Below are 72,089 nucleotides of genomic sequence, written 5' to 3'. Positions count from 1 at the left end.
TGAAAGTATGAATTACCAAATCATTTAAATTTTAAATCAATGTAATACAATAAAAGAAAAATTAGAAAAATTACTTTTACTGTAAATTTTTGTGGAAAAAAATAAGAAATATGTAAAAAAAAACTAATAATAAAAAAAAAAACTTGCAAGATGCCTTACATATAATCTAATTTAAAATGATTGTGTTTCTTATATTGTGTTATCGTTTATGTAAATTAGGGTGTTTCATGTTACATTTAATTTTATTTAGGCTATGGCTAGGCTTATTTAAATTATTTAGTGTAGGTATAAGGTTATAAGTTAAGGTTATTAATGCACCTCTTGATGGAAATAAATGTTGTGATATTATTTCCATCAAGATCTTGTATTGATAATACAAAAGTCAAGCACTCTGGTAAGTCTACTCCATCACATCTCAAAGACTTTCAATGAATTTAAGGTCTGGACTCAGAGGTGCTAATTCATGTGTGAAACTTATTCTTTATAATTATAATTTTGAATTATTCTTTATTTATAATTATGCTCCTTCCCAACCATTCTTTTATAATTTGAGCCTGATGAATCTTGACATTGTCATCCTGCAATATGGCCATGATGTGTCTTCCTACATGGTTGTTTAAGAAATGAAAAGCTACACACTCCATCAACTAGGGTTAGAAGAACTGTTGCCAAACATATAACATGCTAGAAACATAATAATAACAGCAATAATGATCCAGTCATAGACTCTTAAGCATTTGCCTATTTAAATCCAAATAGAAATTTCTTTTTGGACGGGAAGTGTAGCCTATATTTTTTTAAATTGTAAATTTCTGGCAATTAGCTGCCACTTTTTTTAGCCATCCAATTAACTGAGTATTTTGTACAGTGCAGGTAGGCCTATTTTATTTTTAACTTTTAACTTTAGTAATCAGAAAAAGCAGACTGCTGCAGAAAATGCAAAATGCTTTTCTGTTGCTTCTCTCTGCAGTGTGAATTGATACTTTGGCCGACATTTACAACGACCTCCCGATGAGGAAAACCTGAGTTGAATGGCTTTTATTTTGTAGTCAAACAAAGCAAGCTATACACTGTCTGTTTGGGATTCAAAGTCCAGCTCATCCTCAAGCGTGTAGATTAGATAAAGGCGCATGTAGACAGGGATACCCGGCCTTCAGCTGTTTGCTTGGTCCCATTCCTAATACCATCTGATCCTGGTACAGATAACAAGGTGACTGCTTTTGTATTGAAAAAATCTGGACATTACCTGTACAATTGCTGAGGTTTGGGAAGCACATTGTCAGACAACAATAACATAGTAGTATATTGCTTTTTGACAGAATTTTAAATATAGATTACTTGTAAATCACCAGAGTGAAAATCCCGTTTTAATGTGTGACTGCACACGTGTTTAGAGCTCTCCAAATAGCTATTTGGACCGGAATTTCATGGGTCGAAGAAAAGTGTTGTATTTTTGTTTCATCGATCATAGCTCATTGATCCCTTCCACACCTTTCCGCAGTCCCTTTTCCCAGATCGCGGCATTGGTTACTGCTGCACAGGCTGTCAGTCAGCGCGCTCCAGGGCTCCTGTATCAGACTCCCTTGGGTGGAGGCTGGAAAAAAGTTCCCTGCAGTCAGGCCAACAAATTAGATCCCAATCAGTTTGGAAACTCCAAACGCTGCTTCTAGCCAGACCCCCAAGCCTGCAAACACAAGCCACCTTGCAGCTCTGATTCCACCTAGAGCTGCACAAAGCAGAGACAGCTTTGGCCTTGTCCCTGACTAGACCCCTGAGCTCACCACCATTCCCTTCTCCTCTCCCCACACAGTCTTCCTGAGAGAAACCAGGTGCTACAGAGGCTGAAATAGTGTTGGCTGTTCTTCTCCTTTCACCCCTGGAACTGGTACGCCATTTCCCACTACTTGGATCATTTGCACTATCACCTTTCCACTTGCTTTTTCAATTTCTTGCTTTCCAGTTCAAGTCACATCAGAGACGTCAAAATTGCACCGTGCAAATTATAACGTAGAAAATGTCCAGCTCGGTTTATCGAATAGGCACATTTTTTACGACAACTCCAGGTTATGAGGACATGATGTTTTGTCTGTTGTGTAGCCAGCTTAAAAATGGCAAATGGATATGTTTTGCAACTACAAATCATACGCACAGTTAATACATTTTATATTTGTCCAAACTAGCTCTGAATTGTTTTCTGCTAACTTTGGGTTACCCCTAATAATTGAACATTTAAATGATGCAAACTTTATTCAGAACATAATGACTCTCCTACAACTGCATCTTTGTCACTTGAGTTGTTGTGTAAGTTATTTATGAACTGTATGTGGCCACACTGATTGTAACTAACAAACACTGTCACCATTAATCATTCTGACAGGTTTCACAGGCACATGCTGAACAATAAATACAGTGCAGTTAATTACAAATTTGGCAGTTAGTCGAACCAAAGATTTGCGTAACCACTAACCAGATTTTTTCAAACTCTATGCCATATTGTTAATTGATAACGTTTCAGTTAGAAAGGACAAATAGATCACCAGATGTGTGAGTTATCAAATGAAGAAGGTGAATTGTCTTGTATTCTGTCTACCTATAGGAATACGACGCCTATCACTGTATACATATATAAGCTCCTACAGTATTATCAGCAACTATCGCGTTTCTGAGGAGCCAATTACCCTCCTCCATCCCCAGCTCCTCCTCTCGTCCAGTCAGTATGACATTCTGATTCGCCTTGAATCAGAATAAATTCTCGAATTATGTTGTACTTTAAAATCTTGAATTAATGATATCTGCAATACATTCATGTTGGTTCTGTTCTGTTTACCTTAAGGGGAATTATTGCTGCTCTCCCTGCTCTTATCCATGCTAGGCTGGAGTTCTTGCCCAGAACAGAATCATACCGCCAATCCTAACTTTATGCAGTTGCCAATCGTATTTGACGATAGTGGTCCTGACAGAATTATAGTTGCATGACACAGGCCAAAAACTAGAGTCAGGTTCATGCTCATTACTATTCCTAATTGCCACTCCAAGATTATATTTGTAATTTGCTGGAATACAACAAAGTTTTTGACACATCCAACGCTTAAGTCTGCATGTCTTGCACAAGAAACCTTTTCATTTTCTTTTTACAATGTCTTACTTGTGTTACAGCGTGTACAATCTAAGCTATTATTCAGTGCCATCACTCATTTAGTTCATTTTATTAGATATATCATGCTGAACCGAAATCAAGCTTTTTGCATAACCATTAATGTACTTGCTGCTGGACCCCACCCTTCATCTGAGAGTCTTTATCCTCTAAATAGCTTGAAGGCTATTAAGTTAATTAATGGCACATGGAGAATGAGGATCACCCAGAATCTCAGTCTCATGCAGTTTGTATCCCATTGTCTTATTTCTTTGCTATTCCTCCTTTCCTCAGTTCTTTAGTGTCAGACCAGGCCAGTGCCCCAAAATACCTCTGTTCCCAAACCAGGCAGATCCAAATGGTCATGTATTACTCATTCAGAGATTCCATTCCTTTTAAATATGGCTCTGGCTCCTCCTTCCCTCTTCTTGCTGCTCAATCCTGCCAAAATCCTTTTCTTTAATGAACTGTTGGTATGCTGTCATTGTCCAAGAGCTGAGTGTTACCTAAAAAAAAGTGTTGGGAGTGAAAAGAACATGGGGACGAGCCAATACATATAGCAAGAGGGCACTGCTGGGAAAGAAGGTTATCTGACGTGCTCCTATGTGATGGAGTATCGGAGAGGAGGAAAGTGTCAAGAATGTGAAAGGCTGGGGGGGGTTCCTAACATCGAGGGGAGGGAGCTAAACTGATCTGGTTTGCACTCTGATGAATATATCTGTATGTGATTATTTTGACAGCAGTTATAAACCCATAAGGTCTGGCCCCAGTTCCTGCTCTTGTTGATTTAAACCACTGAGCCCCATAAATAATGGCTGATTAAGTGGCTGCGCCAGCTCTCTTAGCCCAATTTACCACTGCTTGGGTCTGAGGTCTATGGCCCTAAATGTGTTCTGCATTAGTATTACTGAAGAGGACTGAGAAAGCAAGGCGACTGGTCCCATGAGCCGGAGGAAGCCCTCAATAAAAGAGGATTTAATAGATTTAAACTTCTTTTGATAAGCATTTGAACAGACTTAAACTGTGCCTGGATTCAAAGGAAATGTGGCAGAGATATTATGTTGTGAGCAGTCGTAAATATGTCACTCTAAGTAAACACATTTATTGAAGTCTTTATAGATGCAAGTGCATGTACATTCACTGTAACTGCTCTGTTTATGTTAGTCATTTTTACACTGCATCAACAACGCAGATGCCATTAGTGACGTACAGTAGTAGCCATTTTTGTTGGAGGAAAATTTACGTCATAGTGATGCAAGATATGTCAGTACGATTTTTTTTATTATTATTTTTCAATGTATTGATTTTCACATTTAGGTTACCTTTGCCGTCACTTAAATTAATCTTTAAAAACACTATAATTGTTATGATTTTTCTTACTGCACAATATAATGTGGTGATGCCTAAAAACACTTCTAGAATTTAAGAGATGATTTTTAAAAGATTGATTTTAGGATAGGGATTTATTTTTAATTTATTTATACAAAATAGTATAGAATTTAATGATGTGCCGTTTAATGGTTATCTGCCATAACATAACAATGATATAAAAATTTTGACAGAATTTTAATATCATTGCATCCCTAATAGGTGACTTTGTATATTTCTTCAAGTTAGTATCTGTTTGTTATTTTTAACCAATAACAATCTAGGAGTTTGTAGTTTATTGGTTGCAGAAATATATTATAATAATAATAATAATATAAGAAAAGGAGCTCCTGACAACAAATTAAGTTTCTTTAAAGCAAGGCATAATAATGGTTGAAATATTAAGAGTCGTGAACTTAATCCATTCAATTTACATAATTTTTTTTATTCAACTCTAAATTCTTAGATTTACTCTAATTATTTTACAGCACAGCGTTTCAGTACTAGTTGGCCTCTGAAGTGTGAGAGCTCCCTCCAGCTGTCACTTATCCTGTTCAACAGTGCAACGATTTGGCAAGCAGTCTTTCTGACAAGGGAAGCAGGCGCAATGGTGGTAAGTGTGCTTTGAAATTTCATTTCCCCCTCTTTAGTGGGATAACATTTCACCACTTTAGATTAGCCACCCCAGGTCCCATCAACACATTTAAGAGGGCGACCTCCACCTTCCCCCTCCGCAGCGCACAGTGAGACGTCTGAGATGACGGCGCTGTGTTAACCTGGCCAAGGGCAGCATAGCAATAACAAACACAGGATCACAGAACCAGTGCGACCCCTGACCTCAGAGCCCTTGCCCAACACCACATAGATTATTATCAAACGGAACAACTTCAAAGACTCAAAAAAGGCAGGAGGAAAGTGATAGTCAAGTATTTTTATACATTGTTTAATTTTCATTACAATAAGCCTATAAAAAGCAGTTTTGAATTTAATTTTTTTATGAAATATAATTTTCTAAAAAAATAACTAAATGTTGATTTGATGCAAATTCAACCATCCTTTTAACTTTTAAAATTAAAATACCGTAAAAGACAAAGAAAAAATGTCTGTTAGGTTTGCAGCCAAATTCTGTAGCCGTTTTCTTCAAATCTGTGATACTTTGCATTAAAACATGTCTCTTGTGCATGCCACTGAGTCATAATTGTAAATGAACTGAAATGTAGACTACAAACATGTCACGGAGAAAGAGAAGGATCAAATTCTGTGGTACTGCTCTGAGCTGAGTCTGACAGGCTGCTCTAGTCCAGAGCTCTCAGACCTGATTGAGATTTTAATAAGTAAGAGTAATATGACCTGGCTCCAGTCCCCATTTCTCTCTCTCTCTCTCTCTCTCTCTCTCTTTGTATTTTCTCTGTCCTTTCACTCAGTGTTTTAGAGCATCAGAAACACGTAAATCTATTCCAGCTTTGGGAAACTTCACAGAGCCAAGGACGATTTAAAACTGAGAAGGTGGATCAGTAATGTGTAATACTACTCACTGCTTTAACCCTCCCTTCTTTAACAAACTCACCAGCTCATGCGACGTTCCCATCCGAACAGAAAATTCACCTCGTCTGAACGAGACCCCCTTTTGGGTTTACCCTTCATTTTATTGAAGTTCGTCAAGAGCAAACCTATGGCCATCATCAGCTACCGAAAGCAAACCGTAAATCAGACTGTTTGACAGACGACAAGCCAATCACAGACATTAGCTGGCAATGACTCGGTTCTTCATTGGTGAGTGGCAGTAAATGATTCACGCTAAGTGTCATAGTTCCACCCAGTCTCGAAACCAAACTTGTGCAGGCCGCTTGCTTTCATTGATTGACTAGGCCGTTCTTCTGCCAAACTGCTGTCAGTGAAGGCTGTGAGAGTCAGAAAAGCCAGATGGCCTGATGAAGAGTGCCCGGAGTCATCCGCATCCGCATTCTGGTGTAACAAGTGGTGAGTAAAATGGGTAAGACCTTTTTATTCGATACCCATCTGTCCAAATGTTTGGCTGAAGATTAAGTGTAAAGCCCAAATTTACAAGTGGGTTTTACTGATTGCTGCAGCAATGTATTGTCAGGGCTGTGTTTGAGATGTGTGACCGGGACTGTGTTTGTGGACCTCATTCTTAGGAATTTGTTTATTGTCCTGGTCACTAGCACTAGTGGACTTTGGTCCCTATTAAGTTAGTGACGACATAAATGGCATCAGCATCAGTAGCTGTAAACAACTCCCATCCGCCCTTTCCATCACCTGAGACAAACCTTTGATAAGAGCCAGTTCTCCTTGTGTTTGGTGCATCATGTGTCTGTGTAAATGTTGGTTCTTTGTCTAGACATCTAGTGGCTTGCCTGTTCTCGTGCTCCCTGTGGTTTTCCTAGAGATGCAGAGAAAACCTCCACTTGTCTTAAGACTCTAAGATTGAGTTGTTGGGGTTTAGAAAAATGCTGTCAGGGTGGGCCAGTGGATAGCTGAAACAAGATCCTTTCTAAGTTTTAAACTGCTGAGTACAGTGATTTTTAAAGAAATAGGCATAGGAGAAGAGTTGCTGTTCAATAATACTGTATTTTTACAATATTTATTTATACATAAACACACAAATATATCCCTAATTAAATAAAAAATATGCAATAGAAAATATTGTTGCATTAAGTTTGCAACATACATTGAAACATTTTGTCAGTAAATTTGCAAGTTCTAATGATCAGAATTGGTTTCTTAGTAAAATAATAATTTTGTGAATTATCTGATTGAAATTTAAGCTATTCAAATAAATTGCACATGGTTTTGACACTCATAAAATACATTAGTATTTCATTCAAAAGATACTACTTTTTAATATAAAAAAAAACTTTTATAATTTAAATACAAATACTCTAAAAAGCAACAATATTTAACCTACTTCATAAAGCATTTTTCCCCATTGTTGAAGATGGGTTGTTAGATCAGCAAAAGCACACCCACAGCCCTCGACATTTTAGCAGGTTCCCCTTGTCCAGTAACTGTGCTGTAATTTCTTACCTTCAGCACAGACTTGCGACGTCCTTTGACGAGGTTCCTTATCAGCTGAACTTGAATACATTCATTAGGAACAGCACTGCGCGAGTTATGGTGGGTCAAAAACTCATCTTGCCCAACAGACGTCCTGGTTTTCATGTCAAGTGGGCAGATCACATTCTTAAGGGCCCCTCCTCCGCTTTCAAACGCTGGATCAATTTCTTTTTACTCTGTTTATGTTATCATTTGTAAATCTTACCAGAGCTGGACCATGAGGCACAAGGGGGACTCATACACAGTCTAATGAAGTATTTACAGATCATTCCAACTGTCAAATACTTTTGCTCAATGACATAGTGCAGAGTGCTCACGCTTAACAGCTCGCGTTTGCTTTCCAAACCCCTGCATGAATGTCTCAGGTCAGGCGGGTTTCATTTCAGGTAAATAGGCTAATGCAAGGACCTGCAGAATCTGTAGTTTTTAGATTTAGTGAAGGGTGTTTTACGGGGTCTCATGCAGTGCGCATGTCTACTTCGGTCCGTGCGAAACGTTCTCGTAAATTTGTAAAACAAGCAGAACATATATTGTTTTTATATATATATATTTTTGGAGAACCATGTGTCCATTAAAAAATGAACAGGCCTATATTTTTCGGCACATGAATATCGATGGCAGTTATTTAGGTTAATTGTCATAGTTTTTTTTTTAGTTTTTTTTTTTTTTTATGGTTTTGTTTTTATGAATCTCTCCTGATACTTTCTTTCTCCAATTTTAATAATAGGCTAATAATAATAATAAATTATTATTATTATTATGTTTTCTTAAAATCTTGTTGTGGAAGATTTAGACATGAAGGTCTTAAGTGGAATTGAAACTATTGGGAAAATACAGGGGGAATCGTGACCTCTGAGTGGAAGCAATTAGTGTCCTGCCAATTAGAGTTTCGTTTACAAAACATGTGTTTAACATTTATTTTTGGTGTTGTTTTGTTTCTGCCTAATTATAATTGGCTAATGTTAGCTAATATGCATATAGCCTATAATTGTAGCAATATTAATAATATAACATGATACCATTCACAACCTTTATTTTCGTCCTATGTAACGAAAAAAAAAGGCATGGATTTAAGATAGGCTACTACAGCAAAAAGTATTTAATTTTCTAGTGACGACTTCCTTTGTATTTCATTGTTTTTATCTGCTGCGTAAAGGCACATAATTGTCGATATAAATCACACTTTTAAAATCATCTTAACTGTCGGACGTTTTACTTTAGAAGAACTAAAGTTTATCGTTACAGGAGCTGCCAGGTCTAAAAGTGCTGAACTAATGCCGAACATGGACATTTCTGAAATTAAGACTATTAAATAGACTATTATTGAATACAAAACAATTATGCGTTTAGCAAAACAGAGTATCAGAAATGTTAGTGCTCAGCTAGCTACATATTAATGAAAGGTCTTTAATGACAGTGTACAACTTGTGACTGCCATTATGCAACATGCAATGAAACAAACTGAGTTATAGCCTACCTTAATTCAGGCCTGTCACGTGGCATGCACATACTGCAGAATATTATTGTAACATCGAAAATTATTCTCATAGGCTAAATATGCATATTGGCTTTGCAATAATCAAAATACATCAATTTAATTTTAAGTGATTTTGACTGTTTTACCTAAAGCAAAGACCATTTACGTCATAAATGGTCTGAGACTAGTTCATTTACGTTATGCATACTTGTATTATGTAGCTATTATTATTAATATTAAGGAATAAATGTGGAATAACAACGGATTGAATTGTCTCCTTTAATGTAGTTAGAATGTTTACTGCAAACATAGGACTGATTTACAATTGATTTACATACAGTAGGCTATTAATATTTATCAAAGGTACGGTGTAGCGAAACGAATAGATTGAGCGTAATGATTTTACTAATTGTTTCTATATATTGACTCGTAGCAGGCTACTCGTTACGTTAGTAGCCTATATTGTCTTAAATGTTCTTGATAAAATTCTTTTACTAATCTAATTTCGGAAATTGTGTTTAGACATTCTGATAACAAAACTTGTGTTCTTTCTTCCACGGTTTGATCATAGTCACCTTTGAAATTTGAAGTGATTCACGTGAGTTTCAATTTACACGTAGGTTATCCGTTTGTGCATTTATTTAGTTACAGAATGAAAACAATATTAATTTATTCTTTGAATCGCCCACCACCTCCACTCCACCTCAGCCCCGTGTATAACCCTAAAATAATCACATACAATAAAACAAATATAATACAACTTCACTTACTTCTGGAATCACAGTAATTGGAGGTGTAGTTTTGATTCTGGCCACTAGACGATGCTATTTCCACATACTAGACCAGTCAGCCTATCAGTAATGACCTGAAGGCACCATATCCCCTTTTCAGCACACGTTACTCACTCAAGACGACGAACATGTGTGATTCAATATTATGGTGTTACCTTTTGTCAGGTAAAGTTAGTGTAAATTCCTAGTTACCTTCAAATTTGTATACATGGTGATTTGCGAAAACTGCTCCACTAGCCTACTTACAAAAAAATAATTGGCCAAGCTTCTTCCTTGAATTTAAATTAGGTTTCGCTCTGCATAAACTAATCATAAACCTTTGCATAATTATGCAACAAAGTAGTTAATTTATTAATTACATTTCTTTTGAAAATTTTGAAAATGTATTGTTCATTATTTGATCAATCCAATCATTTTTTTTAGACGTGCACTATGATTTACTTTGTCTCACAGCACCGCGCGCTCCAAACCTCCACGTAATTATTGTCATGTTTTACAGATTCATCGGGGAAATTACATCTTTTCTATTATTTACTTTCTCAACCTGAATTGTTTTCTGGTTTCGAAGTCTCGGGCATATATATATATATATATATATATATTTAATTGTTTCACGGTTTGAACTTTTCTGCTTGAATGTAGTTTTGACTCCAAGTAGTCAGCTAATTTTAGATCCCCAGTTACAAGAAATGGAAAAGGGAGAGCTCATGAGGACCGTAAGAAAGATGCTCAAAAAGGTTTACAAAACCAGAGCTCAATAATTTAAATGTGCTCGATACACCAAGCAATTGCGTGCAAGAAGTTCACATCAATTAGAGAAGCATTCTCTGCGACAAATATACCACATAGCCTAATGTTCATTCGCATTTGGTTAAAGTTCCATTTTCTTCAATATATGGGGAGCAGTGTCATAGCAATTTGTTACATTTTTTTTTTGTGAAATCCATACAAAATAAAATTAATAATCATATTTACAGAGTTTAATGAGCTTGTAAAATTAATTTGATATTTTATATTGATATAATACAATTAATACGTTTACAGAAAAGTTTATTAAATGACAAAAAAATCGTCCGTATAGTGACAGTTTTGTACAGTAGGCTACGCGTTCATAATATCTATCTATCTATCTATCTATCTATCTATCTATCTATCTATCTATCTATCTATCTATCTATCTATCTATCTATCTATCTATCATCTATCTATCTATCTATCTTTTTCATTCATTCAGTTAATGCTAGTTTGGCATATTTACTCATCTGTAAATCTGCTGTTGTGGCCCAGGCGATAAAATATTAATTTTCACAAGGAAGTCGTATTTATGGTATGCAGTTCAAATACAGCATTTAAATACAGACAGAAACTATATTCATCGAGAGAGAAGAGAGAGAGAGCGCGCTCTGTGATTTCAAGTTATAGACGTTTTTTTGTTTTTTTATTGAACATGCAAGATGAAAAATACAACGATCTAATAATTGTGGGTTAAAATACTAACCCAAATATTTAGATTATAATTTTGTTAATAATTTTGATTGGATCTTTGTTTGCTTCCATGAAAATTCCAAAGGCTTAAAAATGTGCCGTTTTTCATACAAAGCGAACAAGACATTGACATTGGCATTCACAGATATATAATAATAATAATAATTGGCTAATAATAACAGCCTATAGTATATATACAACAACAACAACAGTAATAATAATTTATGTTTTACTGCGGTTTTCTTTGTGTGTGTGTGTGTGTGTGTGTGTGTGTGTGTGTGTGTGTAATATAGACCTGTTATTTAACGAATTGTTTGTACACTCTAAAAATGTTTGGGTCGAATATGGACAAACCCAACGTTTGCGTTTAAAAAGATATTTACCAACGGTTGGGTTTGTCCATATTTGACCCAACCATGGGTTGAAATAACACAGCATTTTTTTGTTAGAGTGTATTCTTAGCCATAATGTTATAGTGGAGTTGTGAGAGTGAAAGAGCATGATGAAGCAAGCATAACTTTAGCTGATGGGAAACACATTCTTGTAGATGTTTTCATTTTGTTGGTGACCTTGTATGCCACAATACATCAAAATGGAAACACTTGCACTCACCTATTCAAGATTAGGGTACACCGGATGTAGGGTATTTCCTATTTAGTTTACGTAAATTTGCGTCAGGAACGTCAAATTCACATAGGAACACAGTTGAGAAGTGACATCCAGCTAATATTTTAAAGTGTTTTCTTTGGCTTCATTCTGATCTGCAGGTAACAGAATCAAGTTGTGTATTAACAAGTTCATTATCGATAGTATTATTTAGTCCTTATTATAACTCAATTCCAGTTTGCAATTTATCTGTCACGCAACGCTGCATCACCATCATCGTCGTGATCATTATCTTATATTATTATAGTGACGAATGAGGTTGGAGAATCAGCCAGCGTTCGCTCACACACCCCAGAGTGTCTCAAAGCAGCAGACCAGCCAGCTGCACGCCATTGCTAATGAGTTCCCATTAAACCACTCTGGAAAAAGGTAAGATACTTTTGTACAAGCATATGAATGATAGGCTACCTGTAAACCGGAATGTATGCATGCTTTTAAACCCTCACGTGATGCAGCTTATACAGAGTAGGCTATAGCTATCTGAGATAAAGACAGCCAAACTGAGGCCATATTGTAGAAATGAACAAACTGTTGTAAATGTTCTGTTTAGGAACAATATTGTCGAGTACTAAGTTTTCAGGTTGAACTTTGACAGCTTGTATGGTGATACTCTAAACCTCGAGCTACATGCTCTTTTTCCCCGTGTTCCTGCTCGTTCCTCTTGGACACTAGCGCTGCCAGTGCACATCATACACAGTCAAAATCTAGAAGGTCTCCAGCCTGTATAGTTTACAGCTTCTTGAGTTGGTGTCATTTGTGCTTTGATTTGTCATCTCTACCAACGCTATCTCACGAAATGACTCTGTCACTTTCAATGTGATAGCCCATGATAGAAAAAAAAAATTGAAGGTGATTCCGTTAAAACAACAACAACAACAGCAACTCCGCTATAGCCTAGACACAGAAACTGAATTAGCTGCATTTTAAGCAGTCGGTGTTCACGTGAAAGTGCCTCTTGAATCATTTCCAAACAAGATTTTTCCATTATCCGTTTTAATATTAAACCAATTAACCCACAAAACCTTCCATGTATTTTTTCCCTAAGAATGCACGATATTTTCTTCTGTATGTCGTTATCACTGTTTTACGTCGGTCGAGCAGATCAGTCGTCGTTTCTGTATCATTTCAGTCAGTTTAATAATAAGTGAACTGACACGACAGCGATGCTTTCAGATCGCGTAAAATCAAATACAATGAAAAGGGATGCCGGGTGCAATTGATCTCAAACAAGTTCTTGACAGAAATAAATTACTGAACTACAATTAAAGCTTCTAAACGAACGTTAACACAGGCAGTATAAATATTGTTCAAAACAAGTTCAACTATATATGTCGCTTTATTGATACCTTATACATAAAATGCATTAATTACTTAGCCTACCTTGTACAGCCCCGTCCCTCCCTCTCTCTCTCCCTCCCTCCCTGTCACACTTCCACGTTTGCTCTCCAGTCCTCCTCCCACTCCCACTCCTCTCTCGGCTCTCCGTCAGTCCGCGTGCCGCTCAAGGGAGAGATTGAAAGTGACACACTCACATTGTTGCTCTTGAGATTTTTACGCCGTTGTAATAGGTAATGTCCGTATCGCACAAAGCAGGTACTTGACGTCTGTTTTTGCTTTGTTTCTCTCTCTATGTGCATGCAGCAACGTAGCCGGACGTTTTCAGATTTTGATGCTCTCTTTGCGCCCGCTGCTGAGGTTTTCAGTTCTGCAACGGACACTCGTGACTCAAACTCGCGGTAAACAGTGAACAAGATTCCGCACTACAGGAGAGATTGTCGTCGGTCGCTTCTCGGAACTTCTCGGAATCTCTGTGCTGTGTTCAATCTCGTGCACTGTCCTCTCTCTCTCGCTCTATCTCTCTTTTCTCTCGCGCGCACTCTCTCTCTCTCTCTCTTCATGCTGTCTGTCTCCTGCTACCTGTACCCCTCAGCTCGGAGTCTCTCAGTTCCAGTGGCTCAGTCTCAGCGCACAGCGCACGGAGCCCAAGTGTCCAACACCGAACCCTGCCGTATTCAGCCCTCCGCGAGGCAGCGAGAAGCCCAGCCCTGGATTCAATACTTTTAATCAATGGACAGAGCCCTCTCAACGGCCAACCGAGGTACCGACACGCCATAAGCAGTAAGTGCAACAGAAAATAACTTTCGTCTTCTTTCATCCGATGCTTAGCGCATTCATGTAACTGCTACAGTAACAACGGGTTTATACCCTACTGCAACCAAGTAACATCTCGAATCTAAATATAACTATTCCAAATATAGACATAACATAAATATTGTGTTTGAATATGAAAGTGAATTATTTGAGGCCTTTATAAAGAAAATAAATACAGGCCCAAATAGCAGCTGAGAAGGCCTAGGATGTTTTATATATTCCTAATAACAGCCTACTTGTCATTAAGACACGTGCAACACCTTTGTCACGTTATTTTCTTTATTTAACAAGTAATTTGCTGAAAGTTATAGAACTTAGCTTAGATAGTGATTGACGTTGAAATAGTAAAATGCAGAATGCAATAGACGAGAGGGAGACTTTTGCCAATGAAACATTTACACTTTTGATATTCACCAAAATGTAATTTATTAAACAGCCTAATAATAATAATTTAAGATTTTTTTCCTGTAGCCTAAATTTTATAATAATAAAAAAAGTGATACACGAATTATGGCATCGTTCAGTAAAGTTTAAAACTCAATTGAAAAGTCAGGAATGTTTAGGACAAGAGGACCAAAGTCATGCACCCTGTGCACTGTCGTTTTCTTTAAAGAATATTGTATTCGGTTTAAGTTAAACCATTTATTTAATAAAGCAGATTGTCGATATTCTCTAATGAATTATTACGCTCTACGAGTGTGCCTTTGATAACAGAGTTTTAAGGCCTCGAGGTGGAGCTGGTTTAAAAATAATTGTAAGCTTTTTTATTATTTAAACATTTCAAAGGACTAGCGAAATAATGCATAATTATGAGACATACAGAAAGATTTTTAAGGGGAAATTCTGTTTTATTACAGCCCCAACACGATTATAGGCCTCAAGTCTAGCTTCACACGTGTTTGACGTTTTTTCTCTGGTCTCATCGCCCCCGTGTGTGTGTGTGTGTGTGTGTGATGGTGTTTGTGTGTGTGTGATGGTGTTTGTGTGTGTGCGTGTGTGTGTGTGTAGCCTATTTGGTAATGGACATTTTCAGACCTATTTTATGTGATATCCTAATTTTCCAAGAGAAGGAATCTGAGACTTGATATCGAAAATGTCATGCTTATATTATTTAGTAAAATTAATGAACAAGACCAAAACAAAATAAAAACAAAGCTATTAGTTATGTTCAGTGTGTCAAGTAAAATTTATCCCTTAGCGTTTATGATTTGTTTAACTGCAAACTTTCTTTCATTTAACAACATTAGCGTATTGTTCTATTGCTGTTTTTCCTGAAGGTTAGCAACTATGATAGCGTTCATTAAAGGTAACGAGACATTTCGCTGATGGTTCATGTTTTGGAGAACCTTTTGTGTTTTAGGTACCTCACGTTGTTAAACAACTGCTATTTAAGTTTTTATTTTTTTATGAGGAGAAAGAGCCGTTGTTAGGAGAACCTGAAGCAATAGAGAGAGCATATTATAGAATATTATTCAAAGATATTTGTAAGATAATTACACTTTTCTTTTTCGATAAATTTAAAATTGTTTTCAATCTGATTAAATTAAATTACATTTATTTGATTAAAATGTCCAGAACCAATCTAGAAACTCTAGAAAAACGGTCATTTAGGAGTACAATTTAACACATATACAGCACAGAATAAATCAAGACAACCATACAATATTTCTTTTATCACCTGATAGTTCCGAGATAGGCTATTTTAATCTGTCAGATCGATAATAATGTGACGAAATAAACCAAAAACCTGTCTACTCAATGTAGCTAAATTAGAGAACATCTCGAGTAAAAAATCTCGTCACTGCTTTTTTTAGCACAATGTTGTTGTTTTTTTAATGATACAAGTCTTTAATGTAATTTAGATATTTTTTTCCATACAGAGCTCGTGAATTTTTCTTTAACATTGGGCGATGTAAGTGAACCGAGCCGTCTTTGCTTGAAGAAAACATTTCAAAATTAAGTAATGAAATCTGTTGTCGAATACAATACACGTTACATGGAAATGGAACCACAGTTCACAGTTGTACTCTTATTAGACTCTGAACTATGAAGTAAATGGCTAAATCAAAAACAAAAACGCATGCCGAATGCACATGATTTGTTATTATGTTACATTCGATATTTTTTCCCCTGTCAGTTCAAACTCTGAGTTATGTATACATCACTTTAAAACTTTAGAGCAGTGTTTTGAAGAGTCACTCACAAAATCATGCCTGTGCAAGAGGGAGGTATATGGTTGCTATATAGCTGCCATCAGCGTTAGAGATCTTTCTGTTTCTTTTTAAAGTTACATTGATGTATCCATTTTTCATTTGGACAAACTTGGCCCCCATAGCCAGTGGAGACGTTTTCTTAACCAAGTCCAAAAGGCTGGAAAAAAAGTTAATTAGTCTCCGTAACAGAGAGGTCTATAGGTCTCAGTCATTTTACAATAGATGGAATCCGCTGAGGATCCTTTAATCTCGCGCTTTGGGGAGCCCATCAGAATGGATCAAATCCAACATTTATTCACGGCATGTTTTCTCCAGCTCCTACGACTTCAGGGAAAGTTTGGCGCCATAACCTTTTTAGCTTGTACTTACAATACCTGTTAATTCTTTTGTTTAACACATAAGACACCTGCCGCTGGATCATGTGTATGAAAGGAGAAGAGTTTTTTTAGTGCCTCGGAATGTCATAATAATAAACTTTTAAAAAAAATGGCACGCAGCGACCTACTGCGTATTTACAATATAGCATTACCTTATTGATTTTACGAAAGGTTACTTCATACTAGTATTTCATGCATTTTCAATAAAGCATTATCTAATATCTATGTAATATGCAAATTCATAAAACCATATTCTTCCGCTACAACATCTAGTCCCTGACAGTATAAACTGGCCTATTGGTGCTGCGCAGTGATATACAGATGTGCGTTAGACAGGTTAACAGGTGTTTTGTCATATCTGTTTTTATATTTTGTATTATAGCAGGACTGGAACACTGGCAGACCATCACGCAGGACCAGAACTATTACTTAATTAGTAGAATAGCTATTAATTCTTCTCAGCCAATAGCTCGGCAAGGCCTAACTTATTGCCATTTCATTCGCCTCTCCGCAACCACATGGCACTTTGACGACAATCGAATTTGGTCATTTTATTGTTGTTAACTTTATTATTATTTAAAATAAATAAATATATATATATTTTTTTTTCTAAATTAGGCAACATTTTTCTCAGAATAGATTTATTTTTGAAAGACAATTTTTGAATTGCCTATCAAGTCTTGGCTAAGACAATAGCCTAGCTATTATTTCGATCGTTGTTGCCCAAGGAATAGGCCTACAGTTCACGCAGTTCATTAAACACTATATGCGGGTAAGTTGTCACAATTGAAACTGCTATCAAGCGCCCTATTATCAGAATTATATATAGGCTATACTTTTTTTTTTCTGAAAAAAAATTAAACAGTAAAACAATAATACAAACACAAAACAATTAGCCTATTGAAACAGGAAAAGTGTCAAATGTACATTACGGGGGGAAAAAACATGACATTTTTAAAAAACATGACAACTTGAAATTTATTATAAATAGCCTTGTAAAACTTGAAAATTTTTAATCTGTCTTCGTTATGTTGACTCTTACTTGAACATGCAAGTAGGCCTATGGCATTATTGTGTTTATTAAAAACTTTTTGAAAGGACAGAATTCACAAAAAAATATTCCAATTTAGGAGGGTTCTGAAGTAGGGGTTTTGAAACCTTGCAAAACCACTTATAGAGAAATACATTTTTGACTCAAAACCTTACAGCTAGAAATAATCCTTGTAACAACTTACTGTGTAACAACTAGCCCCTATATATATGTTTATATATTATCAAACCATTTAACACTACACACCTAAACCTAGACCGCAGTCACCAACTCAATATGTGTGTGTTCATGTGTGTTTTATAGCCCTGCTCATTGTAGTCTACCATGTGCGATTTTTGTGAGTCAATGTGTGGTCCCTGGAAGTGTCAGAGCAGTGAGCCTGCTCTGTGGTTTGTGTGTGTTGAGTGTTTGTGTACACTTGTGTTTGTCTGCTTTTGTCTATGTGCGAGTCAGAGCAAGAGATTTAGGGAGAACATAATAAACTGCTGCTTACTCTTTTCTTAATCTTTTACTGTATAAGATGTTTATTAGCGAACTAAACGTGCTCCCCGGAAGGTCTGTCGCGCCCTCTCGTTGTATCTAAATCGACATATTTTCTGCACAAGTCCAGTTTATTTGCACACTCATCCACATTATGGCAGCTATATTTGTTTCTTTACTCTCACACTAATCAATTCATTATTATCTTATTAACACTTATTCCCTTCTATCTAACATGACATGGTCTTATTCCTGAATCAGATATGTATGTGTGTGTTTGTGTATATCCAAGGAAGTCCCAGTATCAAGCTTGTCTTACTATGTATGTTTCCAGTGTAATCATCTGTCTTGGTTACAGTTTGATCTGCCATCAAATTCATGGGTGATAAGCTGCTATCTATCTATTCTTCCCTTCCCAACGCACACACCTGTGAGACACCGAGGGGCCTTCAATACGAATCCCTCAACCATCTTCACCTGCTTTATCTGTACCCTGACTGAGCCGATACTTTAATAACCCTGCAATAAATGAGTATCACAGCCCTATTCCCTGGTAAATAAGGTTAACGCCTTAGCATGTCGTCAACACAGAGATACCACGATACCACCATGTTCTGTAACAACACACGGCTTTATCTCATTACTCATTTGCATGCGTGTCTCTATTAGTTGTTATTAACTGCTGTCGGGTAAAGGGCTTTTATTATTTTGAGTTGGAAAGCAGCAAGAAATTGGACACTCTTGTCAAACAACCTTTTTCATACTTAATTTGTGAAACTGCTTTTTTTTGTAATCTTGGTAGGCAGCATTTCTCTCTCTCTTTCTTTTCCCAAACATCTGCCTTTTTTCTCAGGATTTCTCGATATCACTCTTTCTCTTCTGTGTATACTGACTGACAGTGTGAGCTTAGTCAGATCAGTAGTGTGTCGTTTACTGCCCTCAGTTTCCTGCGTGTGGTACAACTGGCAGAGGCCACTCTTATTGCCAAAGAAAAAAGTGCAATGTGGAAGGCAGAGGAAGGTTAGCGAGGGAAAGAGCAGAAAATGTATATATCGAATGCTTAAGAGTCTCTGCAGTGTGGTCGTCGTAGTTTGGAAATTTGAGTCTCATGGGATCGGAGTTCTGTTCCACTCCCTTGTCTGGCTTCTCTCATCTACCCCTAAACATAACAGTCATTAGTTATGTTTGTAATGTGTGGCTGCAACCATTACAAATAAAAATGGAACCATGTATCTGGTTGTGAATACCTTACAACATTGATATGTAAGGTGCAGTTGTGCTGCATGTTGTGTGTCATTTGTCAGGGCTGGTTAGTATGTATGCTTTTTATTAGCACACAAAAACTGCATATTTGTAATACTATTTTAATACTATAACTTTTTTATTTTACAGGCTTCTTGCTATCAATCACCTTACTGTAAGCAATTTCTTAATGCTGAATCAAGATCTTGCTTTCATTTTTTTATCTTCATAAATTTTGTTGAATATTCCTGATACCTTGTACTGATTAGACATTTATTACTCTTTTTAACTGATGTCAACCAATCGGAAGGACAGCACTTAAGACCAATCACACTTTTATGATGACTGTAAACTAAAGGAATAGCCCTTCTAAAATGTAAAAAGTCATCATTTACTTACCTTGATGTTATTCCAAACCTATATGACTTTCTTTTGTGGGACAGAAAAAAGTATATTTTGGGGAGGGGGAAATTCGAAATATTTTCAATATCAGCATGTGGTGACCGAATTTAAATTCTTTGGGTGAATAATCACTTTAAGAACTTAAGAACATAATTTCTCTGAATATGAAACTTAAATTTAATTTATTAACAGCTCTCCAGTGTATGTTTTCTAATAGTTCATTTTAATTTAGACACAAACAACTAATTTATCTCTAGTCTGTTGATGAAATAAAGGAATACGCTCTCTGCTGATAAAGCATTGAAGAAGCCATTTCACAATTAGATCAGCAAAATCTGAATGAGATCTTTTAGTGCTGCATTATAGGGCTTTTATTATCTTAATCACACAATTTATTTCACCTTGCGTTTGAGTTAATGAATTCCAAAACTTTGAATCACAGTAGTTTTTTTGCAAAAGTATCCAAAATAGTATATTATAACTAGTGTGCCTCTTCAATAAGCTTGTATTGATCTGTCACAGCCGGTGTGTATTGACCAGAAGAAACTTTTACAGCACCATCTTTGCATAGCCATTGTCATCTTCGTACGTGATTGACGGCAGACACACTAGAGCTGGTTTTATCTACCCATCAAATATTTGGTGCTGGGGTGAAGGAGGATCAGAGAGATAGCGAGAGAGAGAGAGAGAGAGAGAGAGAGAGAGAGAGAGAGAGAGAGAGAGAGAGAGAGAGAGAGAGAGAGAGAGTGCGATTGGCATAGAGATGGGAGAAGAGATTCAGACAACCTCTTGATTGGGATCGGAAGACTCATTAAAATCAGACAGGTTTGAACCTGTGAAGCCCAGTGAGGGAAAGAACAAAGACAGCCCATCAGTGCCAGATGAACTAAGACCGATAAAAGACTTTGAGGGTTGATAATACAGAGCAGCTTGTAGGCAAACAGATGAAAAGCTCTCAGTCATTTAAGGCAGTGAACACATCAAGCACAATGGACATTGTGTCCGTTTGCGGTTTCATTCTTTAGATTTCTCGCTTGGTTCTGTGCAAGTTTCTGAAACATCTAGAGACACTTTGTGAAGAGATTTTATTTTACCCCTGGGACTGCAAGTCTAATGGGCAAGCCCACAGACGAGCTGTTAATTAAAAGCAGATCTGTTCGCCTCATGGAGTTGAAGTGGATCACAGTGATCTTACACAGCAGCGCGTTGTATCTGTTATACTTTAGGACCTTATCCTCTATTGTTATTGAGATGCAGCGCAGTTCAGATTTGCCATTTAAAAAAAACTTTGGCATGATGAGTACAACAGAAATGAGAGGTAATGGCTACATATGCACAGTCTGGGGGAATGTCAGTTTTAATTGGAAAGCTGTGTTTAATGGATGCTATTAATTTTGTATATAATATGCAAGTGTTTTCATAAGCATGCATGTCCATTGTTGTAGAGTATGTTCACACTTGAGCTTTATTAAACTGTCTCAAAGGCTCTGTAAATCTCTTTGTTGTGTGCGCGCGTAAGTGTGAAAGTACAGTGTGGACCATCAGTTCTTCCCTCAGCAGCACACGAACACATTTCTTTCCATTCAAATGCTTTTAAAGTGTTTTCCCCTCCCACCCGCTTATTAAACTGTAAAGAATTCAGACACTTGATTTCTGGACCAGAGTTAGGTTTCTAATCACGCAGAGGCTAATGTTTTTAATTTATTATTCATTTTGAAAATTTAGCTCCAGCTTGTAATTCTCATTGGACTTTTTTATGTTCCATAATTATGTTTTTCTCGTCAAGTCCAGAGAAGAGACTGATGTTTTCTGCATAACCACTGTGAGGAGAATAGCAGAGAAGGTGGACTGACTGACTATCTATCTATCTATCTATCTATCTATCTATCTATCTATCTATCTATCTATCTATCTATCTATCTATCTATCTATCGTCCCTCTGTATAAGTGATATGCAAATGAAAGCGCTCAAGTGGAGAGTACTGTATGTTTCTAGTCTTTAACTTTTGGCACGGACTCAGTACAGCCTGGCACTGACTCTGATGGGCATTACCAATATTAAAGCTTTGGCTGTAAAACAAAGACCTCTGGAAATTGTCCCCACGGAAATCCCTGGCTCAGACAAATGTGGACAGGCATCCACGTGCATTCAAAAATACTACGTTTGCGCACACACACACATACAGATATCATTTGAACATCTTAAAGTAACTTAATAATTCCTAAAAAGATTTTGAGCATCTTTGCTTTCATATAGTATATTTGTCTAGAGGTCTGACGTTTTGGCTCCACATATAAATACACACACACATCAGTTTACGTTCCCCGTAGACGCTGAAGCAGAACTAGACACTGGGTCTCAGCTTCTCTGCTTGCTGACAGTCTTGATAAGATGCCAGCGTCCTCTTAAACTATTCCCTGTATTTTGGGACACTGAGTTGGATGTCCTTGTGTTGTTGTCTGTTAGCAGCAGCTGTTTAGTTTGTGTGTAAAGGTTAGCAATGTGTGAGTTTTCTTGTTAAAATTTTTAAAGTAAAATGCTAATCGAATTTCAGTCATAATTTTTATGCAGTCCTTTAAGAATGAAATATTATCTTTAAGAACTTTGATAACTTGGTTTCAGAATCTCAATTTATTTATTTAGCAAGTTCTTATTTAATTCCTTTTAGGGTTGGACTCAATTAATGATTTATTTAATCAAAATAATGAATCATTATCATGGTCATGGTGAGGACCAAAACATTTTTTTGGGGGGGAATCCTAATTTCTTACAGTACATTTTATATTTACGTTTTACGATTTAGACAGCCCAGATTTGAGAGAATACACCCATTAATTTATTTTTTATATGTGATTTTTTATTTTACCACGAATTGGAAATAAAATACAGAACATACTGTAATTTATTATTATGTCGTTATATTAAAAAAAAAAAAATCTCTCCATCGCTTTGGTACATTTGGCATCATCCTTAAGATTTGCAAACCAGTTTAAGTGCATTTCTCAAACAATTCGTACAAACAGCACCACACAATGGATTATCTGCAAAAGCCTGTGACTTGCTCAAAATCCTTAGTTAATCTCTCAAAAGTACGTTTTTATGTCAATGAACATATCAGTGCCATTGGAATAAGTCCATGTGTCATTGTTCAAAATGCTTAGTCGTGTTGTCAATATAACAGTGTGTACTCTGTCAGTATTTTCAGATGTAAACTATGTCTACACAAGACTGCACTTTATCTGTATGGCATATATACATTTCAACAGCACAAATGTACACATTACTCTATGTGGGATATTGATTTGAATGTCCCAACATTCAAACATTTGAATGATTGAGGACACGGTTGTTCTCCCAACATTCAGCTGTTCCTTTCGACCCGCCTCAACCATTGTAAGGTCATGATTTGAGAACTTGGTCCAAAATAATGGTGCTTATTTAATCAGAAACATGTCTACAATCTTGGCCTCTTCTACCTCTTCCACTGTTTTGCCTCCATACCCTTCCACCACACATCCTTATTCCTCTTCTTCTTCCCGGCTGTTGACCCTGTTTGTTTTCTTGTAGTTCTTCCATTGTCAGAATTTGTAACACTTGTGTTGTGCTCTGTCTAAACGTGTATATGCTTGCCAAATGAAGCTTCATGAGATGCACCTCTGAGCTATTTTAGAGAACTAGTTGCTCATTGGTTGATCTAGCCCTTTACATTTCCCTTCATTTGTCAATTAAAAATTCACCTCCGCAGTTCATTACTTTAGGTCACAATTACAAAATAAAAGTCTAAGAAATGTAGTCTTAGTCTAGCCTTTGAAATGTATTTTGCATTTAATGACTTATGCAAGGAACTAATGCCTTGAGGGGTAAGACTTCAACAGGGAAACAGTAATAATATATTTTGATCAACATGACAAAAGCAATTGATAATGTAGGAAACAGCAGACAATTGTGCATAATCAATTACATGAATGAACCAAAGCATTTGCTATTTGTTCAAAAGAATGATGTGCACAAGATGATGTGGAGGTTAAACATGTAGTCATGAGAATTTCAGTTGTGATCTGAGAAATGTACCAAAGCAACTGTATTGTAGAAAAACTGTATTGTATCACCCATGCATTTACCCTTATGCTAACACCTACTCATTTTTGTTAGTGGATATACAATTTATGATGTTCAGAAAAAAGCATATGCACTGATACTGTTTTCATTAGGTCTCTCACTCTTTCCCTCTCTGTCTCAGGTCCTTATCCTCTGGCTGGTGTTCCCTCTGTAGTGTGGAGGGGGATGGAGCGTTGCGGAGGAGAGAGCCCTCGTTTGCGGGAGAGCCCCGAGCGACGTGGGAGCAGCAGTCCTGATATCGGTGGCCCCCCACCAAAGATGGGCCGTCTGGAACTCAATGGCAGTCCTACAGGTCACCGCAGTCGCCACAATGGGGCCTCACAGAGACCTCTCAGCGGTAAGACATTCACAACCTTTTCTATCCCTCCATTTCTGTTATATCATATTACCTTTTTTTAGTCTTTCCTCTTTAAATAGTAGTAAAGTGGAGAAAGAGAGAAAATAATGGTGAGAGAGTTGGGAACAGGACATGTTGCAGGCCAAATTCAAACCAGCATCACGCACACTTGCACCATGGCACAATGTGCTGCCCTGGAGCACAGATTCTAACCAACCACTACACCACTGCTTCAACAAATATATTTTTTTTATTAGTGATATAATTGGTATAGATTCTTTTTTAAAGTGAATAAACATCAAACAGCACATCTAGCTACACATTCAGCTTGGTTTTCAATTTTATCGGACATTATTAAAATAGCCGGCCATAGTGCACGATGCAGATCAATTTAATCCCATACACCACTGTAGTTCAGCTCACGGGAGTGTTGTGGCCTCTATAAGCTCAGTGAATTAAGTAGCACTATATAGTGCTGATTTATTCCCCATGGCCAGTTATTGATTGCAACAGTAGCGTGTGTATCAGAAAGGGGGTCATATTGATTACAGTGATCCTAACGAATTGCCACATATTTGGTCACAGCTGTGATTATTGAATGGCTTTAAATATGTTTTTACACACCGGTAGTTGACACATAACATGGACATGAACTGTTTTAATTCAGGTTTTCATCTAGATTTTCTCCAAAAATAAATGACAAGTCAGATATCGCTTTTTTTTTTTTTTTTTTTTTTTGATAGATTTATTTATTTGGACTTGCATTATCAAGCTTCATGATTATTGGAAAAAATTATCTAGGCCAAATTATTAACAGTTATCTCATTTGTTTCTACTTTTTTTTTCTCCTAAAATGCTCAAGGTCAATTAAATAGTCCTTTGGCCTGACAAATTAATTTAAATATATATAAAAATATATATACACTACCAATATATACTGTTGTGACTGCTTCATTATCATGTCCACAAACCCGCATACAGTTACACATGAAGGTAAAGTGGTTCTGACAATAAAGCTGTTACATATTGTCCTCTAAGGAAACATGCAGTCTGTGTCCAACAACACACAGCCACAACACAAGTGTTATATTCTATCATCACTCACACTTTGTAATCCCTGATGTTATGCATTGGGCCAAAATGTCATCAAGGTCAAGCTGTAATTCACCTTGACAGCGAGCAATGTGTGCAGCCAATCATAAAGCCACATATCAGATATTGATTAGATATTTCTCAGAGGCCAAGCAACACATACTGTGTGTTTGTTCACAACTGTGTGTATGTGTGAGTATCATTTGCTGTACACCTCTGAAGCAGATTTGATTTGACAAAATATCTCTGTCAACAGATTATTTTCTTAAGAATTTTTTGGAATAGGTGGAGGAGGAAAGTAGTGGGGCTCTCTCTTCCTGTGCCCTGGCAGATGGGCCGAATGGTTAGTTTTAATAAGAGGTTGTCTTGAAGCAGTCTTCTCCAAACCACAATGGAACAATAAAGAGTGGGCCACACACAAGTCAGACATGGAATCAAATCACTCAGACACATGCCTGGATTGCTAAAAATCCCTAATCTGTTATTTTTTTGTCTTGTTGTCCAGCTAAAGTATGTCAAACAAAGTTAATTTACTTGCATATTTGCACAAGACATTAAGTCTGTTTTTCAGAGAAAATATAAATCTTATGTTTTGCCTCTTCAGCAAATTATTGAAAAACAATTTGCCAATGGAATGAACTTAAAAACAAACTATAAAAATAAACTTAAAAATTATGTTAATTCAATGTATATTTTATGATGAGCATTATTATTATTATCTAATGCAATTTTGCTTTTATCTGGCTGATAAAAAATATAAAAATTGTATAGGCTGTTTATCTATTCTTTCAGGGAACCCAACAAAAATGCTGATTTAAAAATGTTCATTTCATTTGCAGAATGCTATATTTCAAAATATTTAATATTGTTACTTTAGTCAATGGCAGCGTCACATTTTTATATACAGTTTAAAGCAATTACGCAGTAATTATAGTAACAGTATAGTCCACAGATATGCTTATAAGTCTATAACTCTAACAAATGACATACTTTAACATTCCTACAGAAGTCGAAAAAATATGTTCTGGCATTAAAGCGCATTAAAACAGACAATTAAACACAGAGACTTACTCAGAGTGAGTGTTGCAGCACAATTAAACATATACCCACACATACATACCCACACATACCCACACCCACACAAGCATAAAAATGAGTCAGACACGGGCTTCGCACACATGCTGTTATCTTGTGATGAAACCGTACTCATACAGGGTATACAGGGATGAGCCCATGGGAGCTAGCAGAAAAGAGAGAGAGAGAGAGAGAGAGAGAGTGAGAGAGAGAGACTGCTGGGAGCTGCTGTGTGTTGACAGTTATATTTCCCTATTGGGGGAAATTCACTTACTTGAATTGGCACCGGCCCCTGGTCTGTAATTCACTCCACAAGAGCATTCTGAACTGGAAGCCAGGGTGATTAATGGAAAGGAAATAGAAATATAGGAATTGACTGATTAAACCAAGGGGCTCTGGGAGCCATGCGTAAATGTATATGTATTTGTATGGAAGTGTGTGTGTGTGTGTGTTTGTGTGTGTGTGTGTGTGTGTGTGTGTATAAATTAGGAGAGAGAGTTTAGTACTGCTCTGCTCTTATTAGTACAACTGGGATTTTGCCTAATGCTTTCAGCCTATAATTTCTGAGGGGTATTAATTAATAGTCTGAAGGCTTTTGAGCACTTCAGGGAAATTGAACAAACCAACGGAGATTGGTTAGGCCTAGATTAACCAAGTAACTTGGGTGGGATGTGTGTTTTTCAGGCATCATTAGGTACTGCGTACTATTTCTCAACAAGCCGTGAATGACTATGCATCCCGACATCCCATTAAAAGACGGGACTCTGTACCCACCAAATCACTTGCCAACATATTTTACAGGTTAATCATAAACGTTTTTTACTTAAATGTTAACAAAGTCAACACTACTAAAATAATGTGTTAAGTTACAGCGCAATGAGCCGTAACCTCGAACAAGGCAGAAACGTTTGCATATCCGTTGGAGGCTCATGCAACTAATTTTATTAAGTGACCCTGCCGTTAGCACGCAGTCCGTTGACTTGAGGAGATATCAGCTCAGCTGCCCTGACAAAGTGGAGGGAGGCATCATAAAAAATGATAGCTTTAATGGAGTATAATGTGGCTGGTTTGATGGTTGGTTTGATACACAATCTGGACGGTTTGTCCATATTGAGTATTTGCATGGGCCGGTGGACAACTGATTGACCCTGCCCACCTTATTCAAATGCAATGATGAACCTATTAATCATTAATGATTTCAAATGAAAAGACTTTTCTCGTGAACAGCACGTGGCAACTATTCAAAATTATGTTATATACACTTGATCGAGAAATAGAGCAGTGGATGGAATATATTTTTTTAAAAGTTTAATATTTAAATATTTAAAAACTGTTTTGCAGGTCTGATGATTCCAGTCTTCTGCGTGGTGGAGCAGATGGACGGAGGGATGATATCAGATGGAGAGAGCCGGGAGGAACATGCCGAGTTTGTGCTGGTCAGGAAGGACATCCTTTTCACTCAGCTTGTTGAGACTGCACTTCTCGCCCTTGGCTACTCCCATAGTTCTGCAGCCCAGGCACATGGTGAGTTCAAAAGTGCCCAGTTCAACACAGTTGATGAATTTACATCTACAATTTCATTTAAAAAAAAGAAGGAAAAAAACTTACAAGAACTTCTACTTTCATTTCCAGTGTGACAAACCAGAAGCATTATTTGATATTTTAACATTTTGTCTTGATTTACTATTTAATCTAGCTGCCAAAAGTTAAAAAGTACCTTGTAGTTTACAATGATTTAATTTAATTTAATCTGTATATAAAAAACAACTAAAAAAACTTTATTGCAGTTAATATATATATATAATTAATGCCATTTAAGTTTGTATTTTGGCTTTTATGGCTGTTTCTTAACAGACTTAAGTACACTTTTATAACAGTACACTTTGTTATCATTTCAAATGTAAAGTACTTAATTATAATTTTAACTGTTGCGTGTTATTTGAAAAGTAATATATTTTAAATGTTCTAAATTTCATTCAATAGAAATGACATTAAGGTATACTTTAGTTTACTATAAATGCTTGTCAGTACATTCGACAATTGAATTTGAATTTAATTAATTTAAACTATAACACATTTTCATTTAATTGCAATTATCATGCAGTTACGTGTCCGAAAGCATTACATTCAGTTTGCACTTAATTAGATACATTTAAATTATATTCTTTCAGTAATACGTGCACTTTTTAAAAGTATTCTAAAGTGTACATCTTTTTCATTCAGGAAGCACTTTACAATACGATTCATTCATCATCACTAGATAATGTATGAGATATGCATAACAAAAATATATCTTAATTATATATATAATATACAGTATATTTATATCTTAATTATTTGTTGTTAACTGGCATTCATTCATAATACATTAGAGTAACTCATGTTCTTTTATTCAAAATAAAATGATAATGTTATGTTTATTTAGAAATTGAAATGAACCTAGATTAGTAAATGCTGTAAAAAGTTTTTTTGATACCTAATGCAAATGAAACTTACAGAAAAATGATACCAAAATGCAAAATAATTATATTTATTTCTGACAACTAGATGCCTGAATTAAACATGCATTTTACCTGCATGTGTAATCATTCCTTAATACATACTCTTTCACATTCGATTTTAGGCAGTATACAGTATGGAACAGTATGCACTGCACAGTATGCAGGGAGTAAAACACTAGTATGCCATTACATTACAGTTCAGAGCTATTAGAGTGGCAAGTAGTGCTGGGAGGAGGTCTGGCTGTTGAGATGTTGACAGGAGAATATACTGTTTTGGGCTTATGTGTCTGAGAACAATGAGGAGGAAGGCCTTTTGCTCAACATAACTGAATAACAGACAGTCTGAAAATCTCATTAAACAAGAACAAAGGAAATGTAGAGGCAAAGAATGTGGTACTTTCACGTCACAAAAAGATGCGTGTGAACTGTATTTGTGTGTATGTGGTAACTTTGTGGGAATGCATGTTTGTGTCTGCTCGAGGTCTTTGTACTCGCATAGTGTTCATTTTCTGTGTGTGTTTGTGTGTGTATATGGAGAATGTTTATGAGTATGTGGGCCAAAGAAGCAATATAATGCTTTACTTTATTGTTGTGCACATGATTGTCATCTCCCAGAAGATTGAGAGTTTACTTGTATTCTGTGAAGTATGAAGAAAATTTAAAACAGTCATTACTTCATGTTGATCCATGGTAACAAAAGACATCATCACAATTTACTTCATAGGTTGAGCATTTGGCATTTATGTGAACTTATTTTTTTGGAGTCACAGTTCACGTTCTGTACGTCTGACTAGAAAGAAGTTTGATGTGTGATTTGATGGTGCTGCATTTTATTGAAAGGATTTTTAAAAGTTTTGTCAGAAAAGAGAGAGCGAAAATTGAAGGCCACGTTTCAACCTTTAATTAAATGATCGTTTAAGTCAGGCTGATGAAATGTCTGCTACGTTTTTGTAGTGATTGTAGTTTTTAAAATTAAATGCTGCGTGGTTGTGTTTGTGTGTGACTGCAGCTTGTTATTCAAAATAATGTTAAATAAGCATCCTTTCTCTTTTTGTGACAACTAAATTTAAACAGTAACGAAAACAGAAAGAAAGAAAAAACATTAGTCACTCGCGGGTCAACAGCGTGTCTTTAAATTCACTCAAAGCACTCCCTTTAGAGATTCCTTTGAAGAGCCAAAAACAGGATCAATATGTTACCCACACAGCGACTCCTAAAGCCATTTGTGTAACCTCCAAAAATACCGTAATGTGCTATAAAAATAAACAAGTATGCAAATTGATAGAAGCGGCATTATGATTGGAAAGGCAGAATAGTCCTGTCTGGCCCACACAATGGCGCCACATCTGTAAGGAAGTCCCAGACGCTCTGCTCCTCTGAACGCAGAAACACGAGAGGTCACCTCTGCACGGTCGCAAAACAATATCAAAAGGACACGGAGGAGGAGAGGACAGCAGTGGAAAACAAACAATTTAGACTCAATATAATCCACACACCCTCACAGTCATCAGTTCAGATGAGGCCAGATAAAAGAAAAGGTGAGGGATACGGCTAAAAGAGCGCTCGCTCGCGCACTAGCAAGATGCACTGACTTCAGTTTATTCCTAAAATGAGCAGAGAATGAGCGATAGAAGGAAAGAGGGAGAGCTCTCCTCTCAAATGAATACTTTTTGTTTTTAAAGCAAGCGTTTATGTTAAATGAATAATTTCTGGCTTAAATTATACATTTTTTCCTCTGCGGTTCACAACCAAAATTACACAGAGTCCCATCTATTTTCTCCCTGTTTGAATTGTGTCCTGCATAGCTCTCTCGTAGTGGTATATTTAAGCTCCTCTCCCAGCACCGCTGCCTTTCTTTAATTAGCCTGACCAGTAATTAACTGGGAGATATTGTTTATTTCAATTATAAGGGTCTGAGTACTTTTATAGAATTGTATGGACAGACCTGTACTTTAAGGCTTCAGACAATTAACAGTGGTGATGGATTACAGCACTAGCGCATTGTTGTGCTGCCACGTTTGACATGCAGCCACAACAGGTCGAACTGGGGCATTTTGATGAAAAAACGCTCTGTTGCCTGATAGAGGCCGAACCGTCACTTCTTTGAGTAATGATAATTAACTTATTCCGTCTTTTAATGTGGACATTTGCAGAAATGCTTTACTTATAGGGATAGGCCACCCAAAAATGAAGATGAAGTCATTTTGTTCGAAACCTGTATGCTTTTTTACCATGGAAAATTATGAAGAATATTTGGGTGATGATCTATCTCAGTCTTCAACGAATCCTTTGATTTACTTAGATTTATGACCAAAGTGAGTAAGCTTTCCATCTGCCATCTGACACACCTGGCAGCCAATCAGAAACAAGTCAGTTCCATCATTGTTGTTGCCAGGGCTCTTCACCTCTCTATCTCATTTTTGACAACCATGTCTTTCCCAGACAAACTTTCAAACCCTCATGTCCTTCCAAACCTGTATGCATTTTTCTTTCTTCTTTCAAACAACATTGGACCCCATTGACTTTCATTGTATGTACAAAAAGCACCAAGACATTTTTAAAAAATCTGATATCATAACAGATGTAAGATGCTTATATTATGATATTATAGTAAAACCAAAACCATAATACGTTCTGAAAGTATTTCTTAGGCCTGCCCGTTCCTGTTTTATTTTTTTCTGTGTATATTACTAATGATTGATAATGACACTATAGAGATGGTTTTCACGAGTGGGGCGTCCCTTCAATGGAGCCAAGTCATTCAGAGCAGCAAGCATTAGGAGTTCAGTGCATCTATCCAAACTAGCTCTGCCGAAAGAGTATGTGTGCTAGGGAACATTTTCAGACTGTGTGTGAGGTAGCGTTTGTGTGTGTGAGTGTGTATGGATGGATACACATAAGCTTTAGCCAAGCCACCAGCCAACCACATGAAAGCCCAGCACTGGGAGGAGGAATTTTAATGTGGCAATGGGAACAATGGTTTGTACTGGGGGAGGAAAATGACAAGGAACAGAGTCTTTCCAAGTTAAAAATGATTCATTAATGACATTACCACAGTCTCTGTATGATGCTAGCTCATACTGTAAATAGGCATACATTTTACCGCTTTTTATTGGAACAGGGCTCATTGCTTTTTTCAGATTGGTTGCAATGAGCTGTCTGTTCAACACTGAACATGTGAATGGGGTAAAGTCGCTGACGTTCGGGGCTTTTGAAGTGTTCGACAGCAATTGAAATGGATCACTTAAAGTACATTTAGAGCATAACTCAAAGAGATAGTTCACCCAAAAATGAAAATTAGCCTATGATTTACTCACCCTCAAGTCATCCTAGGTGTATATGACATTCTTCTTTCAGACGAATACAATTGGAGTTATATTAAAAAATGTCCTGGCTCTTCCAAGCTTTATAATGGCAGTGAATGGAGAAAAATATTAATATTTAACACGTTACAAAGTAAAATTTTAGCTTCCGGCCAAACGGCCATACGCAGTATACTTGCACCTAAAGAGCAACTTACGCAACTTGTGAAGTCATAAGTAGTGTAGCGCGTCATGACGTAGCGTAAATATCAGCAGTACGTCGCATTACTCGCATAAGTTGCGCTTGAGTCTAAGTGGAATCCGTATGTTCGTTTGGCCGGAAGCTAGTTATTTTACTTTATAAAGTTTAAAATATGTATATTTTTCTTACACAAACATATCGCTTTGCTTCAGAAGGCCTTTATTAACCCCCCGGATCACTTTTATGATGGATAGATGCACTTTTATGGACAGAAAAGGCTATTCACTGCCATTATAAAGCTTGGAAGAACCAGGACATTTTTTAATATAACTCCGATTGTATTCGTCTGAAAGAAGAATGTCATATACACCTAGGATGGCTGATTTAAATCTTTGGGTGAACTATGCCTTTAAAGTACATTTAGAGCATCTCAGTTGCTCTAAATGTCAGTCTTATTTGATGCTACTGCTCAAAGTTGGAATCAAAACGTCTGCGGTGGGCATTCATTCAGCATTGCACAATAAGACAAAACAGCAGCGTTCCTCAAAAATCATAGCAAAACCAGTAATATAAACACAGACTTGAAGAAGGAGGACAGATCTAAAGGTGGGCGGGGCACAATCACACAAATTGTCTTCATCTGTCTGACTTGCCTCTCTTCTTTAATTCACTGTCTGGGGAATACATCTCCACAAATACCTTTAGAACAAAGACAAGAAGATTGTGTCTCAGAGGATAGAAGTTCATTGCTGTTACAAGGGTCACCAGCAGGGACGGCCCCTCATGTTGTGGTTGTCTAGGGCCCAACATACTTGGAGGCGCACAAAATAATCTATAATTAACACATCCATTATAAATTCTGACATAAGAAAGCTTTGCCCCCAATCATAACTGGAAGCAATTGACAAAACTAGACCATTCCCTCTATAATCATTGAACTCTTCAAATAGCATTGAATGAAAGTAGAAAACAGTAACCAGTCAACAGTTTACAGTAACGTTAATTTACATGATTTATTCATGCCAAGCACTGCTCACCCATACGTCACAGTATTCACAGATTCCACACCTAAACATTTTCTTACATTTGACAGAAAAAAAAAATAACAAAGAAATTGTATACTGAGGCTATTTTGGTCCTCTTCACAACAACACAGACACAGGTCGGTTCTTTAAAACGGGCATTTTAATTCTTTGACTCGTCTTGTTTATGCCGTGAGAACTGCATTCATAAATGAACATACTACAAACACATCAGCATTTAATACAATACAGTCTTAAAGGAAACGAGATGCAAAAAAAATGATGCTTTCCACACATCAAACAAATATACATGTGAAACAAATACCTCGTTGGCTACTTGTCATGAAAAGAGGTCCTTGAGTCCTTAGTTTTACAAAATCCTCTTTACTGTCCCCTTTGACTTGAGACAAAACTTATTTTAAAGTAACTTAAATTCAAGTTTCAGAACCTCGTTAGGCGTCTGCTCATCATCAGTCCATCGGGGGCGACGCAACATTTTTTCATTCTCACGCCTTACATTTAAAGAGACAAACAAATTTACATCAAATACACATTTTTACATTGTAGGCTACCTCTAATAGATGAATGCATGAAATTATGGATTTAATTATAAATTAAATATTATGAAACAAATGCATACGCTTACAGCAATTACAGTATGCTTACCGTTTAATGTTTAAAAACACTTTTGGATGACAGAAACAGCATCTGTTAAAGCATAAGGCTTGTCACACTTTCTCAAGAATAATATGTCGAAGGAATTCAAGCACTGCTGATGAGAAATACTGTATGAGAAGCAAGATACATCTGGATAAATCTGTTTTATAATGTCTGTGAGTTATTATGAGTTATTATTGTGTGAGTCTGTGAGTAATTATATTGATTAAATATGTATTAATAGTTTTGCCAATATTTTTTATTGATATATAATTTAATTTATTTAACTTTATTTATGCATAATTAATTTTTATTTTGTACCATATTTCTTGCCCAAATATTTTACTGACTACACACTTTTCTTTATTTGCAAAAAACTTTTATTTGTATGTACCCTAGTCAAAAATAAATATACTAAAATGTATTTGAAACACATTATTTTATGCTAAGTATGCTTCAAATACATTTACACATGTATGTACTTAATATAAATACCCTGAAATTGTACTTTTGCTAAATTTATATACTTAAAGTCTGCTAAATTGGAACTAATTCTGTACTTAATGCACTTTAGTTATCCGGAAATAGTGCTGAAGTATATTTGATTGTGCTAAAGTGGAACTATTGCAAGTATACTTTAGGTACACTTTAAATATCTTGCATTTAAAGACTGATATTATACAGAGATCATTGGCCCTGTTTAGATTCTAACACTGATAAGCTCCCACATAAGAAGCAACCAGCCAATAGGGGGAAAAAAGCGGTGGAATGGGTTACACAGAATGTCTATCTCTAGTCAAAACACAAACACTGAACTGAACTGAGAGAAACAATGGAGCCCTTGCTAATTTACAAAAACAGTTTCTGTCCAAAATGAACTCATTCAATCAGGCTTTAGTGGCAGCACTGGCATGGCAATATAGTGTCTGGATGGAGGTAAGTGATCCATCGGCATGTCTGTGTGTGATTGAGCAGCTGGAGCTCTTCAGATGACACAAACAGCCTAAAGCACAAAAAAAAAATTACAGAAGAGAGAGTAAGAGAGCGAGAGAGGGAAGCTGGGTAGCGTCTGGGTCTCATTTAGTGGATAGTAATGTGATTAGCATTGTTTAGTTTTCACAGCTTCAGTCAGTCCCTCTTAAGACCATGGGAAATACTTTTGTGCGAGTGTTTGTGGATGTGTTTTGTATATCTATTCATTGCACACCCTTGGTTTTGGTCAGGTTCACGTCCTGTTGTCGGATGTGTTGAATATATACATTCGCACAAGGGATGTACATTGACCGCACATGCACACGAGCAGTGCGTGTTGAAAAGTGTTTACGGACGTGTGCAGTGTTTGGAAAACGGTTAATAATGCAGTGAGCACAGGGTCCAGTTTACATGTACAGCGCATCTTGACAATGATTGCGACATCTGGAAATAAATAGAGCGGAGGGCATAATAGATTCAGCTAATTCATTTTTAATAGCACAGTGTGGTTCTTGGAAAAAAATTATGGCACCCTCAGTAGATGCCACTGCTGCTTAGGTTTTATCCTCACCCTGATCTTTTAACCTATTCAGCTTCAGTATAATTTCAATAATTTATGTCAATGAAGAAAATTTGCAGGTAAATGCACTGAAATTGCCCTAAAAATACATTTAAAAAGTTCAAAATTCTAAAAAGATGATCACTGCTTGACTTCTGGTAGTTTACTGTCATTTGTATTGTGTTTAATAATATTTAAACACATCAAAACATTTCTCATTAACCATTAAAGGGATAGTTAACCCAAAAATTCTATCATCATCTACTCATTTACCCTCATGTTATTCCAAACCTGTATGGCTTTCTTTCTTAATTGGAACACAAAAGAAGATTTTTTTTTTGTCCACACAATAACAGTCAGTGAGGTCGAATGTTGTTTGGAACTACACTTTCACTGCATGAGCTGTAGTTGAAACATACTTCAAAATATCTGCTTTTGTGTTCTGCAGAAGAAAAAGAGTCATGTAGGTTGCCAATAACATGAGTAAATGCTGACAGAATTTTCATACTTGCACGAACTATCCCTTTAAAATGGGAAGCAATTGACGTCCCTTCACCCAGGTCATTGTGGGATGGCCTTAGTTACCTGGAGTATTTACAAAACAATCAGATGGCATCGTTCATAAATATGGCTTTGTCTCACAATGACACCCCGATTACAGATTACTCCTCAGCCATAAATGCTCGTCTCTTCCTTTGCACGACAAGAGGCATTTATAACAGTCAATTTGGGTTAATCATACAATCATTGACCTGTGTTTATGACGGCCCATTAATGGAGGGTGGGGGGTGGGGGGGATTGGGGGTGGACGTAATTGTCAGAGGCTGCGATGCGCTAGACGAGCTCCTGCTTCCTATATATACTCCTCGGTTATAAAAGAGCCACGGGCGCCCCTTGGGCCCGTAGTTATTTGTGTGGCCCTCAGTATGCATGATAGATGCTTCTTCCTGACCTGATAAGTATTTAATAGATAAAGCCTTATCATTGGTGTTATTGTTCCTTGCTGTCTGCTTTTATAGCACAAAAGGAAGCACAGCAGAAAGCGAGAAGTAAGGAAACAAAGTCCTCCGAAATGTGTGATTTCCAAAATGTTTGCTGCAATAACCCACAGATAGTCTAAATTATTTTGCAAATGATAAATATAGGACTAATTTCCCACTATGCTTCCTTGTCACTTAAAAATCTTATGTATAATCATATATTTCACCATATGCAGTAAATCATGTTGGTTTCCCACCTACCTTAATCCCCTCTTTTCAATCACTCCTTGTTCCCTGTCTTTCAATCATCATGTTTCCACATTAATTTCCCACTATGCTTCCTTGTCGCTTAAAAATCTTATGTATAATCATATATTTCACCATATGCAGTAAATCATTTTGGTTTCCCACCTACCGTAATTTTCAATCACTCCTTGTTCCCTGTCTTTCAATCATCATGTTTTGTATACCCTCTAATGTTGATTTTTGCTGTAAGTGGGTGCTGGTGTGATGATGTAATGTGCCAGCTTTGGTTCTGGTTTGGTGGAGCTGCCTACTCAGTGGAGTGGAGCCCCTCCTAACTTATTCTCTTATTGAGATTTCATTACAGCCATCATTGACATGGGGCCATCTCTGATGATGTCATGGAAATATGCTACACAAATTTGCGCACAATGAGATCAAGTAGGGTTAATCGACTCCCGCCCTCTCTCTGCTTCCTTCTTACAGGCATCATTAAGGTGGGCCGCTGGAACCCCCTGCCCATCCATTACCTGACAGATGCTCCAGAGGCAACAGTTGCTGATATGTTGCTGGACGTTTACCACATGGTCACGCTACGCATCCAGCTACAGAGGTACAAGACCACAGAGCACTCTTAATCCTTTCCCCACCATTGACGGAAATTTCCGTAATTTGTAAGACAACGCTTCCCTGCCATAGACGGAAATTACCAGCTTTCTGTTTTCACTGTTATAAAGTCAAGTCATCTTCATTTATATAGTGCTTTTTAACAACGTAGATTGGTAGGGGGCGCTATAAGGCATCTTCTGAACAAGTACAGAATCTCCTGATCAAAACACAGGAAAAGAAGAAGCAGAAACAATCTGTTTATAGATAGCGATATCATATGTAAAATAACGCGATCATCAACATGAAATGCTTTGTGGGTGTTGATGGACTCGATCTACTCCATCTGTGTTTTGATCATTCTGAATCCCATCCAGATGTAGTCTTTGACAAAACCACGATTTTCTCAGTTTTTTGCTCAAACACTGCATTTGTGTGAAACTTAACCACTTTCAAGTCTAGATAATAAAATAATGCATGAAGCTAGAAAAGCAACTTTTTTCAAAAACGCTGATGGGGAAAGAGTTAAAAATAAAGGTATTTCAAAAGTCCCTTGGTTCAGCAGAGAACCCTCTGCATATCAATAACCTTCATGGCTGTATGTTTAAAAAAAAAAAAAAAATATATATATATATATATATATATATATATATATATATATATATATATATTTATTTATTTATTTATTTATTTAAAATAAAAAATAATATATATTATTTAAAACATATTTTTTTAATTAATATTGAATGTATTATAAAATATATTTAATACAAATTATTATTATATAAATATATTAATACTTACAGGTCCAAATTTAGGTTTAAATCGCCAGCACAAACAACTAAAAAAAAGTTTTTTGTGGAATTTAAACAGTATATCTTGAGGTATCAGGTTATAAGACTCTTCTAATTGAAACCCTTAATTGATTTTATTTTAAAAATGAAGTGTAAGCACTTTTAATTTTTTTATTTTTTTTCTCCTAATGGTCTTGTGATGACTGGAAAGTCTCACGTTTGTGCTGTTAAGTGAAATTTTTTATATTATGTAACTGATAAATATTGTATCCTCTGTATACAAATTATTGGAAAGTAAAATATTGGTTTGTTATATATAATAATTTATTATATAATTAATTAATTACCAATGATTAAGAATGTATTAATATTAATTGGTGTTATACTATATATTGTATTATTAATAATTTTGTTATTTTATTCTGTGCATTGAGGAAACACGTACAAAAGGTTCCCTTTTCAATATATATTATAACATTTTAAGTGTCCAGATAATTAGGGGGATTATTTTTCTTTTGTCAATAATAGACAGTTAAGCAAGCATCTACAGCTCTGTGCATATATAAGAACAGGAGATACTGTAGGTCAGGGTCAATTTCTATCTGCACTTTTGAGCTCTTTCATGCCTCCTGATTGCAGTTTACTTCTGGATGCTGAGGAAATAAACATAGACTCCAAAAGAGAGGATTGTAGGCATTGTGTAGTTGTGTACTATCCAGGTTTGTTTCCCTGTATCTTCATGGTGATATTATTGTTGACCTGGCCTGCTGCATGGTTTATTGATTTGGAATTGAAGATGATTACTGTAATGGAGGGATGAGTAATAATTTTTTATGTATACAGCTTTGCAAAACTGGAGGACCTCCCATCAGAACAGTGGAACCACGCTACAGTACGCAACGCCCTTAAAGAACTGCTCAAAGAGATGAACCAGAGCACCCTGGCCAAAGAATGTCCACTCTCACAGGTACAGTTGCTACCCATTTTTTTTTTCAAATCCAACAGACAAAGATTTGGCTTTAAGAGGATATGTAAAGCATGTCATTTAAGATGATATGTAAAACATATACTGCTGGTACAGTACATCTATGCCAAAACTAATAACTTAGCAGTATAACATAAAAGGAAATGTTGGGCTCAATATTGCACTGTGATTGTAGTTGTTCCAATCTATATCATCAGTACATGCTTAATGTTGCCTAAATTGTCTTAGTGTTTCATTCATCAATTCAAAATTTACTCAAATTCCCCGCATTCATGGGCCATTTCTAAAACCCAGAAATTACTTCACCATGAGAGAGAGAGAATATGCGTGTGTCTATGTGGGTGTGCATCCGAGATTCTTGCTGTGCTCATTTCCAAGTAAGCAAGCAATCTTTGAGATTTATGTGATATCTGTGCATGATGTGTTTAAGTGGAGCTCTGTGTGGGTGTTGATCCTCATATCAATTGTTTGCATATGTGTGTGGCTCTTCATCTCTACTTGTGTCACTGCGGCTTGAAGCTTGTCGCGGCGTTCGCGATCAGCCTTGCCTGGGTGGCTTTCCGCAGTAATGTGTTTCATAGGCCATTTATCATTGCAATTTTAAGATCTTGACCATGTGTGTTTATTTCCGTTATCCTCTGTCGTTACTCCTATTTCTTCCTTTTTACTGACCTCTCTCATTTCTTGGACTTTTTCCAGAGTATGATCTCCTCGATAGTGAATAGTTCCTACTATGCTAACGTCTCAACTGCAAAATGCCAAGAGTTTGGTCGCTGGTACAAGAAGTACAAAAAAATTAAAGGTAAGGCTTGTGCTAATTACTTTTTTGGTTACATTTTTTGTTATATGGTGCCATCTTAAAACAAGTGGGGGGAAAAAAGGCTAAGACGCTAACCTGACATCAGCACAGTAGACTGGTCAGGAAAGCATAGCTGCATGCGAAATCGAATAATGTCTGAGTAGGTATTACATTTGATGAAGAACTTACTTTGTAACCATTAAAAAACTATGTTCTAAATAGTATGAATGTGTATAATTTGAATGAAAGCCGGACATACTATATCCGTCAGGTTGTCACTGTCAAATGACTTACGGCATCAGTTGCGTCATTTCACTGCAACTGCCGACTCCTCTCCTGTGACCTTATGGAGTAGTAAACTGGCCCTTATATGTTCACTTCAGAATCTCACCTATCAATTGGGTACTTTGTCAAGCAATAGGTCATCCACGTACTTTTCGACTCTTGTTTTATGAATACTATGAATTCGGACATACTACTCTTTTTAACATATTGTTCTTCGCCTACTATATAGTCGGGAAGTATTCAGACACAGCGAATGTGTTTTTGTTTTTTAATAAGATGTCCCATTTCTAGCATGGTAAGGTGTTCAGGGTCATGAGCAAGTCTTGAGCTTTGTGCTGCGTTTTGTACATTATCTCTTAATGACTCCTTACACAGGATGGGGTAACCTAAGCCTCCTCACTTCCTTATAGAAACCACTGTTTCTTCCCCCAAAATGCTGCAGGGGGTCTCCCAGCGGCAAGTCCTACTGGGAGTCGCCACACAGCTCCGCTGTTTAAGCCTCTTAGCATCCAAATGCCTGTGACAATTTTCCTCCTCTCGTTGCCTCTTCAAAAAGTGAAATAATTACACAGCAGGACAGATCAAAGTGGGGGCTAAACCCCAAGTGCAGTGAGAGAGCGAGCGTCAACAAAGAATAAAGCGATCCTCGGCACGCTGACAGAGTAAGTGGTGTTGAGTTACACCGAGCCCCCTCCATTAGTTCTGCTCTTTGCCTCCCAGAGCTAAACACTCAGTCCGCATTGCCAGATGTGTGTGCCAGTGCGGCGAGACCCCATTGGATGACTCACGTGTCAGTCATACGATTGTAAGCCGAAGTTGTAAAACTTTCTACTCATGAAAGTATGTTTTTGTTTCATTGTAAGCGTGATTGAGTAAGTGAAAGCTTTTGTCATTTACCATGCGTTCTTTGTGTCTGTTTTAGGGGATTATTTGTGGCAAGGAAGCTCGGAAATCAAGGGTAAGCATCTACATTTTGATGTTTGTTTGGGAAAAGACCTGTATTTGATTTGTCAACTAAAACACTACAGAGTTTATCTTGTTTCTGATACACATATCCATCCCTCTACAGTTGAAAGGGACGGTCTTGCTGACTTCTGTGTATTAGCCCAGCGTCCGCCCCCTCACCTGGCTGGTCTAGCACAGCTCGGTCCATTGAACAGCACCAGCTCTCTTGTGAAAGGTGGCTCTGGAGAACCTCAGAATTCAGCCCAGTCTCAGCCTCCATCCCAAGGGCAGCCGCAAGTTTCATCATCTCATGGGCAGCTCCATCACAGTCCTCCACTACGGGCACAGGTGCCTCCTCCACCTCCGCCTGCCGCCTTGCAACCTCTTTTGGCACCCGGAGGGCTTCTCTCACCCCAGCTCAGTCCACAGCTGGTGAGACAGCAGTTAGCCATGGCCCATCTTATCAACCAGCAGCTGGCCGTCAGCCGCCTCCTGCATCAGCACCCGCAGGCTCTTAACCAGCAGTTTCTCAATCACCCACCCATCCCGCGGCCCAGCAAGTCTGGTGGCCCTGGAGAGCCCGGGTCCAACCCCTCGGCTGCAGAAGTCTCATCTGATATCTACCAACTGGTGCGAGATGAGCTGAAAAGGGCCAGTGTCTCGCAGGCAGTGTTCGCTCGAGTTGCCTTCAACCGTACACAGGTACAGTAAAGTAGTGCTGAAATAGTACACATATTGTTCACAGAATAGAGACAGTTAAAAGAGAAACCTTGAGGAAACAAGGTACAAGAAAGAAGGTACACCAAGTAAAATAGCAAAGAACTTCTTCAGAACATACCATTCACTTAGGCGGGCAATGTATTGAATATTCATGATGTTTTCGTAATGATTTGGCTTGTGTAACATATGAATATTGCAGTGATTTAAATGCACTCTTTTAATCTTAATGGTGTTTTTGTAATGACCAATGCAAAATACATAAATATTGAGAAATATATTGAATGTCAGCAAACATCTATCACAAAAAAAGAATATCACAACATAATATCTATAAGGTTTATTGCTAGCCCTGGTCACTATCCCATACACAGACTAAATTATGTACAAATCAGGACTAATCAAGTTTAATTTGGCACTGAACTAAATACAAGAGGATAATCAAGGTGTCAAAGTTGTCCTGTTGGAGGTTTCAGATCTATGAGTCGCTCTGCGTGATTGCTCTGGTATCCAGAGGTTGGATCCTCTCATACACCCTCTCAGCGGAAAACACACCTGGTGAATTCACAGAGTCACTGCAGGTCTAAATTATGTTCAATTACATCCAACATTGTGCACAGTCAGTCAAATTGTGGGTAGAGACCTACATGGTGCAGGTGAAGTAAAAAAATTGCTTCCTCTGTGTTTATGTATGTGTTTATGTGTGTACACCAGGGCCTGCTGTCAGAGATCTTGCGAAAAGAGGAAGACCCACGCTCAGCCTCTCAGTCCTTGCTGGTGAACCTCAAAGCGATGCAGAACTTTCTGAACTTACATGAGAGCGAGAGGGACCGCATTTACCAGGAAGAGCGAGAACGCAGCATGAACCCTCCTGTGAGTCTGCCCCCAAGCACAAACCCCAGCCCTGGGGGCGTCCGCCTCTCTCAGGTACCCTGCTTTCTCACACTTGACTAGGTTCAGCTCCCTACAAATCCCTCTTCCCCTGTTGCATTTGTGTGTGTATTATTGAGTGATTGTAAAAATACCTGAAAGCTTTTGTTGTGTCTGATTCTGAATTGTTTATCTGTAGGCCTATGAGATTGCTTTGGTTTCTTGTCTGAATTCATGTGATCTATTTACTTGTTTTATTTGGCTTACACTTTGTTGTTTTCTTTGTAATCCGTATCAGGTTGTTATACAGCTACGTTTTTGCAAGAACTGAGATTAGTAAAGGCTGGAATATATTACACAACTTTTAAAATCTGAAGAGATTTTAAAATACTAGGCATCACACACGTACCGACTTTGTAAATAGTTATAAAAAAAAAACTGGGCTTCATATACTAAACATTCACGGACTACCAGACTTTCAAGTCGTTCAGAACACAATAAACTCACGAAAAAAACAACATTTTTGCTAGAAGATGCATGACAAATGAAAACAATATGTGTTAAAATTAGCTCAAAATATCAAACAAGTTTTAGATCCTCCGACTGGATGGAATTATAGTCTGGAGCTAAAAAATTTGAGTCTGTGCTTATCATGTGTGATGCCACAAAATCAGTCATAAGTCATGCTGAGTGGCTCTGATTTTTGGCAACTAGCATCGACTAGTCTGGCAAAAATCTGGGCAAAAGTCTTGTAGTGTATTCCAGCCTTAAGTCAGTGTTATTACCGCAGCTATTATTTTAGTATGATGTAAATTATATTTTGTCTTTGAATATTAATACATATTGACATACTGAGAATAACAATTTGGATAATTCACTAAAACAACCACTCTGACTTTCAAGAAAGTGCCCTCTAAGGGTCAAACTAGATAATATCTGATTGCTACCTTCTTATTGCTAATGTCACACCATACCTCCCAATGCAGAAAGTGTGGGAGCGCAGCATCGATGAACAGTTAACTCCTGACGCGTGGGCATCTATTTGGAAGAATAAGACCAAAATCACAAACTCGGTGAGGATTACATCATCACTCACTTCATTTCCTCATAGAGTGTACCTCATCCAAGACCTCCATGATCTGTATGAGTAGTGATCAGTTGTAGGCATGACACTTTTCCCATTTTGAAAATAAATGCTCAATAAGTCAAGCTACTACAGAAGGTCAAATTTATACTGTTTATATGGAATACTGTTTATACTAATGTTTGTTAGAGATTATAGGGTTCACACACCCATTAAAACTTCAGGTTCACAAGCTTTTGTCCTTGATCCTCTAAAATTACAAATGCAGGAAAGCATGGCTTTGCTCCTGTCATGGCATGTTTATATTAAATGACCTGGAACCTGGTGCGTGGACTTTCTAGAATGCTTGTATGAAGCATATGAATGCGTCTGCTTTCAACCTCAGGACCATTGTGAACGAACCCATGCAGATAATAAAAATCCTTCTGATACGAGAACAAAGTTCTCATTCTTTGGTCTTAGGGAATGTGGTTGTGTATTATCATTACTATTATGTCTGTATGTGTTTATCTTGCAATCGTTTTTACTGGGGAATGTGAGATTACTTGCCTGTGCCTGCAGAGCAACTTCAAACATGAATGAGAAAACACACCACTCTAAAATCAATACACCATACTTCAAACATGTACTACAAAGAGTTTACTTATGGATGCTTTAATGATTTATCTGCTGAAATCTCAGTACATTGTAGGTATAAACAAGGGTCTGAAATATCATCCATGAATGTTCTTATATTGTACCCTCTGTAGCAATTACAGTATGAATGTATATCTAACCAATCTGTCTTCTTTGTTACTTTTAACTTTGACCACTGGACCCTCACAGTCCAAGACTTGTGGTCCTAACCCTGACATTCCCCTGAAACTGGAGCCGCTGGTTAACATCACCTCAGCCGTCTACGATGAAATCCAGCAGGAGATGAAACGGGCAAAAGTGTCTCAGGCACTTTTTGCCAAGGTGGCAGCCAATAAGAGCCAAGTAAGAACTGATTCAGTAATTATTTACCCAGATTTTCTCGTTATTGTTCATAATCCTGACTCGTTTCCATCCTTTCATATAACATAATGGCAAAACTAAACCTTCAACTGAACTTACATTTTTTTAAATAACTAGTTCTAATTTCGGTTAACTATTTTCAAATAACAAATACACAGAGAAAACATAATACTTTTGTCTTCTACTTTTCAAGGACATCTTATACATAAGTTTCCATTGTATTTTATTGTACTGGAGAATTGAATCAACTTGGTATCTTCATATGATAATTGTTAATAATACATTTAATTCATCTAAGTGTACACTGTAAAAGTGAGGTTGGTTACATGAGGTGCTTTCAGGTGCTTCTGCTTAAATGGATTTATGAACTTATATAGCTTCTTGAGGGACCCTTTTATTATGGAAATAATTAAATAATTAATAAATATATATTTTTTTATGTGCTTAAAATATTGAGGGATAGGATATTTGAGCCAGTGATTTCAATGTGATTTGATTTATTTTGAAAAGACTACGCTTACACTTAGCTTACATGTTCTTTTCTCTGTCAGTGTAGGGGAAGTAACGGTGTCCGTCTGTGCAGGAATTTATATCTGATTCTGGCGCGTCTCTGTAGTTGATAAACAAAAACATCAACATCAACAGATAGTCTGATAAATGCCTTCTATTTATTCATCTCTGGCTTACCATTCCAGATCCTGCCAAAGGATCTCATTCTTTCTTTCAGTGCTTTTCTCTTCTGTCCAATGAGTCATCGTGACTTATGTTGTCATACAGACGTGTATGCAGTGTTCCATAGATTGATCTGATTACTGTTCTCATACCTTTTACATTGACACATTTCCAGATAGCTATATAAAGAATGCATAATATTGTGACTAGAAGTATGTGTATGTGTCATACAAGTGCAATAGTCAGTGCTTTTGAGGCCTTTAAAATCTCAAATATTTTCTAGCTGTAAACTGTCATTGTAGCAGTTATAAAAAGCACATAATGGGAATCTACTTTTGCTTTTTTCATTTTTTTTTATGTTTTAAAAGCTTTAAGCTTATTCATAAAGTTGACCAAGAGTCCAAAATCAACACCTGGCAAACCCCACTTCTTATTTGCTTTGGTGAGCAAATAAAAAGAGCAATTTAAATTTCTATTTTCCTTTGTCATACATAAAAATAAATTTACAGTTTCTGCAAAAATATTAAGCAGTGCAACTGTTTTCAACATTGCTAATAATAAGAAATGTTTCTTGAGCAGTAAATCAGCATATTAGAATGATTTTTGAAGGATTGTGTGACCCTGAAGACAGGAATACATTTAATTTAAACAAATAATAAAATAGAAAAACATTTACAATACATATTTTACAATATTACTGATATTACTGAATTGTTGATCAAATAAATGCAGCCTTGGGGACATTACTTTTGAACAGTAGTGGATATCTATGTATCTGTCTATCTGTCTATCCATCCATATATCCAATTGTTTTAAATTCATTTTTCATTGACAGGTATAAAAAAAGTTAATGGCCACATTGTCTGAGTGCAAAGGACAACAATGATCATTTTCTTTAATTTTCTTTCAGCTAATTATTTAGCTGGAAAAGGCATTCATTTCAGAGTGTTGATAAAGATTTTTTCAAAAGCTATTGGACCATTTGTTTGTCTCTGTCTCATTTAGATCAAAGAGAGATAATTGATTTAGTCAAATATGATCCCACTCCCAGCTGCGCCTAATTCTTACCATGTAATAGCCTGAGAGAGCTTTGGTCTCTGCTGCTCACTTTACTGAGGAACTCTGTGTCATTGTGGCATGGCTTTGCAGGTGTGACCACCTCATCTAAAGGCATGTTTCAGGGGCATCTTTGCATGTTTGCGTGTATGAGATGTGTCAGCAAAGTGCTGCTCTGGTGGTGTGTATATATATGAATGTGTGTGACAGATGTGGTTAGGTCTCACAGGTCTGGGGTCGGGTGGGGGGTCACGGCTGAACGCGCCCATCTGCTGCAGCTGGCCAGGAGGAGCTGAGGGAGAAGGAGAGAGAGAGAGAGATGCTCAGGTCATTAACAATGTGTGCTGGAAGAGGTTGGCTGCACACAACAGCTGGTGTCAAAGACTGGACCAGTCTAGCAAAGATAATTAAATCTTCCTAATCTCTCACCATTTCACTCTCTCTTTCACACACTCTCAGCTCTCTCAGTGCACTTGTGATGCTTTGTGGTGGTACTTGTTTACTGTTAAGTAAACTTTACAGTCATAAAAAAAAACAAAAAAACATGAATGATGGGTGAGTTGTTTCACATCACATTCTGCCCATCATTCCTATATATTAAAGTGACATAAATGCCCCAAAAGAGAAGAAGGTCCCTATAGCGGAGCTTTAGTGGGTAGCCTATCCAACTAAGTAGACAAGGCATATATTGATACTATTTAGTGATATTGTTGGAAAAATACCTTCAGCTAAACAAGATATGCAATGAACCCTTTTCCTTTCTTTAGGGATGGCTATGCGAGCTGCTTCGCTGGAAAGAGAGTCCCAGCCCAGAGAACAGGACTCTCTGGGAGAACCTGTGTACCATCCGGAGGTTTCTGAGCCTTCCGCAGACAGACAGGGATCTAGTGTACGAGGAAGAGTCCCGACATCACCACAGCGAACGGCTGCACACTGTACTACACTTGCCCACTGACCCTCAGGTGAGTTTTTTGAAACATCGGATTGCATACTTCAAATACGTATGGCAAAAGAAAGCAGTTGAATGTGGCGTTTGCACTACAGGATGGTCATATTATGAGAAATGAAATGTTCCTTGATTCCTCTCAGTACAGATAGACCATTTATTAAATGTTCAGTTTGATCTTCTATAACTTTCTGATGACAGGCAGATGAAATGAACAAAACCACCTGCATTTATGTGAAAACCAGATATTCAGTCTATTATTCAAAAAAAAAAAAAAAAAGTAACAATCTAACTTTTCAGCATTTTATTTTATTTTATTTTATTTTATTTTAAAGTTCTCTCTATTGCCTGTATTTTTTTGCCCCCCCAAAAAAGGCCTGTTTAATTCTAAGAGAGAATGTGTGTTTTTTTTCCTGCAAGAAACCTTGATTAATATTAAAAGTAAAAAAAAAGTATAATTTGACCCCTAAGTGTATAAGACTTTAGTGTTAAAAGTGGAGGGAAAGCGAATTCCACATAAATATTTTAAGCATAATTCTCTTAATATAATATGAATGTGTTTTCATTGTGTGAAGGCACACTTCTTTGACACTTCATTTTTAATATCAGCATCATTCATGCAGCATTCCTGCCAACATCTAATAACCCAGCACACCCCAACCTCTTTAATCACACACATACACATACACAGAATTCCAAATAACGCGCTACTGATTAAATGGACTTTCCCCTATGCCAGCCAGGGTCATTATAATATAGACTGTGGACACACACTTTTCCAGTATTAACAAAGACACGCATTCATTCACAGTATGCACATACATCTACACACTAATACTTGTATGTAAATACATGCACACACAAACCGCATACACATAAATCTACAAACACTTGGATCAATGCTTTCCACCTTCTTTTAACTTACTCTTCTTTCTCACCCTGCCAGTAAAGCATTGCGGTTTAATTCACTCACAATGGTTGCTGTTTATTAACATTTATTAACTTAAGTTAAGCAGCCGTATTAAGATTAAGTACTAACAAATGGAGACAGAGTAACTCTCAGTTACTGTGCTAGGCCATTGCGCCTCTTTCTCTCTCGCATGCTTTCTCTTTTATGTTAGTGGAATAAACAGTCTGCTGGCAGCATGTGTATGTGTGTAAATATACTCATTTATGTGTTTTGGGCGCAGAAGGAAATGCCCCATTAGGACACACCCTGACAGACAGTGCCACCACAGCCCTGATATTAATAATTACGGGAAGAGAAGGAACACTCGCACAGACATAAATCACATACACACACGCGCGTGTAATGACTCAAGTTTCTTTAGAAACTCCACAATGACTTTGGCCATAAAAACACATAAGGAAAGTCAGCATTTACTAAAGCATTGTTGTATTCATATTCATATTCATATATATATATATATATATATATATATATATATATATATATATATATATATATATTTATATATATATATATATATATATATTTTTTTTTTTTTTTTATATATATATATATACACACACACACTTTTTAAAGTATTTTTTAATGTGATGTAATATTAATGTATTGATCATTTAAATAAATTCCTAAATTACACTTCACTGAGCCATTGTTGACACTTTTGTGTATAGACTATTTTATTTCTAAAGGAAATAAAAAATTAGACAGGTTTGACAATATTGTTTTGTCAACACGTAAATGCCATACATGATTATGTTGCTGTTGTTGGTGGGGTTTTTTTGTTTTTTTTGAGGGACCCTCTTTAGATCCCCAGCAGCCCCCTCGGCTCCAGCCTGCCTGCCACCACAGTCAGCACATGTGTCCCAGCTGCTTATGCATGAGCATGTTAATGAATGAATACACATGCAACACATACATGTATACAGTTTATTTAACAGGAACCACCTCAGTGTGACCAACAGACTACACTGATGTATTTATTTTAACCTTATAAGATAATCAAACATAACTCAGATCCAGCACAAGTCCTCCTCTGGTTTAAACCATGAAATCCTGTTACATTCACATGTCAGACCAAATAAATCATGTAATTTGTGTTGTCGCATAAGACAATGCTTGGTGTGTACATGGATATCCTTGAAAAGAACAGCATTGCAGAATTTTGTATTGTCGTTAAGCAAAAGCTTATTATTATAATATTATCTTCAAAAAAAACCATTTGCTTTATATAAAATGAACAATGTATCTTTTCTCTACCCTTTTAGAATACATTTAGACCTTTTATAGAGCATAAATAATAAACATAAATAATGTTCCAAAGCAGTTTTATAAAGAATGTTGTCATTCACTTTGTTTTTTTGTCTTTGATTTTTATCAAATCAAAAAAAGTCTGACCTTTTTTGCGGACTCTCTAGCACCCAAGGGGATGCAGGCTGCATCCCATTTTTAAAAAATGAATCATGGCGAATTTTTCTTCTTTTTTTCCCCCCGTGTAGCTTAAAGGTTTCAACCATGCCAGAATGGGTCCGTGTGAGCCCCTGGGTGCAGCTTATCTCACCTTAGGGACAAACTCAGTCACACTAACACAATCTAGATGGCTGACCCGGTCCCACATCGTCTTCACGCTGTTTCTGCAGTGTGTGTGCGTGGTCTTAAGTGCCTCTCTTTGCTCATTTGGCAGGACATTTCTTATGAATAATTTCTCCTTTGTTTTTGCTAAATTGGATGCTGCGATGTGCACTGGAGTGCCCCCTAGACCCTGCCATGTGGATTGGGACCCCAATTGAGTGCTGGGGTTGGAGAAGAGCGAGCAATGCACATACTTGCTTGCTTATACACACACTTAGCATGGCAAACATTTTCACGGACAACACTGACCCTCTAATAAAGATATTAAGGCCTTTTTCAGAGCTCAGTGAACAAGTTTATTCCTGCAGCTTTTGTTTAATCAATTATTTTATTTAATATAATATAGTATTGATTTAATTTAATATATGGAAGCCTGTTTCTTCCTCAGTGTGAAAAAATAAAAAAAGGTAATAGCAAGATTAAGTTTGACATAAGTACTAGTCATAATTACAAGATATAAAGTCACTTTGTGAGATGTTGCATTTACAAAGAAAATAATAGAAATTTTGAGATAAAATTGTAAAAAGTTGTTTTGTACTCTGAGGCAGTAACATGCTTTCATACTAGGATGAGTGATTAATTTGTGCTGTGTTGATAAATAAGGTTTAATCATCATGTTGTACTTAGTTACTTGTTGCCTGTTTCTTTTATTTTTGTGGATTGCCTGAACTCTACTTATTCTTAAAATATATCAAGACACACACACAGACACACACATACATCACTCGCCCATTCCTGAGGTATTGCAATGTAGCAAAGAAAAATTATGATGCACATGATAATTGGAGAAGGTGAAGTCATGCACAAGCAAACCAACAGGAAAGTGTCTTTCTCATCATTACATATTTATCTGCCTGTTAATGGCATCTCCAGTGGCAACACAGCCCCACTTAATCCAGCCTCCGCCCCCACGAGGGCCAGTCCTCATTAAGAATCAACTGAATTTTTTATGTTCTATAATTCTTTCATACTTCACCATAATTTGCCTTGATTTGTGTTTAAAGAAAAAAAACAAAAAACTTTTTCTTAATGCAATGAATTCAGAGTCCATGGAATTAGAAAAGTAAGAAGCGATGGAGATGAACACTGAAAAGAGAGTTCAGGGGAAAAATGGAACATTGAAAGAAAACATTTTTCAGGAAAATAAAATGGCCTTGTGTCCAAATGTGACTCCTGTGGTTGAGAAGACTTTGTTTAAGAACTGAGTAGGTGAATGAATTGGATGGTGGAGGTAATCGGAGGTTGGCTTTATAGCTAAGGATTTTAAAAATGGAATTACTCCTCTGGCCTGGCAGAAAAACTCTTCATTAGCGTCCACCGAGCACAGGAACAGGCCTCTTAGATGATTTACTATGAATGGGATTTTAGAGGACTCGCGCTCCATCTCTGAATTTGAAAATATCCCTTAGGATGCCAAAACAATGCTATGTAAGTTGCTATTAAATGTGTGTGTTGTGCGTTTTGGATTGTACTGTACATGTGTCTTTGAAACTTAACTAACTTGTTCCCAGAATTTCATAAAATAATATACACAACAAGCAAACATATACAGGATGAATGGGTTTGTCAGTGTGCGTGTGTGTGTGTGTGGTCTCTTTAGCTAAGCTAACGAGTATTTTGTGCTGTTAGGCCTTGTGGTCAATATAATTATTCACCATCTTTAAACTTCTTCAAATTTCTTTTTCTCATCCTTTCTTGTGGCCTCTGTTTGTTTCTCTGAGACATGGAAAGTAATACATTATGGAGAAATAGAGAAGAAAAAAGAACAAACCTACACACTTCCTGTAAAGCGCCAGCCCAAAACAGCCCCCACAAGTGAAATCGGAGCAATTTCATGGTCTGGCCTGCCCTCAATATTATTTAAAAAATACCCTGTTATTATTTAGGGAATAGAGAGAGAGCAGGAGAGAGACAGAGAGAGAGGCGCATGACTATTATCTTTATGTAGGTCCTTTAATTTTAATGCACCGCAGATTTATAGCTTAGCATTCCAGTGTGGAGGCACTGGGCACCCCACCCTGGTCATAAACTCAGCAGGACAGCGCCACAGTATTTGATAGCTCAGCTGTGACACACTGCACCTTCCCTTGTATCAGAGCTCACAGATAGCCTACCTCTTTCTTTCCTGTACTAAATATATACTATTTACTCCTAATCCTATTTTACCACTGTTTTGCACTCAATTCCCCCAATCCCCCTTCCGTGCCTCTCCCTATACCTACGTATTTTGCCTCCCACACAAGAAGAAAATGGCAGATTCATTGACATATGAAACATATGGAGGGCCTCAGAACCTCTGTAAAAACAATAGTGTAGCTCTGTTAGCCTGCTAACTTGTTGGAAAATGCTAATAGTTACCCTGTGTTTGTACAAGACAATATCATATAGCATATGCTAACAATTTTACATCTCATGTCAAAGTCAAAAGTGTCATTTCTGACTGTCTGTGTTTTGGTGTTTGCATTACTTTTTCTGTTAAATTTAGCAGTCACTTGTCTATGCCAAAAGGGACGGGATGTATCCCTGTCAAAATGACATGAAAACCAACTTGTCACTATACATCAAATGTAATGTTTTTTTTAAAGCACATTTCTTCATAACAGATTCTTTTGATGTAATTTATTTTGGTTTTGGTGAGTATTTGTTTAGCTTCTTCCTCTGTTGAATTAACTGCGGTTGATGTGTCAGCTCAGATGCTGTTAGTTGCCTTGATGCCCTCAAAACACGATGCAATGTCAAAATATTAAATCTTGTGGAATTATGTGTACAATATAAAAAGTTAAACAATCATAGCCTGGGGCAGTCTGGTTTGATTTTTACCAGAGTTGATCACATACTTAAGTGCAGAGAGGACATTAACTCCAAGAGACATTCATTGAAAGGACACTTTGAACTTTTAAGCAGTTTTCAATTATTCCATACTGCTGACTCTTGCTTATAAGTTTACTAATAAAACTTCTCATCTTTCTCACAAGGCACTTCACAGACAGCCCATGCAGCCGCTAAAGGACCACTCTCCAATCCGAGAGGACCCGGTTCCCAGTTCTGGAGCCGAAGAGAACCCTCAGGCTAATGCAGGTTCAGGCAACAGTGGAGGGGTTAGCAACGTTACCAAGAAACCTCGCTCCCGCACCAAGATCTCTCTAGAGGCTCTAGGCATTTTACAGAGCTTTATCCAAGATGTGGGCCTCTACCCTGACCAGGAAGCGATTCACACCCTTTCAGCCCAATTGGATCTGCCCAAACACACCATCGTTAAGTTTTTTCAGAACCAGCGCTATCATGTGAAGCATCATGGCCGACTGAAGGAGCTTGGATCTGAGGGCGGCGGTGTAGACGTGTCCGAATACCGCGATGAGGAGCTGCTCTCCAGTTCAGAGGATGCAGAGTCCAGTGAAGATGGGCACGAGGAGATCTACTGTGGGCATGAGAGTGTTCCGGTCGGAGGGGCCAACTCTGTCTCAACTCCAGCTGTTTCTTCTGGCCAAGATGAAAATAAAGACAAAGGCCTGCCTCTGGGGTCAACCAGACCCAGCTCCCTGCCCCCATGTGGTTCATCCTCAAGTCCCCGAGATCAGGCAGAATATCAGAGATAAAACAGCCTCCACAAAGACTATACTGTAGGTGGGGAGAGGCAAGGAGTGAGCACTTACAACTATTCTGTAGGAGAGGAGAGTGCTGCGGATAGATTAGAAATGTACTGACAAAGACAGAGTGTCCTCTTAGGACCAAATCAAACAAGATCTGCATTTTGATTAAGGAGGCATGTAAGTGTTGATGTAGAAAAATTAGTTGTGAGCTACTCCTGGCCTCATACCTCACTAGTTACTTACAGGGATGTGATGGTACAGAAGCTACAGTATCCCTACAGTGTACTACAAGGAAAGTATTTGGCGTGCTGGAAAGCTTTCATTTCCTAGATGTAAATCGTCAAATTAAGGCAGGTTTCAAGATGGCTGCCTTAACCCCATGTTGTCACAAGCATTCAAACTTGCATGCTAAGACAGTCTTTCACCAAGTATTTCATTTCTAATCCGAAAGCAGAGGATCTATTATAAGATACCACTATCCATGACCCCTCTTCACCTCTACAGGGTTAAAATGGCAGGGACAGAGCTTTAGATGAGCCATGGATCTCCTATAGGACACCAACAACTTTACTCCTTCCCGATCAGGGAGTCTAGTGGGCGGCTGTGGCTGTCCTCATCTTCCCCTCCATGATGGGGCATTGTCGGTCGCCAACGGAGGGCCGTGCTTGACTGCTAAAGCAGTCAGTTGGGTTGGAGGTACAGATGAGCTCTTGGGTGTACACATCAGCCCAGCCCAGGAACCCTACTATAAACATGTGGTGTGCTGAAAGGTCTACAGTTAGCGCAATGGCGCTTTTGATGACCGCGCCATCCCTCCCACAACCAGCCACAACGACCATTCCAAGCAGTCCCACACAGTTCAAGAAATCACTCCTTTACCCCCACCACCTATGCACACCCAAAACAGACTGCGCACATCACTACTAATCTGTAAGGTTTGCTTTATACAGATATGTTTAAACCATTGGTTTCATTACAGTTTTGCTCTCTCAGAGACAGAGAGAATAAAACGTAATAGGCAGAAGGACTGACTGCTATTGACAGAAGGACAATGTTGAGGGTGTAGTCTAACAGCATCTGCTTCTGACCTAGTGGAGAAAAATGAACCATTTCAAGCAAATGCGCTTGTGAGAAAGTGCGGTAGTCCTTCTCTCTTCCGTCACCTCCCACGGCTCTCTCTTTTACTGACTGTTGCCCACAATGTCCTGATTTGACCACACTTAGCCACACCCATCTCCACAGCACTATTTATTGCTATCTTCACCCTCAATTATTATTGTTGTTATTGTTATTATTGTTATTATGGTTGTTCTTGCTGTTATTTTTAGTTCTATTTTCATGGTCTAATATCAGCTCTTGGCTTGCAGCAGATGTTTTGGTGATGATAGACATTGTGAAAGAAAGAAACACTGCCAAAACACAGAGGAAAGAATTAGAAGCAGTTACTGAGTGAATCATGTGATATATACTGTCAAATATCAGCATTATGTACTTTTCCAAAGAGAACAGCACTTGGCAGATGAGGCGTTAAATATTAAAACAATAGAATTAAGAGGAATCGTTGGAATTTCTATGATCTTTTTGTGCATAAGATGACAATCCTTCTTTTGAGCCAATCAGAACTCAGCAAGCATGAACTCTGCATTCTGATTGAAAATTTGATCAGTGTAACTTGAGGCAACATGGCCACCTGTTGCAAATCGTCCATGACACCATGGCAAAACATTTGGATCCAGGGTTCTGATTTGTTTTTAAAAAATCAGCTGCTACTTGCTCTTTCACAGATAATAGACAAAATATTGTTGTTAACCATATGCTAACCCTTAAACTGTTTTTGTTTTAAACAAGTGATAATTGTGGTCTATGTCCATGTTTTGTCTATTTCAAATGGAAATGTTTTATTTAGAATCTTTAATGTGCAAAATGCTGATGTAGTTCTTGCAATTACTTTGAGCATCCTGACTCTTTAGGGGCTTTCACACCGGAGGAACCTTTTCATAGTTCCTAAAACTAATGGCGGAAGTACCCACTTTTTGCCGTTTTCACACCATAGGAACTGGGAATGATTTTAGTTCTAGGAACGCCTTCTGGGGGGGAACTAAATTAGCTCCTACTTCAGAGAAGGGTCTAACCCAGCACAATAGGAACTACCAGTGACGTAATTGTACGTTGATTGGCCGAGCGCATGCAAAACACTAGCACCTGCCATTTTAAAAATCCATGTACACACACATATTATAGGCTATATATTTACTCCACAAACTAACTCTACCTTTACACTGAGAAAATGCAACACGACTTTGAGGGGACTCAGCTAGCGACATTGAACATCAACCACATGGCAAACACTAATACTTTTTCACACACTGTTTACTTCCTTTGTATAACAGTTCTATCTAATAACGTATTAGACAGGAATGTTATACAGATCGTAAAGTAATGAAGATGGAGAATGAGAGTGTTGTGTGCTCAGGCTCTGGCGTTCTCAGCGCCTACAAAATGAATGTCCGTCGCGCCGTCAAAAACAAAAGTCACAACAACAAGTGTGGTTTATGTCACTTCCTACTGGCAGTGCGAATGCAACGACCCTATGGGAACATTTAGCTCTCGGGGAACCACCCTGGTTGCTAGTTCCTTGGACTACCCGGTGCGAAAGCCCCTTTTCGCACAGTCACAGTGTCCACACCTGCACATGCCTATGAGTAATGCATTCCAGCAGAACATTAGTTAAAAATGGGTATAAACATATTTTTATCAGAAATTATAGAAGATGGCATCCCAATCACAAGGATAAACGTCACACTGTTATGTCTGTTGGGTTGTATTGTAAGTATATAACCTTGAGAAGTTCCAGGATTAATCCAGTGCGTTGATCATTTGTACCTTTTTATGATTTCACATGCTACATTTTTCACTTATATTCAAGTGAAGAACAGAGTAAGGCATTAAAGACTTGAGCTAGCTGATAAGATCAGGGAGTAACAATAATTCACATGAAAGTGGTAGTGGCATAAGAGCCTGGTGTGCTTACCTGGCAACTATTGACAGCCCAAGAGTGTGTTGTGGTTCTCTGCTGCTCACCTCTCTAGAGAGATTGAATTCTTCTAACCATTTTCCATCCAATTTACCCATCTGCATTGTCTCCTTGTTTCGATTGCACTCTTGCTGTTTGCCTGAGTTTTCCCAGGTCTGCATTTACCCAAATCGGATCTTTATGGTCAATCATAAGTGGTTATAAACCTTAGGGTACTGTCATCGTAATCCCCCTAAAAATCTTAAATTCTTAAATCAGCAACTTTTCTTCTTGTTCACTGACAGCAGTCTACAGTCTCGTAGGTTATTTCACCCTATAACTTTTAAACTTTTTAAAGTTTGTTACATTTAAGTATTATCTTCCCTTCTAAGTGGTCGACATGCTTTGTCTTCTTCTGAACTTTAAGTGGAACGAATGCTGGATGTTGCATTGAAAGACAAGATACACAATATTCACTGGGAGATCTTGGATACCTGCAGGTTTTGCAAAAGGTCTTTAATAACACGGTAGTGATTGCCTGCTTGATCTACACCTTACTTAAGCCCGTCAATCATCAGTCACTTTTGGAGGCCTGCACCGCCTCTTTCGTTACACTCCGAGCATCTTCTCCAAATCCCGCCACCCTGCTGAGCCAAGATCAGCTGGAGACAAGCACTTCTGATGAGTCCGTCCATATACACCTCCCAAATTACCCTCATAAATGATGAGAGCGTGTGCACGCATGCGTCTGTGTGTCCTAGACTGGTGTTTAACCTACCATGGGGGTGGCTTAACACTCAGCGGGAGCGAACAACCACGCACTTCTTCTACTCCATCACCTCCTCCTCTTCATCTTTGTCAGAGTTAGTGGTGAGAGTGACGCCAAAGAGAAAACAAAGAAGATTCCAAGAGTCCCTGATGAGTACTAGGTCAAGGTCACTGCCCAATTATCCACGTCTTTCATTTTCATTCTGTCTTTTCAGTTCTCTGTACCATCTCTCGGTTCCCTCATTTTCTCGTTCACCAGGCGGGAAAGTAATCGTTGTCTCTCATGCTGTGGTGTCGAGGTTAAGTGGAGGTGATCATGTCTTGTGGAGAGGGACGTTTCTTGAGAGGCAGCAGGCTCCTGGAGTGGCATGTCTGAGAAGTGTTGCGGTTAAGACAAAGGCTTTAGTCATTAGTTTGGTATCTGTTCATCTACAAAGCCACTATAACATTAGGTCGACTTTCACGATTTGGGTGGAAAAGCTGAAGGTCTCCATTGCCACTTTCTAATATTTACACACATTATTTAGACAATTAGATTTGGACAATGTTCCTAACTTTGATTTTCCTTGTGTTTATAATGTGTGACTTAGCTATTAAATGTACAGGTACAGAAGAATATCACATACAAAAGAGGAAGAAAATGCATCATAATAATTTTCAATATCCCATGGATTTCTGAGGAAGGATGCTCTTGCTCGTCTTGCTAATGCTTTCGTTTATCTCACAGTGCCTCTGAACTAAGCACAATGCTCCAGTTCTTTGCTTCGGAGATGACAAAATTAGACGATCTCATAATTTTCATCATTGTTTTCATCGTTTTTGTACTCATAAACGCCTACAATGTGAATCAGGATTGCAACTCCTGAATTGGTACTTTCCTTGTCAATCGAATGCATTGTCATTATCACTAAGTGATAATTAACTTATGTGCATCATTTGGCTTCTTTGTTTGTATGACAATGTTTTGTTCTTTGATTTTGTTTTTCAAATGCTGTTGTTTAAATAAAGTGCATTCAAGGAATTCTAGAACTATTGCGTGTGGGTTTGTTCTACCTGCAAACTCTTGACTGAACTGGGTGGTCTACAAGTCTATGGCTCAAATTGCTTTACCCTTAGTCCGCATTACAGTCACAGAAGTTAAAAGAAAGTAGTGACTAATGCACAATGCTATGTTGTATTTAGTAGAGGGATTAGAAGTGGAGACAAATGAGTGGAAAGAAACAAAATACAGTTTCGCTTGTACATTAAAGCAATCAAACAAACCATAATAGGAAATATGTTACTGGAAATGACAATGTAGTGTTTCGTGCTTATCCATTTAGGAGAATTTGAATAAATAAACCACTTGATACTGCAATCTAGTGAGTAATGAAAAATATTCTAGCATATTGCTTCAATGTCTATCTGAAGTGTCTCTATAAATCATTCTTGCATAAGTAAATTCCTTAGAATCAGACATTATTCAAAATATCCATTTTGTCCCAACTGAAAACAAACCTGACTTTCATTTCAACACAATAAACAAGAACTACACTGAGGAAAAGTTTCCTGCATCAATAATTCCACGCCTTATTGCATTTTACAACGTGATTACTGGAGGCTTCTTTGCATTCATTCCATTGTGTGCTCTCTTGGGCTTATTGTGGGTTATGAAATGCACATTTGCATACAAGTGATAAACTTCCACTGGCGTTAACCCCACTGAATTGCCTCAGCATATATGACCACTTTTGTTATTTATTATTTTGTGCAATAGTAAGAATTGGTTTAATTACGTGAGGCCCCATCAGTCCCTTGACCTCATGCAGCCCCGCAGAACTAAAGCCAGCCCCAAACTCAGCGTCCTGTCTCTGGCCACCTGCCAGGCTTCCCTCCATCCCATGGTTCCCTCCTCTCCAGAACAGCTTGCAGTGGTGTCCTCTGGTTTTCATTCCACACCAGCCCTCCAATCTCCTAAATTGAACTTATTATTCGCTCAATTGGCTTGCTTTAACCCTTTCTCCCCCTCCAGGTTCAGGCCTGTATGTCATTAGCCAGAGGATTTTTCGGTCGCAGCGAGAGCGTCAGGAGCTGGAGGGGTGTAGCAATAAACCCGTGGTCCCTGGCAGGATTTGCAGTTGCATCCGCTGGAAGAGAGTCAGCGCTCATTCTATGAGTGCAGTGGAGCCAGACCACCCAGAGAGGGATGTGTGGCCCAGTTTGTTTTCTGGCTGATGAGTTTTAGTCTCAGCTGATAGCTTTTGCGACCTGGATCTCTCTCTCTGCTCCTTCATTCTGTTTCTTTCTCTCTGATGTAAATATTTTAATGGCCATCTGTGTGATGCTCTTTATCGCATATCAATAGGACAGAGTTATACCATAACTGTATGGATATTATCCTGTGGCAAAGTGAATATAAGGGCAGCCTTGTAAGTGGCATTTAAGTCTCCAGAAAATACATACAAAAGGTCCCACTTTATATTAAGTGTCTCCTTTAACTGTGTACTAACATTTGATACAATGCACTTATTGTGTTGTTTTTGCATTGTATTTATATTTTCAAAAATACCTATGTAATTACACCTGAAATTAATTTCTGTAATTAAATCTTTAATTACACTGTTGAGTACCCTTACACCTTAACCCACTCTTAAACCTACCCATACCAAACCAGTTTTGCAATACAATATGAACACAATAAATACATTGTTCTTACATTTTGATGTAAGTATGAAGTAGTTAAGGACACCTAATATAAAATGTGACCCAAAAAAAACAAATACCAGTGCCTGCTCTTTGAGATCATTCATAAAAGTCACCCAGTGGAAAGAATGCTGCCCATCTTAAATAGGAACAAGGTAGACAAGTATGAAAATCAAGCCCTGGAAAAAAGCCCTCAAACCACTAAAACAATATAGCCTATATGTGCATGCTCAATTCAAGGGGTGAATTCAATCAAATTAATAATATTAATATAATAATAAAAAGATTTTTGAAAAAAATGAATTAAATTATGGGCAAATCGCACACTTTCTTGAGTAGTCAAACTGTCTTATTTTGAATAATTAATTGCTTCACGACAGCTAAAAAAAGTATGTTCTATATAGTATGAGTGTGTAGTGTGAATGTAATCTGGACTTCATTCGCCATGCTGTCATTATCATGGTCGCTTCACTGCCATTCATAAATCCTCTCCTGTGGCCTCATGGGATAGTAAAGTGTCCATCATATGCACACTTCTCTTTGGAAGGCACTTTTTGCCTACTCTTTTATGAGTCACATACTGTTTTTCGCCTACTTTATAGTAAGGAAGTTTGCGATTATTATCGGATGCAGCCTATTACTGAAGTATAATCTAAAAGCATGTAACTGTGGTTGGTCACTTTGCATGTCATTCTGACTTGTATTCACAGTATGCTCATTTGGACACTGTTTGGAGGGATCATAGCAACTTCTTCAGTTTGTCATGTGGATATGATAATCAGGTCAGGCCCTCTGGGTAACTGGGCATCACTTGGGCATGAGCGAAGCACGCACCCCTGAATAAATATTGGCCCACCAAAGCACCATCCAAACTTGCTAAAACTGTGCTGTCTGTTTGTAATTATCAAACCACAGAAAAGTGCGTGTGAGGAAACTCAAGGGGCCCATGTGGCCAAGGGATTTAAGCGGACACAATAAAAGGCATCATTGTTTCTGTGGGAAAGGTTTAGATGTCGCACTCCATGTGACGGAGAGCTGTGAGGTCGTGGCTGTATGCGGTTACACTGTGTTGCTTTGTGTTTACATCAATGTGTCTGTGAGCAGGTCTGTGTGTGGCCTTTTTGACAAATACTTTGATTCTGTTTGTTGTATGAGCCTTCGTTAATGCTTTTTAAATTGTACCAGGGACTCGTATTTCCTGATTAAGTGACAAAAACATCCTGGAAAACAATGGTTTGCAACACTACGGGATTGCATGACATCAAATACACATCTAGTCTAGGAGATTTATGGAGTTTTGATGTTGTGTGACTTTTAGATGAGAACTGAGCGATTAGACACAGAATGGAAGGTGATGGACAGAAAACAGATGAACTGAGATTGACAGCTCTCTGCCAGGGGAGAGGGGGCAGCTGCCAGGGCACTGCTGCTGGGGTATTAGGGCCTGATGGCAGCGTGATTAGGGGCCATTAGAGGTGAGAGAGAGGGGGCGGCACAGGACGCAGGTGCACCAATGCCTGTTATTACCCAGAATTCAGCGGGGTGAAGCGCAAACACACACCTGTGGTCTCCCGTTGGCACGCTCGCTACCCACCCCCCTAATCTCACTCCCGCACATTAATACACACACTGATAAACACGCTAATACCCAGAGTGTGCTTCCTCTCAAACTGTTTGGCTTTTCTCTGCTCCATGTATGTCTCTAAAACAGATTTTTTTGGACATTGAACATTATTCTGCATTGTTTTTTCAAATATAAGCTATATTAACATTTATACATTTATACATTTGTTCAATTCCATGTTTAAATAGATGGTTCACCCAAAAAAAAATATTTTATCTTATTATTGTTCACTAAAACAACAAATACTAAAAGTTGTTAACTGAAATAATGCTAAAATAAAATATAATATTAAATGAAAAACATACACTTAGTGTTTTGCAGCTAACTGAAATTTTTCAGTTAAAGTATTAAAATTACTAAACCTAAAAATGAATGCTTAAAGGAATTGTTGTTTAAAACTTATACTAAAATTTAAATTAAATATATAATTGAAAATATATAATGTATAATAATTGAAAATATACAAATTAAAGCTAATTTAAAATATGAAATACTATAATAGTATATAAAATAAATAAAATAACACTGATTTACTCACTCCCATGTTGTTCCAAACCAATATGGCTTTCTTTGTTTTTGCCCCTTGGGGGTCAAATGAATTTTTTTTATCTTCTTTGGTGTTCCACATATGTGTTTTTTTTTTTTTTTTTTTTTTTAAATGTCGTACAGGTTTGGAAAATATTTATGACAGAATTTTCATTTTTGGGTGAACTATCCCTTTTAAGCACGAATATCAAGATTGACGAAAAGATCTCTGACACTAGAATAAGTGCCAGAGAAGCTCAGTGGAGTTCCTGTTCATCATTTGAGTGAGAGATTGAGGATGGGAGGAAATGTGAGCTGTCATGATGATGTCCCAAGGGAGATCGGGCAAAAGCAGGGCATCTGTCACTGGCCCGTATCAGAGTGTCATACGACGACACTAATGCACCAAACAACAACATTCACATGAGCACAACCCAATCAGCTCTCATGAACAAACATTCAATTACCTCAACCGAGCATGAAAATCAAAACTGTCTCCGTTTGATTGGTGCCCCTAATTAGCTTGACAGCAAAAATAGAAATGGCTTCTGACAAACACAGGAATACTTTTATTCCACGTTTCGCAAAGTTATATCTGGCCTCAAAAGCAAGGACCTGGTGGGATACTTTGTTCACTAAGTGGGATATTTAGATTTGGTTGGTTTATGGAGTCCGCGCAGGAGATGCATTGTGAGGGGTCAGATACGTGTGGCAAAAAAAATAAATAAAGAAGCTATTTGTGGTAAAAAAATAACAAGGGTTGCAGTGGCTTTGATTTGTCTGATTTAATCAGTATCCCCGTCAAGCACAATATTCAATATAAGAGGCCAAACAGCTGCTGCAATTAAAAATGTATAATGCGCCACATTTCTCTAAATCCCAGAATAACTAATCTCCTCTGTAACATGAAAAAAACATGAGAGGAAATGTAATGATTTCATCCATCAAAAACCTGAACAAACACACCAGCTCACACATTAGACGGTCACACACTATCTGAGAGTTAACCAGCGCTGCCCACTCCTCGTCTACATTACAGATGATGGGATTTTTCAACTTTTCAGAATCTGCAGTTTTCTTGTAATTCAGAAAGAATGTATTGGTAAAAAAAACATTGTAAAACATATAATATTTAAATTAGATTAGTTTACACAGTCCACAAGTAAATGGGGATGAGCTATATGTAAAAGGTTTTGTTAAATTGACCTATCTTCTGGGTTTTTTTAACCATTTTTTTAACTATTCTAACTATAACCTCTATATAGTAGCTACTGCAAGCAAACTATATCTAAGTATGGGGGAAAAATAAGAGAGTATGCCTGGCTAGATCTTTAACCTTTTTAGAAATTAGCTAAATTCTATATAGTCTCGACTGCAGACGGTATGAATATTTGGGAAAACTGTTTGGAAACACTACTTGTTTTTCCAATTCTGTTTTGTGCCACAAGTGGCACACATTCTTCACAGACACAAGGCCTACATTCTTCAGCTCCCATGACCCACAGAAAACATATGACTAGTTCAACATCTTTTTATATAAGCACATCTTCCTGTATTAGCTTATGAGCCTGAACCAGGCTAAGATCAATAAGAGTACTGAGTATGTGAATGGCTCTGATAAAGGAATGCATTTCACAGATTTCCTCTGAGATGCCATCACAGCCTCCGCTCTCATGCCCAAAGGCGGCCAGGGCATGATGACAGGTGTGCGGAGCAGGCCTGCCCGAGGGGGTCCCGGGGTGAATCACCTCCACTTCTCTATAGCTGATGCTTTCTGACAGTTGGGCACTCTTATGAGGACAGAGCTGCAAAATTGAACACAGTTCAGAACATAGTACTTTGTAGACATTTCTTGAGACATCTGTGTTAATGACAAATCAATAAATATTGAAATAAAGACGCACAACAAAATGACTAAAACTTGAACTAAAATGAAAATGTAAACAGATAAAAAAAGTTAAAACAAGTTTTAAATATTAATAGAAATTATAACCTGAAAACATGAAAGATCAACATACTAGTACTAGCAACACACCCGCAAATGAGCAAAGCTATGGACATAGTATCAAAACAATGGGCTGTCCATTAACATGTAATTCTCTCATTTCCATACGCTCCCTCTAATATCCTCCTTATGCAGTGACACATCATCCATGAATGATTGACCCATTCAGACGTGACATTGGCAAGTGCTGAACTCGCTTCAGACATTAACCACAGTACCAGACGTGACTGAGCAGCCCATCTCCCCGTCACTGATTGTCCCTTTATTGTTTACCTTATTAAAGCCAGACTGATGGCTGTCATTCTTTTATCTATCAGAGTGTGTCTTTCACAGCCTGATATTAAACTTAATATGTTCCTTTAGCCAAGTAAGCAGATACTTGTAAAGATTGACTGCAAAAATAACTTTATACCAAGAACTAAAGTGTGACACCCTGTGCGAACAACACACATTAAGGGCATGCAGCATTTGGGTTGCTTGAAATCTGTTAATGGTTACTATTAACACCTTATTTGGAATACATTTGTGGTAGAGGAATATGATCAGGGACAAAATAGAACTCACCAAGCACCAAATATGAGTAAAAGATGATAAGCGTTGGTAAAATAAATTCTTAGTCTGTCTCTGTCTTAGCGTTATTCCCACTCATTTGCAGGGTCCGCTTCACTCACACATGATTTGGCACAGGTTTTACGTCGGATGCCCTTCCTGTCACAACCCAGCACTGAGAGTGCTGGGACACATTCGCAATCACACTTACACTATGACAATTTGGCATATCCAATCAACCTTACCTGCATGTCTTTAGACTGTGGGGGAAACCGGAGCACCCAGAGGAAACCCACGCTGACACGGGGAGAACATGCAAACTCCACACAGAAAGGCCTCCTGGCTCAGCTGGGGCTCGAACCGGGGACTTTCTTGCTGTGAGGCGACAGTGCTACCCACTGAGCCACCCTGGTAAAATAAATCCTTAGTGCAAGTATGAAATTGCTTTTATACAACTGTCAAGTTAACAGTGAATGCTTCACTCATATAGTCACAGGCTCCGTCTGCACTCACATACTCTCTTAAGTAGGTACTACTTTACTAAAAAAGTACGTTCTATAATATGAACGAGTGTTGTATAATCCGGACGTACTACATTTACCAGCATTACGTCGATTCACTGCCATTCACAAATCCTCTCCCGTGGCCTCATGGGATAGCAAAGTGTCCATTGAATTCATTGTACTCTTTAATGAGCACTGTGAATTCAGACATACTACTCTTGTCACATACTCTTTTTCCCCTATTATGGTAGGGAAGTATGCGATTTCGGATGCAGCCCCTTGTTTCAATCCTGAATGAATCAGGATTGATCGGTTTCGAATAAATTATTCAAACATTCACTCATAACTAGTCACTTGTTTCGTTCCTGAATGCATCAGTGTTTTGAACGAATCGGTCGAGTGAATGATTCACTGACTCGCTCATAAAGTGTAAACTCACTCATAATCCCCACTACTAATGCATATTGCATAATAGTGAATAGTCTGAGATTGGCGTCAAGCACCAGGCCATGTGGTCAACTTGCCTTACATCCACACACCCACAGAAAATATTTGAACCCTCTTTTGTATATGTGTGCCGCACACATGTACACTTGTCACATTACCACACAATCCCACGCTAATGTAGCAACACACATTATTCAATATTCATCAGCAAGCTGTCACATAATACACTTCTTCCGCCAACTCAATCACCCTACGCTGGTTAACATCTGACAGAGCAGACCAACCCCAAGAGCCAGCCATGTCTCTAATCTCCCCCTCCTGCTAACCCAGCCACTGTGGAATGGAGGTTTTTTTAGAGGGGCTCTATCTATAGCCGTCTTAAACATCGCCCGTGAGGCCACATTCTGTGGACACTTGTGGCGGATGGTGCCGTTTACAATCTGTGGGCTTCAGTGATTGTTGGTCAGGAAAGTCTGTGTAAAAAATAGGAAATAATGATGGGCTTGGTGCTCATTGTGCCTCTTCATGGTATTAAAGGTCAGCATTGAATGCCGAGCAAAAGACACAGAGCTCGTAAACAGGGCTCAGAATAGCCCGAGTCCAGTAAGCTGAGAGAACAGCGGCCCTCCCTGATACAAAGTATTCAAATGGTGTTCATAGAAAAATGCATGGATTTTACTGAGTTGAATTCATTTACTTAATTAGTTTAAGGGATTGTCTTAAAATTGCAAGTTGCCATGACATATAATCTGCCATCATTATAACAATAACCAACTGAAACATTCAATTGTATCAGCTTACAAGAGATGTAGGCAAACTGTAGCCTTAATGTATAGAATTTTCAAGGAATCATTATGAACTTTATCTCATGTTTTCTATAAGTGTTGTGTAACGAAGAACAATGTGCCTGCCTGTTTTATTAAAATGCTGACAATATCCCATTAACACTCAAAAAAGCCACACACAGACATCAACTTTTGGTAGGTGAAACACAATAGTGGTAAGTAAACTCAGTTACTAAATAACTTTGTAAATAAAAAAAATAGTATTATTGTGTACATAAAGATATGGTGGAATCCGACTTGACCTGTAGATGGTCTGCTCGCGCACTTTTACCTTGCGCACGAGCAGTACCGTTTGCCCTCTGGAGATGCATCATGTAAATAGCGAACCTGTCATGGCGCGAGCGCAACTGGCATTTAAAGGGAATGGGAGATGAGACTCTGATTGGTTTAACACACGTAAATCCCAAAACACACCCATTACTCATTATGAGAATAGAGACAACCCTTAGACCATGCGCTGGGCGCGCCGACCATTTTTCCCGTCATTAAAATAGCAAAAGTGGATTCGGACACGCCCTAAGTGAACTTGCGCCGTGCGCTTTAGACCATGCGCTTAAATCGTTAAAATAGGGCCCAATGTATCATAGGCAAGGCTCGAAATGTAAATGTAATGCTTAGTTAAATAAAATATGTAAAGGGTGTCCCGCTCCGTCTGTCTATCCACCAAGGGCACTTTGGCCTGAAAAAGACTGTATTCAGCTCCTAATTGAGGAAAGCAAAGATTTGTATGATTTTTTTTTACCTTCCTACCATTTGTATGAATTTAGTGAATATACAAAAGAGTTTTTTTGCACATCTAAAAATGTATTCAATGACTGTCAAAACTTGTGAAAGATAAGCATTATTTCCAGTTTAAAAGTGAGTAATTCTATTAATGGACATTTTAGTAATAATAATGATAAAGCTTTGGTGTTGATAAAGGGGTATGTGAGCCTTACTGATTGGGCACAGGAGGTATCCAAGACAACAACAAAAGTTGAGAAACATATGTGAATCAATATGTAACATTTTCTCACACTACTGTCTGTCCTCATCTCTTTCTCTTCCCTTTAGTGGTGATCAATGAGTTCCCAGGCCAGTATGTACAAGAAACACTGCTGATTTCTGACCCCACAGTAGTGAAGGGCTATATGTCAGTCATTAAGACAGTCAAAGCAGTTGGTATTAACTTTCTTTCAGTCTAGGTTACTTAAAGACGGCCAGAGGAATCATGGAGATCTTCCAGGAAAAAAAAAAAAATATGATAACTAGAGAAGAGGGCTACAAGATACAGACCTTACTCACAGTCCATTCATTTATTTATATTCATGCTAAGATTTGATGTGAGATATTTTGAACTGTACGCTACTTTGAGTCTTGCTTACATGCCGTGTGAGTGTGTGCGATACGGTATTTTGAGTCTTGCGTACATGCATGTATGAGTGTGTGCGATCGTGCGTGTGGGCATTGTCTTTGCATTACCCTGTGTGGGCGGCTGTATTAGCTCACCTGTGCGGCACAATGCCTCATGTCCCCACGGTCACACTCAATTAGCCGCCACTGAGCGCGTGCAGGGCTGCCTCTCTTGTTTGCTGCCATTGGCTGATGGCCCCAGTGATAGCATTGAGCTGCTGTCTCCTCTCCAGCTCCAGCATGCAGCATTCTGTCTGCAGATGGCTGGTATGATAGCATTCACAGCTGCACCGGGACACTTTCATCTGCTGCACATCTCCTGGCCCGATACCAAGCAAAAGCAAGTAAGGGCACAAACTGTTTCCGGCCACCCACTGCCTTACTATGGCCTGTCCAAAACGGAGGTCATACAGGTTAGGGTTGCATTAAATAATCACAATAGAGGGAAGACAAACACTGGTCACAATGAAAACAGTGCTAACTGGAGCTAACAGGGAAGTGTCCTCTTCTAATCCACTGTAAATCCTGTAAATCCCAGGATCATGATTTACTTCTAATACTTATGGTTTGTGACTTGTTCAAAGGTTTTAGGGGTATCATTTATCCACCTAAATTAACTTAAATTGTTTTGTATGTTGCTTTTTGGTTCTTTGGAATTTTTTAAGATTGCAATACGAGTTATTGTGGTAAACAAGGCGGGGCGGAGAGCCATGGAAATGGAGCGAGTCCGGTGGCATGAGTGCTAATGAGTGTAACCCGAGAGCCAGACTGGTCTCGAGCCCCACGGAAGAATTCCGGAAGCATAAAAGGAGTCAGCATCAGATACATTGACCAATGGTGCTCAATGTGACACTGGTTTAAATACAAAGTTCCGCCATGAAGCTCTAGATGGCGCAGGCTAATAGTTCCTTAACTCAACCTGCTTGCAATCTCATAGGGCACAGCTGATTGTTTGCTGCTGTTTCAGTAGCTAATGAGTTTGAGTGCTCAACCTTCAAATACTTGGTTAGCATTTGCCTTAGCAGTGCAGCACGCTTTTCAAAACCCTCCACCTTCCCCAGCTCCACCTGTATAGATCTGCTACGGGTAATTCCTACATTATGTTGTACAGCAGCAGCATTTCTTACTTACTCACCAACGTGTTGTGTGTATTACCAATACCTACTCTGCAGCAGCTGTAGCAATAAAAGCAGCAGCAGCGTAGCAGATCTATTACGCCAAGACCAAACATATCAACACTGTCATACCCATTACCATGCCAAATACTGAGAGAGTTGTCATGACAGAAATCCATTTCCTGCCCTATCTGTTCCATTGATAGTAAAAAGGCAAAAATAATTTGAATTGTCAACAGTTCACTAGGGTAATGATTCTTCTCACTTTCAGCTCAAGTGTGTATGTTAATAATGAATCGGTCTCCACACTTGAGTGGCACTGTATGGGTTTTAAGGGCAGCGACCTTCTGCCTAATAGATGACCACTCAAACAGTCATCACTCACCCAACACACATCATTATCTGTGAATGAATCATTGGTTTATTCATTAAGGACACTTTCACCAGGGAAAGAGGTGACAAATTCAGCCAAAGGTCACCACTGTCTCTCACAATTGACTTCTGGTTTTGCAACATCTGGTCAAGTTGATATCTTATACCTGGCATCTTTAATTATTAGGTGGTGTAATGTAGTGGACAAAACTCAAGGCTGGTAACTGGAAGGTTGATTTGTTCACTAGTTGAATGGCACAGTTTTCTCCAAACCTGCTTTGGAATGATATTTATTGTGAAAAGTTCAAATAGACTGAATTGAAAAATGTTTCTCTTGTATTGTAGAAAAAAGATAGTGTTAACACAAAGTAAATATTTTCCACATAATATTTCAATCATTTATTTTGGATTTAGTACAATAACAAATAAAAGTTAATCATTTAATTTAGGAAACATGCAACTATGTACATGAAACTATCTTTCACAAAGGGATCATCGTGGTTAGAGGTTATTTGGGTTTAAACGTTTAAAAACCTCTATCCTTACTTTCTTTAAAAACATACTAGAACTTAATAGAAAGGCTTTTTATTATATAGGTTATTATATAGGTACAATATTTGTCTCTCTCATATATATATAAAGAGTTCAGATGCAAAAGCCTCTAAGTGCCATCTGAAATTTTCTTCTAGAATGATCATTTTTATCAAGCTTGTATATTTAAGTTCAGTAATTTCACTTAAATGGCAATGAAAATCACCTATTAATTGTAATTTAAGTGAAATTACTGAACTTAAATATACGAGCTTGATAAAAATGATCATTCTAGAAGAAAATTTCAGATGGCACTTAGAGGCTTTTGCATCTGAACTCTTCATATATATATATATATATATATATATATATATATATACATACATACTGTATACACACACAAACATATCTACAGTATAATACATAAATACATTTCAACTAAACTTGAAACTTCAGCTTTGACTCTTTTGTTAATACTTTTTTACCAATCAACTTAACTATACAACTTATAAAAATGCAAATACTTTTAATACAATTTAATCTGTTTTCAAAATCCACTTGACTCAAAAATCTGAACACACTTATGGTCTCATCGCCAGTCCCCACTGTCTCCTTCAAAAAGGTTATGTTTCAGTTCTGTCATTCGACTCTTTCGCCTGTCCAAGCAGCTGATAAATTCTTATCACCACTTTACTGGAGGTGCTTATCTGGATGGCTCTTTTAGTCCCTAGGGTCTGGGATGCCCACCCTCCAGGGCCACATCCTCACTCCACTGCCTCCCCAGAGCCTCTCTTGCCTTGTCCAAATCTGTAATTGTGGTCTAATGGCCGTGTTTGAAGCTGATCTAGCACATAAACAGGCGAAGGAAGTCTTTAGAGCCTTAATCACTCAGTCCCTCCCTCTCTCTCTCTCTCTCTCTCTCTCTCTCTCTCTCTCTCTCTCTTACGTCCTCCCTCCCTCCCCTCTCTCTCCTTCTCTCCTTCCTCGTCTCCCCTTCTCTGGTTCAGCCGATCAGGCCCCTGCTTCCCAGACAACTGCAAACAATTAGGCAAATTAGTGGCTCCGCCATCACCATCAAGAGGCCTGCTTGTTTATATCTTAATTGAAGCGAATGTCAAAACAGTCAAGGTTTGAAAGAAACAAGATGCGTCCATGAGATGAAATTCAAACTGCCAGCCAGCCCAAATATTAAGAGTGTTTGTTTAATAGCGTGCGACCAACTGGGAAAAAGAAGGATATAAGAGAAAAAAGAGAGGCAGTGAGAGAGGGAGAAAGTAGATATAAAGAATACATATGGGGGAAATTCATGCAGACATTTTCCACATCTGTATATAAGATTTCTTTTATCTATTTAGCCCCTCTGCCCTCTCTTTTCGGCGTGTGCGCATGTACTTGCTCTCTCTGAGGGAATGGGAAATTTCAGATGTTGAATCCGTATGGATGCACGCAGTCATTGTGAAAGCTTTTTACTAAATAGAGAGAAAAAATATGCACTATTCATTGGGCTTGTCCCCTCCCCCTCCTCCCGTACAATACATAAATAAACAGGAATGACCTGATTGAGATGTAAAAGGCAGGGACTCAGCTCTGGGAGCCATTCGTCAGAATGATGCATTAACCATAGTGTTTTCAGCAGGGCCTATGGCACTATGCACGCTAAACAGGGACCGCTTAAACTAATAGGCCTTTCTCATTACTACATATTCATTCGAGAGGCAAGACAGAGTATATTCATGAGGACTGGCTGTTTCTTGTTTACTTGTGACTTGTTGTGCAAGTACTGATAAGTGACTTCACCACCT

At 37.9% G+C, this 72,089-nt stretch overlaps 1 protein-coding gene across 1 annotated transcript; it reads left to right on the top strand.

Moving 5' to 3' along the window:
- Positions 1 to 12,248: 12,248 nt before the first annotated feature.
- On the top strand, positions 12,249 to 58,716 carry satb2 (SATB homeobox 2; the record flags this gene model as incomplete). Its single annotated transcript, XM_084121140.1, has 14 exons — positions 12,249 to 12,364; positions 13,926 to 14,113; positions 24,153 to 24,368; positions 27,876 to 28,058; positions 37,459 to 37,585; positions 39,216 to 39,339; positions 40,057 to 40,159; positions 41,364 to 41,399; positions 41,511 to 42,088; positions 42,818 to 43,030; positions 43,960 to 44,046; positions 44,883 to 45,035; positions 47,549 to 47,743; positions 53,302 to 58,716. 14 exons carry the CDS (start codon positions 12,249 to 12,251, stop codon positions 53,920 to 53,922), a joined length of 2,940 nt encoding a protein of 979 aa, XP_083977266.1. The 3' UTR covers positions 53,923 to 58,716.
- Between the last annotated feature and the right edge of the window lie 13,373 nt (positions 58,717 to 72,089).

This window comes from Abramis brama (assembly GCF_963993115.1).
Source record: "Abramis brama genome assembly, chromosome: 8".
Classification (NCBI taxonomy): domain Eukaryota; kingdom Metazoa; phylum Chordata; class Actinopteri; order Cypriniformes; family Leuciscidae; genus Abramis; species Abramis brama.
This window is presented reverse-complemented; position numbering and strand designations above follow the sequence as displayed.